The sequence below is a fragment of the Psittacula echo genome (assembly GCF_963264785.1).
Source record: "Psittacula echo genome assembly, chromosome: 4".
Classification (NCBI taxonomy): Eukaryota; Metazoa; Chordata; class Aves; order Psittaciformes; family Psittacidae; genus Psittacula; species Psittacula echo.
The window spans coordinates 83011436-83083524 of NC_137738.1; the positions used below are offsets into that span (position 1 = coordinate 83011436).

At 38.8% G+C, this 72089-nt stretch overlaps 1 protein-coding gene across 1 annotated transcript; it reads right to left on the reverse strand.

The window, feature by feature from the left end:
• Window positions 1–8199: 8199 nt before the first annotated feature.
• FAM83B (family with sequence similarity 83 member B) lies at window positions 8200–53058 on the reverse strand (the record flags this gene model as incomplete). The annotated part of the gene is made up of 4 exons (XM_080616028.1): window positions 8200–10558; window positions 12742–12866; window positions 20013–20177; window positions 52615–53058. The coding sequence occupies 4 exons, from the start codon at window positions 53056–53058 to the stop codon at window positions 8200–8202; spliced, it is 3093 nt and encodes a 1030-aa protein (XP_080472154.1).
• Between the last annotated feature and the right edge of the window lie 19031 nt (window positions 53059–72089).

Sequence of the window (72089 nt, forward strand, 5' to 3'; positions counted from 1 at the left end):
GCAAACGGTGATGCTCCCACAAAGCAGCTTTGAGACCTCAGTTTACTACATTTCACTCAAAGATTTCTGGAGTCAGTGTTCTTTAAAAAGATGGTTTTGAAATGAGGAATGTTAGTAACAGTATGAACACAAGAACACAGAAATGAGCTAAGCTTTAACTAAAACATTTTAATTGAAAAAAACCCCAAAAGTAATAAATTATTTCAAGACACTTTTTCAGTTTGTATATCTACATACACAGTATACCCGTAACATAGCTGCTATGTAATCCAGGAATTTCATCTTTAAAAAAAGGATTTACATACCAAGTAACAATTTTAAATTAAAACAGCACAGTCTCCTACATCTGAAAGTACTGAAACCAACTTGATGGAATTTCCTTTTTTTCCCCCTCCTGAAATTTTTCAGTAATATCCCTTCTGGGTCTAGTGTGTTTCTAGCACCCCTCACGCTTGTTTTGCATCATCTAGATCTGTTTCATCAAAGAGCACCTGATTATTATTATTATTCCTGCAGTGTTGGTGTACCAGATTTCATTTTCAACTGACAAAAAGTACATTATGAATGTTCACTTACAACTTTATCTTCTGATTTTACTCGCTTACTTTTCTGTACGTGGAAACATATGCAAATGCTGTTTTGTTTTGTCTGGGATTTTTTTGTAATTCAAACTCAGTTCCATCTCCCCTTTTGAAATCCAGAGATCCTGCACTAAGGAAGACTGGTCTTCTATCACTATTCTGAAACCAGAATAAAGATATTTTAACACCTGCATATGCGGCATTTGGAAGACATGATGTCAAAATGTGATGTTGCCATGGGTCAAAATTAGACACGACCCAAAGAAAACAATGAATTTATATAGTCATCAGCTTTCCAAAATACATCAGCAAGGACTACACTGAGATTTTTTTCTACATCAAAATCTAACAAAATATGTATGCTTGTTCTTATGCTTTACCCTGGGACAGTTTAGTTTAAAAAGCTAAGTGTGTGTTTAATATTATTGGATCAGTCCTTCAGAGTATTATTCAAGAGCTTGGGAAGCTGTAGACATTCAGTCTGAATTTTGAGCACGTTGACTGCTAAACGAGGCAGGAATAGACAATGTACAATGGACATGTAAGAGTCCTGCGTTTGAATACTAGTAAGTTGCACTCATTCCCCAAAACCAGTAAAATGTTGCCACTGGTGCTTAGTCTTTAAAATATTTCTACTTCAGCTGCCATCAATTTTGTCTGTTTTGGAAAGAAGCATTTTTTTTCCCAGCTGTATTTATATATGGAAGCAATACTATAAAAATAAACATGTATCATGGTCTTTGCATCAGAAATTATTTTTCTCTCTACCTTCTGCACTTATTCCTTGCATTTTTAGTTAGTGCAACAACACATAGTGGGAGAAAGATGCATAGTCTTCATAGCAGCTTCTTCTGAAGGGATGTCCAATCATTTTTAGTAAACCAGATTCTTTTCCAGAAATACATAAAGATATTTTGAAAAAATATGCAAAAAAAAGAGAGTTTATGGCTTTTGGAAGAAGGGGCAGGCAACTCATGAGGACTACAAGGATTTCATGAGGTTATGAAGGAAGAAAATTAGAAGGGCTAAAGCCCAACTAGAACTTAATTTGGATACTACCATAACAGACAACAAAAAATGTTTCTGTAAATACATCAGCAATAAAAGGGGGGCTAAGGAGAATCACCATCATTCATTGAATGCAGAAGGAAACATAGTGACAAACAATGACGAAAAGGCTGAGGTACTTAACGCCTTTGATACCTCAGCCTTTAGTAGTAAGACCAGTTGTTCTCTGTGTACCAGCCCCCTGAACTCCATGCCCAGAACAGGAAGCAGAATGAACCCCCAATCCAAGGGGAAACAGTCAGCAACCTGCTACACCACTTAGACACACACAAGTGTCTGTGGCCAGATGGGACCCACCCAGGGGTACTGAGGGAGCTGGTGGAAGGGCTCACTGAGCCACTTTCAAGCATTTACCAGCAGTCCTGGATAACTGGGCAGGTTCCAGCTGACTGGAAATTAACAGATGTGATGCCCATTTACAACAAGGGCCAGAAGGGGCATCCAGGGAACTACAGGCCTGTCAGCCTGACCGTGATGCTATGGTTATGGAAGGTTATGGAGCAAATCATCTTGAGTGCCATCACATACAGGACAATCAGGGGTCAGGCCCAGTCAGCATGGGTTTATGAAAGGCGGGTCCTGCTTGACAAACCTGATCTCCTTCTGTGACAAGATGATCCACATAGTTGATGAGGGAAAGGCTGTGGAAGTTGTCTACCAAGACTTCAGTAAAGCCTTTGACACCATTTCCCACAACATTCTTCTGTATAAGCTGGCTTGGATGGGTGTACTCTTTGCTGGCCAACCCCTAAGAGTGAATGGAGTTAAATCCAGTTGGCAACTGGTCACAAATGGTGTTCCCTAGGACTCAGTATTGGTGAAAGTTCTGTTCAATATCTTTATCAAAGATCTGGATGAGGGGATTGAGTGCACCATCAGTAAGTTTGCAGATGACATTTAGTTGGCTGGAACTGTTGACCTGCTTGAGGGTAGGAAGGATCTACAGAGGGATCTGGACAGACTGGATCAATGGGCTGAGACCAGCGGTATGAGGTTCAACAAGAAGTGCCAAGTCCTGCATTCGGGTGACAACAACCTCATGCAATGCTACAAGCTTGAGAGAGAGTGGCCATAAAGCTGTGCGGCAGAAAAGGATGTGGAGGTGTTGGTGGACAGTGGGTTTATAAGCCAGTTTGTGTCCAGGGAGCCCAGAAAGCCATTAGCATCCTGGCTTGTATCAGGAATAGTGCTGGCCAGTGAAGTGATCATCCCCTTGTACTTTGCACTGGTGAGGCCGCACCTCGAATCCTTTGTTTAGTTCTGGGCCCCTCTGTAAGAAAGACATTGAGGTGCTGGTGCGTGTCCAAGGAAAAGTGCAACGAAACTGATGAAGGGTCTAGAGTGCAAGACGGATGAGGAACAGCTGAGGTAACTGGGGTTGTTTAGTCTGGAGAAGGCTCAGGAGTGACCTTATCGCTTTCTTCAGCTACCTGAAAGGAGGTTGTAGTGAGGTGGGGGTCGGTCTCTTCTCCAAAGTAACAAGTGACAGGACAAGAGGTAATGGCCTCAAGCTGTGCCAGGTGAGGTTTGGTTTGGATATTAGGAAAAATCTCTTCACAGAGAGGGTGCTCAGGCATTGGAACAGGCTGCCCAGAGCAGTGGTGGAACCACATCCCCAGAAGTATTAAAAAGCCATGTCGATGGGGCCCTCAGTGACATGCTTTAGTGGTGGACTTGACAGTGCTAGGTCTACAGTTGAACTTGGTCTTAAAGGTCTTTTTCAACCTAGTTGATTCTATGATTCTATGATTTGCAAGATATAAAAAGAACTGATTTGGGTATCTAGCTCTCTATATCCCCTAGCTTTTCAGAAATAGGATCTGACCACATTTTAAAATGTTATATGCATAAAAACTGTCTGAAATACTGACCAGGGCGGGATGTGTGTGGGTTGGGTGGGGATGGGACCATTCTAAACTAGAATGAGGCTAAAGGGATTAAATCTTCACTAGTCAATGTTACTAAAGTAGAAATCTGTACTGCTAGCTTTGCCTAACAGCAAAGCAGCTCTGTTCTGAGCTGTCCAAGAGCAAACGTTTTTTTCCATCCTGTTTCTCAACAGAGAAAAGACTACTCGGAACATCCAACATGTATTTGGCACCATGTCAAAATGTGAAAAAATGGAGATCTAACTGTAACTCTTAGTTTTGAATTGAAAATAACGAAATATTTCAGAGCTTACTGAAAGGTACCAAGACATCTTTAGCACCTGTATGAAATAAAGAATGAAATGGCAAGATGGCTTTTCGAGCACTGCAGGCTCCTCTCTTGTCACCAGGGTGCTAATGCAATATGTACTTACGCAAGTGAAACAAAACTGGGGTAACATGTTTCAGTTACCCCTGAACTACTGCACCTTTATATTGCTCAAAATCTCCTGACCAAAAGAAATCAAACTATAAATCCTGAGTACTGTACTGTGCAGTACAATATTGACACAGGGGACCAATTACAAAAAGTACCACAGTAACCTTACTGATCTCTCTGCGCTACACACTTGCAAAGCTACTTGTTGGTTGCACAGCTTATCCCACGTAATGCTACAAACGAAAAAAAAAAAAAGTATAATTATCGTACAGCTTAGTGGAGCCATTTTAAATTTTATTTTTACATTGTCTTGCAACAGATTTTGTATTCTTTTTCTTATGTCTTCTTTTATAAACACATTTCCTAATACATTTCAGAAAGCCAAAAAATGATCAAACATTTTTTTCTCTGAACAGTAATTTTTCACCTATTGATGCACAAACATCTATTGCCTGATTAGCTTTTCATTTGTAACAAATTCTACCACCCTTATGTATTAGGCAGCTGAAAATTAAATATTTTTTTTTTAATTCTTAGCCTTCCTTAACATCTACTTCATGTTTGTTAGCATAAATAGAAAGTGCAGTGCAAGCTCATTAAGAAGAGAACAACTGACATTTTGCAATCTGAGACCGCTTATTACAAGGCTAAAGAAATTAAGCAATTTATTCACTGGGTATTAAGATCATAAGTAGGGGTGGTTTATTTATAATGTGAATTGAATGGGCACTGTATGTATCACCTATCTGCTCTGCGCTCCGCTGCCAGTGGTGCAGTATTGCATAACTCTGATCAGATTTTTCATGGCCACCCTCCTAGAGCTATTATGGTTCTAATGGAGTTTTATTTAATGTGGAAATGATATGTCATTTTTTATGGGTTTCACAACTGCCAAGACGTTTGGCCAAATGACCATCATGAATGGCAACAGCTGTTACTCCACGGCCTTACAAAACTGGGAGTGCATTGGGTGTGTGCAGGGTGTAACAAACCTTCAATGCACACAGCACATTTAGGACACATTAAATGAAATGCATCTCCTTGGAAAAGCAGAAACATTAAGACAAGCTTTGGGAAAAGGAAGTTAAAAAATATAAACTCTAGTTTTCCCTCCAGAAATGTGCATATCTTTTTTCTTTGCTGATGCAGGTATCTTCCCCCTGCCCCATAATTTTCTATTTTGTGAACAGCTGGGTTCCCACAGAAACATGAGGGAAATCAGAGAGGGCTGGATGAGCACTGATTTCCCACCTTTAACACACAAGTCCAGAGGAAGCAAACTACCACTTGGTCCTTGCACCACCTGTGGAGCTCCCCAGTATTCTCCCCACCCCCAAAACCACATCTGCAGTCAGGGCACTAGGCTGCTCTTCCTGTGGCGTCAGAGCCTCTTGCTCCCCAGGCAGCACTGGGTCTTGGAACATCGCCAAAATAGGGGTGTCAGTACATTAAGTGCCTGATCCTATTTCCACTGAGGTCTGTGCTGGCCTTTTGCATTCATTTAAATTAACTTCAGATCAGGCCTTAATGTAACAACATTCCTATGCGGGATCTCTAGGAGAGATCTGAAAATTAAAAAAAAAAAAATTAAAAAAAAGCTATTTCTACTGTGATTTTTTTTTTTTTTCTTCACATTAGTAAGTCTATGAGCAGGCTCTTCACTGAAGGCCCTTAATCTCCAGGGTACAAAATAGGTACAAAATAGCAGTATATACCTACAAACATAGATGACTTGGTAAATTTAAATATCTGACTTCTCAAGTCTCTTTAATTAGCAATCTACTTGAAAAATACAATATTTCCAAATTGTATTAAAACAGGTTTCTCAAAGTTTATTACAAAACAGAAAGCACTATCACTTCAAAACTTGCCGCCAGACCATTGTTCTTCTCTTTCATTTCCTTCCCAAATATAGCAGTGCCTACAAGCGTATGCCAGAGCTTGTGAGAGTATGAGGGAAAACTAAAGATCCTCCTAAAACCTACCCCCACCATTTTTAGCACCACCTGCACCTTGATTAAATTCCTTTGCTGCACTATTAATTTAGGCACTATCCTGGATAACTGTTTGCCATGTTAAAAAATATTAAGAGTTACAAAAAGTACGGTACTGCATTGCTGTTGGCTGTGGAAGTAGGTTGTGCCTATATTGAAAATTTGTCAGGAGTACTAAGAAGACACTCCTTGTTTTGGGTCTGAAAAAGCTCCCTTTGTTGAGACAGAATATTTCAGTATAAATGTTCGTTTGGGAAAAATGCCAACTATGGCATTTCAGCAAGGAGTGCACAAAGTCACCAGTGTTCCTCAAGAAATTCATAACATCTCTTCTGTGGTCACAGGTAAAGGGGAGACATAAACTTTCAGCAGAAGATTGAGATGCAAGACTGTCACTCTCATAAATAAAAATCATCCCCACAGTGAAATAGTTAGTGCTATGATGCATCAGCCTAATAAGGTTGCCTGAGAAACAGTTTGACTAAAAGGCTGGCACCGCTTCACTGAAATCACTGACAGCTAACTAAGGCAAGTTCACAGGAGCCAGAACAGATTCTCAGCGAAATTTCCATACAATATCTCTTCCCAGGGCCACAGGTAGAAGAGACAAATGAACTTGAGCTAGCTGGTGCATGAAATGCATTTTTGTTTCTAAAGGATAAAGCCAAGACCTTCCTAGTGGGACTTTTCCAAAGAGGAGGACCTTTCAGATCTAAGGGTGAAGGGGTCCCCTAAAATATGCTCCTTCAACACAAAGACCCTGTATAAGAATTATAAGCTTTCAAAAAGGAATTTTCCAAAATCTCTGAATTTGGAATAAAACTGTCATAGAACATCTTGCAGCTAAATCATTATGGCATTCTAAGAGGCAAACTCCACAGTCGGGAGGGTGTGATCCAGCTGGATGTTCTAGCTGCACACTGCAGATGAGAACTGGATGCCATGCTGCTGCCCAAGCACATCACCCTGCTGGTGTTTTCTGGAAGCACGAACCTGGCATAGTTACTTAATATCATATTTTATGACTGAGAGGCTCAGATGAATAAAAATGTGTCCCTTAGACTGCAGCTGGGTACTAAATACCTCCACTGAGGTTAACACTTCCTACTATCACCCTTTACTACTTTCTTTGGATTAGGCGAGGTGCTTTATCGTTTGACATGGTGACTTTTCCTAAACTCAATTTTACATGCTTAATTGCTCCTGGCCTTGTGATATTCATCCTGACACAAGGCAGCATTGTAGAATTAAGCTTGCAATCTCCCTCATATGCCTAGTCTAAGTACTTGCAACCTTATTAAAAAATATAGGTTATTAAAGCCAAAGTTGCAAATATATCTGGCAACTTGTAAAAGAGATTGTTGTATGTGAAACTCAAAAACTTACCTGAGAAATGGAAGTCCACAGACATTTATTTTGAAACACCAAATAGACATACGAAACAAAAAGCTATTTTTAGAATACATTACAAAATACTGGCATGTTATAAAAATGTAATTAATCCATTGAAATTTAAGTTACATTCAAGGCACCTTATTTATAAATAGGTTTTTTAATGTTCATTCTACATTCACAGTAGTTTAACCATGTAAACAAGTCTGTGAGAGCTCAGATTAAGGTCACTTTCAGATCTGTGTGCCAAATAGTTCAGAAAAATACCATATTACATTGCAAAACTCAATAAAATAAGACAGGTCCATCTGCTGCCCAAACAATTCAATAGATGTTAAAGGGTACATTTTTAACAAGATGAAGCCTAAAACAGGTTTTAAAAAATTAAAGATAAGTAACATGCAATGCATTAACATTTGACTATCACTTGAAAGTCTACATAAATGCTGAAAAAATGCAAGCCACTATTCCTTGTGCTATTCTACTTTTAAAGGGCAAATCTTTGGAAACAGTGTTACTGGAAGTTTAAAAATATCCTCCATCTTTTTTCCCCCACACTTGATCTTACAATATGCTAGTACATACTTTCTCCACAAGGAAAATGTATAAAATTAATCTTACAATATAAACACTATAAACAACTCCCTTGAGATATCTTCTGGACTCAGAATTCCTGTAAAGATTTAAGTATAACAATTCTAGGATAATGATGTGAAAATATGTACATTCATTCCAATGTCCTAGACCCAAGAAGAAACCCAAGTAAGCTCTATAAAAGTTGCCCACCAGTCTTGTCCAGTTAAGATTATATACAGGTTTGCTACTCTTGCTGTATTTCAATATAATCAACAAAAGTTTTACTTGTTTTTGTGTAGGAAATTCCCAAACTTTTGCATAAATCCTCTCAGCTTATTTTCATTAGGCTGCAATGGATGATAAGCGGTTGAGTTGTAGCTGACCATGTGATTACTCCTGCCGTAATTATTCCCTAAGGTCTTGCTTTTGATATCTGAGAGATGTAAACTACTGTTGGGTACATTTCCTGCAGGTTGGCTAGAATTTTCCAACTTACAGAATGGCTCAAAGCGACTATAAATACGCCTTTCACTCAAACGAGATCTTAGCTCCTCTTGGCATTTTGAGCTTGCCAGCTGTGGTGTCACTGAACTTGCTCTTTGAAGAGCAGAAACAGGGGCACTTTCAGGAGTAGTATTTGTGGTGATTTCTTTTACATCTTGATACTGAATTTGTTCTGTATTAAATCTTGGGGTAGATGGATCTCCTGCAGTTTCGATGAACTTACTTTCAAGGGGGCACAAGAGAGGACACTTTTTATTGCTTTCATCAGATGGTGGTTTTTGAGGTTTTGGTGACTTTGGAGACTTTGGAGACTTTGTTGGGCTCCCAGTAACATCTTCTTTACTTCTGTTCAAGCTACCTTGAGAATTTGATGATGTGTTTCTCTTTCTCCTTGGGGAAGAATCTGTCTTATTCTCAGACATCTTTGGTTTTTGATTCTCTTCTTCAGAAACCAATGTATCAGAACTACTACACATTCTATAAAATGCAGGACCTTTGTTTTTTGACAAGTTTTCTTTCTTGTCTGGTGTGAGATTAAGAAGTGACCGTAATTTCTGGGATCCTTTCTTTAGAAAACTTGGGGAACTCTTACTTTCTTTCTTTGATGTGCAGTCCTTACTAGACTCCTCCTTGCTAGGTTCAGTGAGAGCAGCCATAGAGATTGCCTTGCTAGCAGTTGGGCTCTTTAGCTCTTCTTTGAGGTTCTTTTCCTCCTGTGGCAAGTGGTTTGTCACACTGTGCAAACTTTTAGCGCTCTTCAGCATGTCTTCTGGAAGTTTTGGACTAACTGGCTGCTTAAGTCTATGCCTAGTTAATGTGCTGTAAACGTAATTGGATGCATGTTTGTTGGCACCAGGGTCTAACATGGACTTTGAATTAAACATGGGAAAACTTCTCCGTTTCAGCATATTTTCATTTTGAAGGTTCTTCAAGTTTCCTGCATGTTTGTCTGCACACAGTGTAGTGTACAAGTAGATAGATGAGTCACCTGCTGCATTTGAATTTACACTAGGTTTTGCGTTGTCTGCAATATGAATTCTGGGGAGTGTTGGTGTATCTGATTTAGGCAGGATGTTTGTGCTAGGCTCTTCTAAAATATTATCTGTTCCATTTTTCACACTTGGAGCATGATTAGATGTCCCTTTAGGTGTTGCACTTCCCTCTGACCCAATTATAGTTGAATTTGAAGAACTTGCACAGCTGCTTACTTCCTGCTGTTCAGGTAAAGTTGGCTGAAATACCAACGATGATCGTAAACGAGAATGAGAATACAGTGCATGAGCTTTAATATTTTCAGGTGAGTCGTAGCTATCATATCTGTCACCCAAGGCTGACCCATTAGACTCTACTGGATAATCTGACTGATCATTCAAATATGACTTAATTCGCCAGTTACGTAGGAATGATTTCGTTGTGTGTTCGAGGGTTGGCATCCTTTGCTGCAGATGACGGATATGGTTATCTGTCCCGTTAAAAGACCTCCGTACAATTGAATTTCTTTCTGCAAGATTTACCTTTGGTCGTGAAAACTGATCAGCAAAACTTTGCTGGGGTGTATTGTAGTTATTTGCATATCCTCCTCGTAACGAAGAAACAATACTAAGGCTATCAGATGCCATTTTCCAAGTATTTGATGGATTGTTGGCTCTATTAATAGCTCTGTTGAGTAATAGGTAAGGTGTTCTTTCTGGTTTCTCCCCAGCATAACTGTGTCTCTTCCAGTGCTCATTTTTTTCACTAGGTTGATACGGCTGGATTGGATTTTGCATATTAAAACCTGGATGGAATGGCTGTTTATTATAGGATTGATTTCTCAAACCATATTTATCTATTTCATTTACTGCGTATCTTCCACGAGTTTTCCAACAAACAGGATCTATCTTGTGAACTTTGTCTTGCCTACCAAAAAGGTTTCTTTGGCTAGAAACTGAAGCCAAGGAAGACACTGAGTGTTGGTATGTATCATTATCCCAAAGTGTCCTGCGACTGTTTACCCGCACTAATTCTGGGGCAAATGAACTAGGAACAGAAGAACGGGCGTATAGTGTTCTGAACTCTTCATCAAAGGATTCAACCAGCTGTCCTGTGATAACCTGAACCATACTGAGGTTGGTTTTTTCAAATGACCACATAAAGCTGAAAGAAGAACAAATGACCATTAGAAACAGTTCTCTTGAACTAAAGTGTTACACTGGTCCTTCTTGAGAAGAAAGCTTTCACTTCAGTGGAGGTATTTAGGCATCTAACTTTCACAAGACCTGGTTTTGTTCAAATAATTTCTAAATAAATAAATAAATTGTGGTCATGATTTGTGTCATTTGGATTTGGAAGGTCTAATCGAATACCAGTCAAACTCAGCTGGAGACTTTTCACTGCTTTCTGTGAGAGCGAAAATGATTCTCTAACTACTTAATTGCCCTTAAAAAAGCGGATATTGCAAAAATGTATTCACAAATGTAGAACAGTGGAGTACAAATACCTAATAGAGCAAAATTACCTCTACAAAAATTAAGCCATGATTGACTAGACCCACTGTGTTTACTCCTGAGTCAGAAAATGCTACTGTGTGATTATGTTGTGAAAAAAAACTAGTTTGAAATTAAAATAATAACCAGAACTGCTTCAATAGCTCTGAATGTACTTCACTCTAAACACATTTTCAAAAAGATGCACCTCAGAATTGTTAAGACGTTTACATTTTTTACTACACACACCAGATTGGCTATGAACATTTCTTTTAATTGCAATGATGATATTCTGATGAAGGAAATTTTCGTATTTTCTATTGTACTTAGAAAGGCTGAACACATGCTCAAAGCTAAGTAGCTATAGCTACTTTATAGCTACAAAATGAGATAAAATAGACTAACATGTATATAAAGGGTGTTCCAACAACCATAATATCATGGTGACAAAACCATAAAATTTTTATATTACAATGAAAAAACCCATCCTATTTTGCAATACTCTATTCATGAAAAAAAAAGTGTAAAAAAAATAAATCAATGATCGTTTTTATTTGCATCTGTCTTCTGGATGTTAGAAAATAGGTTTTTCGTATTCACATAAATAGCTTGCTGAATTTATTTTGTTTTGTTAGTTTTGTATTTTTCAGGAAATGATGGTATCCTGAGATCGAATCATGTTGCATAAGTTTTTTTATATTAATTTACACAATTAAATAATATCTTTATTTATAATAATATATTTTGCAATATTTGAAAAAACCCCTAAACTTTAAATTGAGTCGAGAAAGCAAGATTTCAGAAAGAGTCATCCTTCTTGTTATAATCACTATATTCTTTCAGAAAGCAAGTTTAATTGCTACAGAAACTGATGATTCCAGTCCCTGGGGTGCTAGCTCTTAGAGTGATGTTATTTTTCAAAATGGAACAAGAAAAATTATCACATTCTCTACCACTGTGTGTGGATGTCAGAACAGGCAGACTCTCCCTGGACTCTTTTATACTCATTCATTTATGAACTTGTCACTTACCTCACTATCATTTATATGCATCAGTTGGAATTTGGGGCTGGCTGAATCTCAGAGGAAATAAAAAGCCAGATTTTCAAAAGCTTACAGTGGTGGAAATCTGTGAAAGTCAGTGGCTGTGGATCTGGCACCAAGGCACTACACTAGCAGAAACTATTTCAGTAGGCCAGAGAAGAAAAGTGTAGCATGAAAAGAAGGAAAATATTTAAGAAAGTGTGAGATATAACTGTCCCTCCTTTAACTTAGGGTTTTTTTCCAGCTCTGCAAAGCTGTAAGTTCTTCCAGCCTATGCTTTGCACACATACATTGGAAATAAAATGGAAAGTAGAATAAAGAAACTTAGCAAAATATAAAGAGAAACCTAACTTTGGCAAATCTGAATTTCACCATGATGTACTACAGAGTGCTACAGAATAGGTCTATAATGTAAGTTTTAGAATATTATTATAAGGAGGAACTATCCAAGAAAGCTTATGAAATAATTTTGGCAGCCATTTCCACAGTGAATGTTAAACAAGAATAATTCAAACAATACAAGATAAAACAGGATTTTTCCCTCTTTTTAGCAAATCTCTAGCTATGGCAAAAGCTATATCTTTTATTTCTTATTTGTGAAAAACTAACAGAGGATCTCAGAATTTGGCACTGTGTTAGGCTAGTTAGTAATAAGTATCTATGATATCTTGTTAAATTGCAGAAAAGATAATTAAATTTGCCCATACTGTTCTCTGGAAGAATATTCATAAATATTAGAAAAAAAGAATTTGCAGTAGGAGAGATACTGAGATAACAGATTTTCTGTGGACACCACAGTGACTGAGCTTACCTGTAAGAACCATATATGACTTTCTTACAGTCAACAAGAATAAATTTTTGTTCCATTTTTCCATGGAATTTTGCTCCTGTTTTAGAATAGTAGTCTTGTCCTTTTACTGTCCGCACCCTCATGTTCTGAAAAAAAACAATTGAAATACTTTAGTTGGTATTTATAGAAAAAAAATAAAATTTATATTCAATACAAACCAACTTACAGCATGTATCTCATTTGGCTGTGGCATACGAAATGCTTCACAAGGCATAAAAATAGTTTGGAATACAGCTGTGAATAATCACAATATTTACTTCAGTTTCTAGCCTTGCAATACGTGTTCTAGCAATGTTAATATGTGGTAATTTACAAGTATTGCAGTGGGCGTGAAATCCGTAGTTTAGCATTGGCAGAAAGAGAACAAAATCTGTATGATTATTACATAGATTGTATATATGGAAATAGTGCAATATAAGGCTTGTGAATACAGAGGAATGTTTTGCTTCATGGGATTGCTACAGTGACAGGTTGAAAATCACAGCAGGCATGTGCTCTGTAAAGGTCAAGGCAGATGGATTAGGGCTGTTCATGAAGCAAAATGGATTAGATTGTGTACAAGGTAAATTCAGCAAAACCAGGAGAATAAATAAGAAGGGAAGGGGGAAGGGGGAAGGGGGAAGGGGGAAGGGGGAAAGGGGAAGGGAAGGGAAGGGAAGGGAAGGGAAGGGAAGGGAAGGGAAGGGAAGGGAAGGGAAGGGGGAAGGGAGGGGAAGGGAGGGGAAGGGAGGGGAAGGGAGGGGAAGGGGGAAGGGAAGGGAAGGGAAAGGAAGGGAAGGGAAGGGAAAGGGAAACAGAAAATTCAAAAAAATAGGAGAAAATCTCCAAGAAATGAAAGCATATTTCCACGTAACTCATGCTTTCTAAATCAGTATATATTTTCACCGTTAGTTTCTTAAAACTTTGATGAAAAGAAAAATCAAATCAAAGAAGCAAGAGTTACACTTAAAAGCTGCTGACTAGGTAAATTATGGTTTAACTGAAGCTATCCAAGTTCTTTAAATTTTATTTATTAGCTGAGTTTTTACATAGCATTTTTGTCAAGCTGTGTTCAAAAAGAAATGCAACTCACCTAAAAGGTACAAAGACAGTACTTAAAAATTAGTTTTGTGGACTCTTGCAAATATGGTAGAAACATGAAATTTCTCTTTTAAATAAATAAAAGAAGTAGTGTCTAGAAGTGCTCTAAAATTTTAAAAGGTAAAAATGTTAAAAGTGAAAATACAAGTTGATGCTCATGTTTATTTTCAAAACAGCTACAAAAGAATCAGTGACAATAAGAACCCAATATGCATTATTGAATATTGACGTAATTGAATATTGACATAATTTTGCATCTCTACCTGCTAAGCACTTTTTACAATCTAGCACTGTCTTTCAAGTTTTCTGCACTCTAACTGGAAGTTTTCTTATCAATGAAAGTCAATTTTCCCACTCTTCCAGTCTGATTTTGTTGAACTTTGGATAAGCCAGCCCCACTGAACAAAAGTATCCTTTCTTCAGCAGCTACTGAAGCTTTAAGTAAAAGTAGTTACATAAAAAGCTTTTAGTTGTGTGGAAAACAGTGTGGAAAAGAGTAATTCCTGAAAAAAAACCAAAAAAAAAACCAAAACCAGAATTTACCCATTCTAAAGATTATCACAATATAAAATTATAAAATAAAATATGTTTATAAAATAAAATAAAACTATAAAATAAAATGTACTATAAAATAAAATGTAGTGACTTAGTAACGAAATTTGCATTTACCTAATGACCGTTTTACCCAATTTTATATCCCATGTAATTATATTTTGTATGTCAGATTTATATTTAACTATACTAAAATATATTTATGTCATTATAATTTGAAAAAGTTAACTTGAGAGGCAGCTTATACATTTTCAAATAACCATAACAAGCAATGCTGGCCTAAAGACATGACAGTTGAACACATCAAATCTTACTGAGATAAGGTCTGATAGGTATTGGACATGATATCACTTGGGAATCTGGAACACTGGAGGCACAAGCAAGGCTAATGGCTTGCAAATTACTATACTATATAAAAAAAAGCTTTGCCTTAGGTACTCATAAGTTGAAATATAATTTCAAGTAGGCATATCTAAAAAATGAATAAAATTTACATTAAATTACTGGTTTTTAGAAAAACCATAGTCACTGCTTCCTCTTGTTCTCTTTTTTCTTTTCCTTCTCTTCAGTATTATTCCTTCTGCAGCTTTTTTATCTTGCTGCCTTAATCCTGTACTCATTCCTTGTCTTGGTAGGTCATCCACTAACAGACAGGAATATTGCATTACAAAGGCATGTTCCAGTGATCATGTTCCCTTTTCTCACATCAAACTTTCTTTTCCTCCACAGTTAATCTGGCATTCTTCACCTACTTCAAACCCTCTAATAAGGTGCCAGGGATGCATACTTTGAATCATTGCCCCAAATACAGACAACATTTAAGAATATATAGTAACAACATGTTCCATTTAGAATCATAGAACTGTTTGGGTTGGAAGGGACCTTTAAAGATTATCTAGTCCCACTCACCTTGCAATGAGCTCTGACACCTTCCACTAGACCAGGTTGCTACTACTTCCCTGGGTAACCTTTTCCAGTGCCTCACCACCCTCACAGTGAAGAATTTCTTCCTAATAGCAAATCTAAATTTATCTTCTGTCAGTTTAAACCCATTCCCTCTTGTCCTGTCACTACATGCCCTTGTAAGAAGCCCCCCTACCAGCTTTCTTGTAGGCCCTCTTTAGGTATTGGAGGGCTGCTATAAGGTCTCTTCAGGATCTTCTCTACTTCAGGCTGAACACTACCAACTCTCTCAGCCTGTCTCTATAGGAGAGGTGCTCCAGCCCTCTGGACTCACTCCAACTCCTTCTTGATGCTCGTGTGAGAGCTTGTGTGGAGCTCCTCATAAACCAACAGAAGCAGTTTGATTAAAAGCAGTACACATATACATACTGAACTGCAAGCCCCATTTAGTATGAAATGCTGTGTTTCATCTTGAAGCTATAGGACTTCCCTGCTAATGGTAGCATGCCACTGATCACTGCATCATTGTGGGTAAAGCAGTAGTTCATTTATGAATCCTGAGAGGAAAACCGTGGGCAAACCAGAAACCAACAAACCCACGCATCATGAAGGAACCAAGGTAGCCTGACGGGACACGCAAACATAGGTAAGATCAGCCACAGTGAGTGAAATGGAAAGTCAGTGACTGCTAGGGGATGCATACAGAAGAATACTTTAATCAAGGACTTGATGTTTTAGGAGGTTTTTAAAGTCAAACACAGGATCTTCTCCTTCCTCCAAGACAGGCTGTAGGCCACTGAGGGATATTGTTGTCTTGGTGCTGCATTCTGCAGACCAAATCTATTTCACAGTTTGCTGCAGCACCTGTCAGTAGCATTAAAAAAAAAAAAAAAGGCAAAAAAAAAAAAAGCGCATCTCGAAAAATTTAGCTATTAGTTTTAGAAAAATCATCTGAAAAACATCTGAATCTGTAAGGACTCTTATCTTCCTATGCAGAGGAACTGCTGATGAAACAAGTCAGACAGTGACAAAGTTAATCAGAATTCCTACACAGAATTCACAGAATATGTAGTCTACCCATTTTTTCAGCTATATCTTTCAATAAAGAGGGAAACATGCCCTGATACACAGTCATACTACAGATGAGGAAAACAGTCTGTACGGATATTTAATGTAGATTTATGAAAAAAATCCTCTTTTTTTCATACATAATACTACTGAATTGTAAATTTGAATCAAAAAATACAGTTTTTCTCATCACTGCATCTCATTCTTTACTGATTCAAAGGAAGAGAAAAAACACCAGAGAAGGTGTTGAATCAGAAAAGCTTTACGGAAACTCCTTATGAGTGGATGGCATGAGGAACATCTGCCATACTCCTGCAAGACTGAACCAAATCATGCCAGAGAATAACAAGACCAATGCTGCTTGTGCTACATCTTGACGAAAAGAAATAGATCCATGTATCTCTGTTCTCTTTTTTGCTTTCACTGAACAGAAGGGAAAGACTGAAAGCCGAGAGCACAAAAAGTTTAAGATGTTTCTTTGTTTTTGTGAACCTTAGGCTGATGGGAAAAAGGCAAAGGGAGAAATACTCTCCAAAGTACTGACTGTTCCCTGATAGTCACCTGCAGTTTCTCTTCATCCTCAATAAAGGCACAAAAGACTTACTGTGGTAGTAGTAAACTCAGATACATGGAGCACTTGGATAAAAAGACAATTAATTTGAAGAGACTTATTACAAATTAACTGGAAACCCACCACACAACAGGCATATTGTTTAGATCTTTGGGATATATTTTTCATGTTCTGATAAAACTTGTAGCATTCTAAGCAAACTTTGCAGAGTAAAGATGCATTTTATTTCTCCTACCGTTACTAAACAGAAACATATAAAACATAATGTTACTAAAGAGGCCATGTCCAAATTTCTCCAATCCACACTAATCCATACAAAATCCACTCATATGTATGTTAATTCTTTCAACCACAGTATAAATGCCTGTAGGTCTATAAAAGCATATTAAAAAGGTAACCTCAAATCCATCCAAAAGAAGTTAACCTTTTGAAACAGCTATAGACCCACAGAATTACTCTGAAAATGGCATTTTTTGAGCTATCACTTGAAATGCATAGAATCATAGAATAGTTAGGGTTGGAAAGGACCTTAAGATCATCCAGTTCGAACCCTCCTGCCACAAGCAGGGACACCTCACACTAAACCATGCCACCCAAGGCTTTGTCCAGCCTGGTCTTGAACACCACCAGGGATGGAGCATTCACAACCTCCCTGGGCAACCCATTCCAGTGCCTCACCACCCTCACAGTAAAGAATTTCTTCCTTATATCCAATCTAAACTTCCCCTATTTAAGCTTTAACCCATTACCCCTTGTCCTGTCACTACAGTCCCTAATGAAGAGTACCTCCCCAGCATCCTTGTAGGCCCCCTTCAGATACTGGAAGGCTGCTATGAGGTCTCCACGCAGCCTTCTCTTCTCCAGGTTGAACAGCCCCAACTTTCTCAGCCTCTCTTCATACCGGAGGTGCTCCAGTCCCCTGATCATCCTCATAGCCCTCCTCTGCACTTGTTCCAACAGTTCCATGTCCTTTTTATGTTGAGGACACCAGAACTGCACACAATACTCCAAGTGAGGTCTCACGAGAGCAGAGTAGAGGGAAAGGATCACCTCCTTTGACCTGCTGGTCACGCTCCTCTTGATGCAGCCCAGGATACGGTTGGCTTTCTGGGCTGCGAGCGCACACTGAAGCCGGGTCATGTTCATTTTTTCATCGACCAAAACCCCCAAGTCCTTCTCTGCAGGGCTGCTCTGAATCTCTTCTCTGCCCAACCTGTAGCCGTGCCTGGGATTGCTCTGACCCAGGTGTAGGACCTTGCACTTGGCATGGTTAAACTTCATCAGGTTGGCATCAGCCAACCTCACAAGCGTGTCAAGGTCCCTCTGGATGGCATCCCTTCCCTCCGGCATATCAACCGAACCACACAGCTTGGTGTCATCGGCAAACTTGCTGAGGACGTGTTCAGTCCCACTATTCATGTCACCGACAAAGATGTTGAACAAGACCAGTCCCAACACCGATCCCTGAGGGACACCATTTGTTACTGGTCTCTAGATGGATGTTGAGCCATTGACCACAACTCTTTGTGTGTGGCCATCCAGCCAGTTCTTTATCCACTGAGTGGTCCATCTATCAAATTGATGTCTCTCCAATTTAGAGACAAGGATGTAATCTGGGGCAGTGTCAAAAGATTTGCACAAGTCCAGGTAGATGACGTCAGCTGCTTTACGCCTGTCCATATTTCTGATTACTTTTGTTTTAGGAGGGTAAAACTCATGCCATAAAAAGACATATACCATTTTTGGCAGCCTCTATGGCATAGCCGACCCAAGTATTCAGCACATGGTGGTATCTCAAGTTCCAGAGTACGGAAATACTGCCAAATACTCACTTCATGAAGGCAACCACGACCATCTGTTTACAGATCCACAACATGGCTTTGATATTTTCTTTCCAAAAGTCCCCATAGCCCTGTGCATTAGGCCACCAGAGGACAATCCCACACACATACACAAGAAAAAAGAATGGAAATTGGTATGGGAATACTTTTAAGGACCTAAGTCAACATTCCAGAGCAAAAATTGGTATAAAATACAGGTTTGCTCAAAAATACTATCAGAACCCCCTTTATCTTCACTAATACACCACATCTCTCTGGATTTTAGACTGGGTTCTTAAACTGGATGCTGCTAAGAAGAGCTTTTATAATATTCCTTTTCTTTGTGTGAACATGGCCTAACAAGCTACAAAAACCTGCAAATAGAACTATACAGAAGTTCAGCGAAGGCAGCACTCATAGCTTTGCAAAGAGACTCTGTCAGCATCTTTGGAATTTCTTCAGTGCTATCTACAGTACAGTAAATCTAGAAGAAGTTATGAAGCATTTACTTTGGGTCAGTGCAGCTCATGGTTTGTATTCTAATCCCTATTAAATATTACAGAAGTACAGGACATCTTGTGAAAAATGTAAGCATTAGTCTTCTCATTCTTAGAAGATAAAATTACATTTTTCATGTATAAATGTAATACTCTCTAGTGACATGGTTTAGTGGTGGTCTTGGCAGTCCTGGAGTAATGGCTGGACTTGACGACTTAAAGTCTTTTCCAGCCTCACTGATTCCACAATTCTATGATGTATACAGACATCATATTATGGATTTTCAGGAAAACATTAATAAAATAGAATTGTTGGCCTTTTAAAGTACTTTAATACATAATAACTTCCAAGAAAAAGATCATGAAGTCTGAAATTTATTAATTTACATAAGCTTCATGCCTCTATTTGCAATCTACCTTAAGAGAAAGCAAAAAAGGCAGACTAGTTTTTCAAGCACACAGTGTTCCTAAATATATAATAATTGAAAATTACTTTAGAAATAATATATGAAAAATTATGTAATTCTATCAAATACTCTTGTTTTGACTCATAAAAAAGACAAAAATCTTTCTAAAAACATTTGTAGAGAAGGTTTTGCTGAGAGCTTACCTAGTTAAACATTATTGTTAATTCGAAAAAGCCTATATTTGATAATCACTTTTTGACTAACAGTCCCTGTTCAGTGGATTGTATAGGAATAAGTAGTGAATATTCATGCACAGGAACACAGGAAGCCTTACCCTGAGCCTCTGAACTTGACAGCCTTGTTTCTCCGTCATTTTCAGAAAGTGACTGAAGTTTGACTCATCAAGCAGGAGATACACTGCAATCCCTCTAGCAGATGCCTCCACAATTTCTCTAAAAATATCCACATCTGTAAACATATCCATAACAATGGCAATGACCTGAATAAAACAGAAATGACAGAAATTATTATATTGTATAAACACATATATAAAACTCTTCACTGAAGCTTGCACTGGGAAGCTAACACTAATATTTTTTAAGCATCAAAAAAATTCTAATATTTTCCATGTGGTACCACTTAATCTAGAAGGCTTTTCTAGATCATTGGATATTATTTTTGAGAAGTCAGATGATCGCATGTATGCCATTTGTCACATGTACCAAAGCTTGGCAAAAAGTTACGCTGTGGGTATGTATAGCAATTGATTATATGAAGAGAAGGAAAGCCAGTGGAAGAGAAAGGAAGGGGAAACAGTAATGTAAACACATAGTTAAAAAATAAACCATCAAAATATAACTGCAGTGTGCAGGGTGAAAATGTTTTCAGATAACATTTTTGTTCAAGGGGTTTTTTCATCTTTCATCATCTTCCCTAAAGTTAGTGGCTCAAAGGCTTGAAGGAGTCAATAAGCAAACACCGAAGAGATGGAGGAGTTGAGGACATCAGGACCCATACTAATTCAGCACTCTTACTGGGATGAAATTTTCTCAGCTGGTGAGAGCTTGAAGAAGATTAGCGTGCTGAACATCAGCTACTGATACCATTAAACCTATGGGGATAAGGTATGTATTTCTGATTGGGAAAAACAAGGCCTTGCTAATGCTATCTTGGAGATGATATACTGTTCACATTTTGGGGAAGCGATTTGGGAAGAACTAGTTTGAAGTATTAGAGGAGATAACAGAGGGAGAACAGGTAGCTGTGTAACTTAAAAATAACATTCTTATCCACTACAGTGTTCATGAAAAGTTCCAATGAGATATCTCAGTTGCAAATTCAAATCAGAGGATCATAGAACAGTTAGGGTTGGAAAAGACCCTAAGATCATCCAGTTCCAGCCCCCCTGCCATGGGCAAGGACACCACACTCTAAATCATGTCACCAAAGACTCCGTCCAACCTGGTCTTGAACACTGCCAGGGATGGAACATTTACAACATCCCTGGCCAGCTCATTCCAGTGCCTCACCATCCTCACAGTAAAGAAGTTCCTTCTTATTTCTAATCTAAACTTCCACTGTTTAAGTTGTAACCCATTATCTCCTGTCCTATCACTACAGTCCCTAACGAAGAGTCCCTCCCCAGCATCCTTATAGGCCCCCTTCAGATACTGGACGGCTTCTATGAAGTCTCCATGCAGCTTCTCTTGTCCAGGCTGAACAGCCCAAATAAAAGTCTTTCATAGATATCACAGCATGCTTGATAGTGAGCTTTACCATTGCCACTAATCTTTAAACTATCTGTACCTTAACCATAATGGAGAAATTGTTAAGTTACAGTCACTCATCTTATTTCAAAATTGAAATATTTACCTCACACACAAAATTTGTTAAATGCTGTTGCATGTACCCAAGTAAAAGTTATGTCTCCTGTCAGCTGTCAGAACACTTCAGTTGTTTTTGAATCCTATCTGCTTAGAATTAAAAAAAACTCACTTGTGCCAAGCATGTACCTGAAACACTAGAAATATTAATGAAAGGTGACATACATTAAATAGAAGTAAAATAACAATGTCATTAGGAAAGGTGAAAGGCTCCTGAAGTAGCAGAAATGAAAGGATTAGGCCATATTGTAACATGTCACATAGAATCATAGAATCATAGAATAGTTAGGGTTGGAAAGGACCTTAAGATCATCAAGTTCCAACTCCCCTGCCATGGGCAGGGACACCCCACACTAAACCATGTCACCCAAGGACCCATCCAACCTGGCCTTGAACACCGCCAAGGATGGAGCATTCACAACCTCCCTGGGCAACCCATTCCAGTGCCTCACCACCCTCTCAGGAAAGAATTTCTTCCTTATATCCAATCTAAACTTCCCCTGTTTAAGCTTTAACCCATTACCCCTTGTCCTGTCACTACAGTCCCTAATGAAGAGTACCTCCCCAGCATCCTTGTAGGCCCCCTTCAGATACTGGAAGGCTGCTATGAGGTCTCCACGCAGCCTTCTCTTCTCCAGGTTGAACAGCCCCAACTTTCTCAGCCTCTCTTCATACCGGAGGTGCTCCAGTCCCCTGATCATCCTCATAGCCCTCCTCTGCACTTGTTCCAACAGTTCCATGTCCTTTTTATGTTGAGGACACCAGAACTGCACACAATACTCCAAGTGAGGTCTCACAAGGGCAGAGTAGAGGGACAAGATCACCTCCTTTGACCTGCTGGTAACGTTCCTCTTGATGCAGCCCAGGATACGGTTGGCTTTCTGGGCTGCGAGCGCACACTGAAGCCAGCTCATGTTCATTTTCTCATTGACCAACACCCCCAAGTCCTTCTCTGCAGGGCTGCTCTGAATCTCTTCTCTGCCCAACCTGTAGCCGTGCCTGGGATTGCTCCGACCCAGGTGCAGGACCTTGCACTTGGCATGGTTAAACTTCATCAGGTTGGCATCAGCCCACCTCACAAGCGTGTCAAGGTCCCTCTGGATGGCATCCCTTCCCTCCAGCGTATCAACCGAACCACACAGCTTGGTGTCATCGACAAATTTGCTGAGGACGCTCTCAATCCCACTGTCCATGTCACCGACAAAGATGTTGAACAAGACCGGTCCCAACACCAGTCCCTGAGGGACACCACTCGTTACCGGCCTCCAGCCTGACATCGAGCCATTGACCACAACTCTTTGCGTGTGGCCATCCAGCCAGTTCTTTATCCACCGAGTGGTCCACCCATCAAATTGATGTCTCTCCAATTTAGAGACAAGGATGTCGTGTGGGACAGTGTCGAAAGCTTTGCACAAGTCCAGGTAGATGACGTCAACTGCTCTGCCCCTGTCCATCAGTTTCGTAGCCCCATCATAGAAGGCCACCAGATAGGTCAGGCAGGATTTCCCCTTAGTGCAGCCATGCTGGCTGTCACCAACCACCTCCTTGTTTTTCATGTGCCTTAGCATGCCTTCCAGGAAAATCTGCTCCAAGATTTTGCCAGGCACAGAGGTGAGGCTGACTGGTCTGTAATTCCCCGGGTCATCCATTTTCCCCTTCTTGAAAATGGGGGTTATATTTCCCTTTTTCCACTCATCGGGAACTTCACCTGACTGCCATGATTTTTCAAATATGATGGACAGTGGCTTAGCAACTTCATCCTGGCAATAAAAAGACTCTTTACAAATCCACAAGTCAGAGAATAACAGAATAGCATGAAATAATTGAATTCTTTCAAAAATCATTCATTTTATTGACTTTTTGAAAATAAAACCTAACTGTGATTTTTAACAGTACAAATTATATTTATCAAAATTGGAAAGGAAAGACTAAAACCCTGTTGTGGTTTAAGCCCAACCGGTAACTCAGAACCACGCAGACGCTCACTCACTCCTCCCCTTTCTTCCTCCCTCTGCTCCCGGAGGGATGGGGAGGAGAATGGAAAGAATGCAACTCCCATGGGCTGAGATAGGAACAGTCCAGTAACTAAGGTATAACACAAAACCACTACTGCTACCACCAATAATAATAATGATAAGGGAAATAACAAGAGAAGAGAATACAACGGCTCACCACCCGCCAACAGATACCCATTTCGACCTGAGCAGTGATCTAGCCCTTCTGAGTAATTCCACCCAGTTTATACACTGGGCATGACATGCTGTGGTATGGAACATCCCTTTGGCTAGTTTGGGTCAGGTGTCCTGTCCCTGCTCTCTCCCATCTTCCCCTCCTCCCTGGCAGAGCATGAGACTCAAAAAGTCCTTGGTCAGAGTAAACATTACTGAGCAGCAACTAAAATCATTGGTGTTATCAGCACTGTTCCCAGGCTGAAAGCTAAAACCATAGCACTGCACCAGCTACTAAGAAGGAGAAAAATGACTGCTACTGCAGAACCCAGGACAAACCCACAAAAGTTTTATCTTGACTCTAAGGGCACCATCACTTTCAGACTGCACTTTCTGCTTGGTCTTGTATCTGAAACACACAACATCAACTGAACATAGCAATCCTATTTATTTATCTGTCTTGTTTCACTTATGTCCTAGCAGAAATCTGCTAAGACATATCAAGTGTTTTAGGTAAAAAGACCACAGAAGCAAGTTTGTTCTCAAATACTTCCGTTTCATTACCAGTGCTCCCCTCTCTCTGAACTCCCTGATTTCTTTTTAACCTTTCCTTTAGCTCATATCTCTTAGAAATAGGTGCTAATTACAGTCAAGGGTCTATTTAAATGCAAGAGAGAAATCTTGAATGGATTCATTAGCATGTGCTGGCATGAATACATGAAATATTCAGAATCAACAGTACAGCCTTCAAAAATCATTCTAACATTTTCCTAGGGCAGATATCTAAAATGCTAACTTGTTTGCAGCACCTGTGGTTAAAAAAGACTGGAATACTGGAAATCCAAAGAAAAGAAAAAAATAAGAATTAATAATAAAAACTAAAAACCAACTAGAGTGGCCATATCTATCTTTATGAAGAGGGAAGGAGAGAAATAAATAACTAAGAAAGCAGGCCAGTAAATTGGTGGCGTAAGAAGGATGCATGAGCACTACTAGGCAGATACTTTGCAACTTGTGAATGAACAGGAAGACTCTCTTTGTCTTCACTAGTAGAATTCTTCTTAAATCATTTACCTCATTCATTTTGGAGTTAATTTTGCAAAGCATCAAAGTAGTCTTGCAAGAAATAGTAGGTTTCACTTCCAGAGTTGGAATAGGGATTACGTTTTGAAACCTAAGGCTTCCACTAGCTGAAAAATCCTCACCAGATTTAAGACCATGTATGCAAAGCCACGGTTGTATCTGATAACCAACTGGACATCTGTTTTTTCATTCCCTGGAAACCAAAGATGACTCTTGTACTTCCTCATTAGCTTGCCCATTCACTCTTAGCAACACTCTATCTAGTCAACACAAATGTAATTAGACTCAATTGCTGGAGGAAGAAGAGAGCCAAATTTGAACCATTCATATGATATACATTCACTAGTAAAAAGTCATTTACAGTGATAAGATCACATGTGTATACTAATTTCTACAAATTAGAGTAGTTGTTTGATCACACGCTATAGATTTTGATGCAGATAGTGGATTCCATTAATGTCACAGAATATTCTGGCTTTTAAATGTATTAAACTTCCTTCAATATTTTTTCTTTTTTCTTGGGGGGGAAGAGGTGAGGTTGTGCAGAAAGGGTACATTTCCCCATGGATTTGCCTACTTTGCAGAAGGGAGTATTGAGCTTGGGGAAGGAAAAAGGCAATATGGTATTCAGGGTCCCAAGTTTTGATTACTTAAGGAAACTAAGACTAGGAAGTTACCTCAAAAGAGGTATTCTATAGTGTGCATCTACCTTTAATTAAAGCTGTATCAACAGCTGCAGGATTAGTTACTTGCTGCATCACTTTGGAAGAAAAGATTTCACTATTATGTTTTTACATTTGTTTTTGCAATTGCAGACCTGATATCTACCCTGATACTTACAAGAAGCCACATAACAGTGAAACCCAGGAGGAAAAAAAGAATAGAATTCAAATTGCAAAAAACAGGTCAGAAAAATAACCGTTCCACAAATTCTGTTTCTTATGGCCATAACAACACTATGCTGTATCAAGACTATCTCCCAAGGTCATACAGTAGGCTTCATTATAAACTGCCATTTCCTTTCTGAAGCATATTTGTTTTTCAAAATGCAGAGGTCTTTTCAAAGGCAAGTACTAATGCTTTTACAGGGAATACAAAGCTCATCCAAATATGCAGGGGACACTGGATAGGTTTAGCAGTTTTCTGATGAAAGCAACCAGAATTCTGGAAGAATTTTCCAAACCTTGAGAAACTGATTATTACCCTGATCAAAATGATCCTCAGTTGGGAATAATTAAGCATTTTACACTTTCAGGAAGGTGAAAATAGTTCATGGAGCAGATACTTGCTGTGCATAATACCATATAACACTGATAATTATGCACAGCAAGAGTTAACTACCACCAACCGATTTGGTATTAGATAGAACAGCACATTTCAGTGATCTGAATAGCAGTACTTTTATGCAAATATTTTAAAACACTTATTTTTTCCAATAAGCAGAGTTATTTAATTTGCACAGTATTAAGTATTAACATTTTAAAAATCGTTATCTCTAAACTACCAGATCACTATAATTTGAAGTTCTTTTCATTCTTTAAAAGTTTTTAATAATCTCCAAATTCAGGATTATGACTACTCCTACCTAAAATACTAGTGACAAGATTCATGAAAGACAGACACACATATCTTGAAAGTTACAATAAACAGCTATAGCTGAGATATCCTGCAAAAACATGCAGATTCTTGCAAAACAGGAGCTTAAGTACATGGTAACATGACAACAGACTGGATAATATGAGATTGTAAATGGAGGCTGATGCTCAGTTCTGTTCATCTATCATATTACAGGGACAGTCATTGCTCACTAGTTTGGGCTCATTCACAGGCATTACATTTGTTTAAATGTTTCTCATCTTTAGAAATTAACTGTATTCAAAGGCTTATATAGAAGGAAGTTGCCAATCCCAACTGTACAAATGCATCTATCACTAAACATCTCCTGAGCATATCCAGGGGAGTATGACCAAGAAGTTCAGAGCTAGAGCACTTGCCCTGTGAAGAGCATATGAAGGAGCTGAGTTAGTTCAGTCTAGAGCAGAGATAGGTTCAGGGAATCTTACAGCAGTCCACAGTGCTTTACAGTGAAGGTCTTGAGGAGACGAAGCCACTTTCCTCATAGTGGTGGCAGGACAAGAGACAATGGTCGAACCGAAACAACAGCAGTTCTGACTGGATATAGGGAAAAACCCCTTATTCCCTCAAGAACAGCCCAGCAGTAGAGCAGGCTGTTCAGTCTCTATCCGTGGAGGTTTTCAAAACCCAACTGGATAAAGTCCTGAGCAACCTAGTCAGATACTATCAGTCACCCTGCTTTAAGCAGGAGGTTGGACTGGAGACCTCCTGAAGTCGCTTCCAATTGACCAAGTCTCTAATTCAGTGATTCAAGGATCTTCACTCCCATCATTGTCAAAATCCAAGTGAATTTTGACATGTTTGGAAGTAATTATAAATTTTGCTGTGGGACTTAAAGAAAACAAAAAAAGACTATAAATAAATAATACTAAGAAGGAAAGTTTTTCTGCTTTACTTCTTCCATTTTGGGTAAGAATTTTGGTAAGAAAAATCAATATATTGTAACCTTCATAGCTTAGTTTTAGAACATCAAAATCAACCCTTTCAATGGGTGTGTTCTGAAATTAAGGCATAGAGGTAATGAAAGTCCTTTATTGCTAGTGCTCTGTAAATCTATCTTGTGAACTACTGACAGTTTCATTAATCTCAATATCTTCATTTCTTTCACAGGACTAATTACAATTCTTTAAGGTATATCTTGCAGAATGTGTAATTTAACACCTCCTGTGTTATAAAAACAAAGAGAAATTCTCTAATGCAGCTGCTTTCTTAGGTCATGCTTTACTAAAAAGACACCTACCATTATATCAATAACCTAGTAGGAAATAATGCTAAAGACCTATCCTACACTGCAAGAGTACTGATTTCTTGTAACCTATGTGAGGCTTACTTTGGGCATGCTGTGACAAATTTCTGTATCACTGTGCAGTGCTTTTGAATGCCACTACCCTTCCTCACCCTAAGATCGAAGCAGCACATTTCAGACAGAAATGTTAACCCTATTTTCATTGACCTTTTCCCTGGCACTCCAGTCGAATTCCTTTTCACAGATCTGTGTTTTGCAAAGAATCTCCCTATGGCACATGCATGGTGTTATCTGAATCCGGCCTTTCTCAGAGAGCAGGCATATCACGATGCTTGCAACACTGCAGAAAGAAGATAGGTACTGCATACCTTGCTGTAAGCAACAGCACACAGGCAGAAATTTGACTGTGTGGGTTTAGGGCATCATAAAAGAAAGTGGGACAAATTTTGTGATCAATGCAGACAGCCTTCCCACTAGTAAGCTACAGTATATATCTCACAAATTATTATCGGGTTTTTTAATTATGTTATGCTCTTGTTTATGGTTCAGGGTCTAGATCCAGTTTATGCTTGCTGCAATTGCTATTAGCAGAATTCTAATAAATTATCTGATATCCCCACTGTTGCTAACAGCAGAGTGCTTCTAAAATGACAGTACATTAATTTCATATTAATTTTCAAAATTGAACACAGCCCTGAAATGCTTTGCATAACACATCCTTCCATTGCAAAACATACTTTGAAACCATTGTGATTTGCACCTGAATATCTCAGGTCACCTTTGGGCTGGCTGTTATTGCTGAGGTCTCCCATAGCAAATGTAGCAGATCAGAAGTCTTGAAACAAAGGACCAAAGAACAGTATAATGGTGGAAGGCCTCATCTGAAAATAGAGCCTAGATACAATAATAAAAATAGTAATAAAACATTTGAGTGTGACCCATTCTTCTACAATTTCCGTGGCAATGTAATGGAACAAATACTGAGATGATTCATACCTATGCAACTGCCATGAAGTTAATGTCACTGCTTGTAGTATATTATCACCAAAATTCACTCCCTGAGATCATATTTAATTTATTTTCCAGGCTTCTGCATTCAGAGAGCAATAGACCATAACTATACAGTGTACTTTGAAACACTGTCCCATTATAGCACTCTTTAAAAGCAATTTAATTAACTAAAGGGTGAAGTCTGACACTTAACTGTAACAGGCAGCTACACTACCTCAGAACCACTGAGATAGGGTTAGGATTAGGGTTAGGGTTAGGGTAACTATTTAAGTAAACTAAAATCCTAGATATCTCCTGCAATACAATATGGAAAAAACCAAAGCAAACTATTCTCAGAAAATAATGAATGGAGGCAACCACATAAAGCACTATATAAATAGTTTAGCCATCTAGCCCACGTGGCAAGGCCTTATCTGTCAAAAACATGTAAGAAAGATGTGTGGTAGGAGCTATCAGTAACAAGGAAAAAGTTCTGACTCTAGCAGAAAAGAATGATATGGCAGTAAAAACAGGAGCTCTGAAGAAGGACATGATTTAACTTTGAAATATACTGGGAAGATCAATTTTTTACAATGTACCATCTTCTAACAACTACCTCAGGATTTTGCCTTTTGCTCAATTTGGCAGCTTTGGTGCAGTTTACCATGTCTCTGAAAAAGCAGATTCGAATATCAGGATTAGCTCTTCTACAAATGAAACTAAAATCAACACAAAATATAAGTTTTCTGAAGTGCAGATAAGATAAAAAGGATGTGGACCTCCTGAAGTGAGTTCAGAGGAGGGCCACAAAGATGCTCAGAGGGCTGGAACACCTCTGCTATGAAGACAGGCTGAGAGAGTTGGGCTTGCTCAGCTTGGGGAAGACAAGGCTCAGGGCAGACCATACAGCAGCCTGAAAGTGCCTAAAGCGGGCCTACAAGAATGCTGAAGAGGGACATTTTACAAGGGCATGTAGTGACAGGACAAGAGGGAATGGGTTTAAACTGACAGAGGGGAGATTTAGATTTGCTATTAGGAAGAAATTCTTCACTGTGAGGGTGGTGAGACGTTGGAACAGGTTGCCCAGAAAAGTTGCAGATGCCCCATCCCTGGAAGTGTTCAAGGCCAGGTTGGATGGGGTTTTGAGCAACCTGGTCTACTGGAAGGTGTCCTTTCCTAAGGCAGACAGATTGGAACTAAATGATCTTTAAAGTACCTTTCAACCCAAACCATACTATGATTCTGTGATTCTGGGATTACCTTTCAGAAAGCTACTGCACGCTGAGCTATCAAGTCACACATGTACCACCTTAAAATGACATCTTCTGTATTACATCTTCAAATTCACACAACTAAGAATTTTAAACGTGACCATCTTGCAAAACATATGGGAGTGAGCCACATTAATTCTATAAATGTGATCTGTATCTACAGGTTTTGTAGTTGTTATTCTGGCTGAAGGATTAGTGAGAACTCATCTTGAACTGACTGAATTGCAGGAGACACCATCTCGCTCTGGCTAGTAGCAGAGGCAATAATTCCTGTGATGCTTACTTTTGCACATGCAGAATCAAGGTTAAGCATGTCATGGAGATGAGAGGAGGGAAGGGGATATTCTGGGGATTCTTTGTGGGGACTTATCAAGAAGCATTTATAAACCTAACAATTGGAAGAAAGGATCGGCAAAGAGACAGTTGCTGCCCAGCGACTGGCATACCACAAACAAGAAAAGATTTATCTAAATCTGCAAAGAACTGTCATGCAGGGTTAAAGCAACAAGCATTCAGTGTTTAATGTTAACACTTTGCTTTCTGCTTGCAATGCTCCCATCAATGACTACACTAGGTTTGGTATTTAACAAGAAAGCTGTGTTCTGTCACTGCGAACAGAAGCGAGCAGAAAATCCTTGGCATGATTGAGGGAACATGCTTGGGAGCTTATTCTGCCCTTTCTTCTCTTGCCACTGATGTCGTTGCTCTATTCTCAGTGCCATGTGGCCTGCAGCTGGTTGGGTAGCAGGATTTTAATATTTGTATTTAGCTCTTCAGAATGTTCTTACCCAGTTGTTATTTTGGAAAGTTGCCAAGCTTTTCCTGAGAAAAACAAACAGAAAGGAAATGCCAGGATTTCTGACAGCCTACGAATCAGCTATACCAAAATGGAAATTCATGGCAAAAATAAAAGGTACTTCTGTAGCCTCTAGCTTTCTGTACGATGAATTTCAAAGACTTGCTGCTTCAGAAATGAATTTTATTTAAGTGTATTAACAGCTTTAATATGTGGGTTCTCACTGGATCCCTTATTATTTAGTGAATATTCAGGCTACTTGACTTACTATTATAATGTTATGCTTTCTATTTTAAATTTGTTTGTAAGTACTTATTTATTCATGTGTGCATTACTTAGTGACTGCCCAAAACCAAACAATGTACAACCATGTGATAAGCCTTAATTATTTTTTTTTTAAAGTGCCAATAGTAATTAGAACTAAACTGTTAATAAACTTTTCTTCTTGATCTGCCATGCAGGACTGAAAACCTCATACAGCAACCTCAGAGACCAGTTTCAGTTTTGAGACTTCCTCCAAATAATTGGAGTACTAGCAAGAGCAGTAGATGCTGCTGGCTAGCTTCTACCTGGTCAAGGGGAGTATGAGTTGACCACTGTACAGTTAAGAACTCTCTCAATATTTGAAGCTATGAAGGGCTGCCATAAATTGCCATACACAGTTAAGAACATGGGAAAAGGCCACCTCAAACTATCACGAGGGGGTAAGAGGATGGGGTGGAAGAATGCAAAGGAGTGAAGACATTTTAAAAAATGTGCTAAAATTGTCCATTCCAATTGCTCCTGCTTACACATATTCTTCATGCCAAGGTAAACTAGACTGGATGCCAACATTTCTGAGGGCTCTTTCCAAGATTTTCTTCAATAAATCTTAACATAATTTGCTGCTTATTGAAGAGTCAAAGTAAATGTCTGACATTCTGACATTTCAGCTAACCTGGATAGCAATTCTTGAAAAAAATTTGGGGTTTTGCCACCCTTAAGAGTACATTTTTGGTGAGGTTTCTAAGACTGGGAATTGAATAAAGTTACACACTTCCTGAGAGTTTAGCTTACATATTGAAAAACACTAGGCAATGTATAGAAACCCACAACATTAATGAACACTTACATGCTATAGCCTTTAAACTATAAAAACAAGCAACATGTCTTTAAAGTAGACAATTTTGCTGGCATTTGTTAATTAGACACTTGGAAACAATGAAAGATTCTCTTAGTCAAAGGCTGATTTATAGGAACATGAGATGATTCAGACCCACTTTTCTAGCCTGTGAAGAATCACTTTGCTTTTAAGTTTGCTTATGCAAGAGCTGTGCACTGTCTGTCATCTTTGGTAAGATCTTCATGGTAAACATGTTTCTGAACTGAAATGAAATGGGAAAAGCTGAATAGCTAATATTCATATTTAATAAATAAACAACATATTTAAAATATACTGCACAGATTTCAAAGCTGCTGCTACTATATATAGTTCAGACAAAAAAAAAAAAACATAATAAAACATAACTATATTGTTCAGTTGTATAATACTACCTGAAATCCCTTGCAGTTACTTACAAGAATGAATATGTAATACAGATACATCGAGCACGTAAGAAAAGAATCAAAAAAGAAAGGCAGGGACTTAAGTGGAAACAGTGCTTCTATAGTACATCTTGTAAAATAATGGAAGTAGATGAAAACTGTTCCAAAAGCATGAAACATTTATTTTCTGTGTTTCTAAGCACATGAAGATTTTGGTGGATCCAAGTCAGCACACAAATCTGATGTGTTTGAGCTGCTTATGATTCAGAAAAATGGACTTTTGAATGCCTATGTGCAGTATGTTGACCACAGTCCACAGGGATGGCCTATCAATCATTTTTTGTATGTAGAAAAATAAAAACATGCTTTTGTGAAAGACTTATAAGCCATATACTGTTAAGTCCATGAGCCTTATACTGGGGTGACCTTGCAGCAAGTAACAGAACTTAATTAGAAGATTATTGTTTTCTAACATAAAAGACATTACATCCAAGAGAAAACAAATCTATTTTGGATGGCAAGGCCCAATTAAAAAATTAACAAAGTAAATTGTCAGATTTCAAATTAGTGGAAGCCTACAGACCAATCTGCATGACCTGATTATAAATACTGAGATGAGCCCTAATTATATTATTAATTGTTGGAGGTTACTTTTCTGCAGACACTCAGAATAACTTCTTTTAAAAGCTAGATTTCATAATCCTAAGGAACCCCGCTAGTGCAAGTGTCTCAGAGGAAAACGTAGAAGAAAAGGAGAAAGAAAAAAATTCCTTGCAGAAGACACTGTTAGATGTCCACAGAACCTCAACTGAGGCTAGAAATGATTCTGGTTAAAAACTTCCCCTAGCTCATAGTATTGTGAAGCTAACACAAAAGTGGAAAAAGCAGATCTCAACAAAGGCTCCTGTTAGCCTTCGGAAAGAAGTGGAATAAAGTCCTTATTTTATAAGGCTAAGAAGGAACACTACACTCCATTGCAACAGAGTAATTTTTTTTATCACGACTGCCATTAACAGACCTGGATCATTTACACCTAAGACAGCAAAGGAACTCCTTGCTCTGCTGTTGGCCATTCGTAACTAAACTTTTGAATATCAGGGAAGTAATGCTTATGCCCAATATTAAAAAAAAATCTTGATGATCAAATTGGATGCTCAGCTTTACTTCAGAAAAGAAAACCGACATGGGATAATGAATACAGACATAAAGGTTAATCATATATTCAGGGAAGGGGAGGAGGAAAAAAAATCTTTTCAAACACAGCTTATTTCATCCTTTTTTCATGACGACAGCTTTTGTATTTGGCTTCACAGACGCGATGAAGAGTCAGTAACAGACACACGAGGTATACACATTTCAGGACTTGTTAACAGCCGTATGTTTAAAGCAATAATCCCGTGAAAACCTTTTGGTTCTGTGTGAGTATTTCTAGCAGCTTGTAGGACTCAATGATACTAAAGATTTTCATATTGCTGTTACAAAAGTGCAAGTAAACCCACTATAATTTACAGATTATTATGGTCTACTTGTGTTAACCCTCCTCCCTCCCTTCTCTTACTGCCTTCCCTTCCTACTCCCTTCCCTTTCCCCCTTCGTCCCCTTAATTTTCTTTCTTCCTTCCTATCCCTCCCTCTGTACTTACACCAAGCTGTGTGGTTCGGCTGATACTCTGGAGGGAAGGAATGCCATCCAGAAGGACCTTGACAAGCTTGTGAGGTGGATTGATGCCAACCTTATGAAGTTTAACCATAACAAGTGCAAGGTCCTACACCTGGGTCGGAGAAATCCCAGGCACGGCTACAGGTTGGGCAGAGAAGAGATTCAGAGCAGCCCTGCAGAGAAGGACTTGGGGGTGTTGGTCGATGAAAAAATGAACATGAGCCAGCTTCAGTGTGCGCTCGCAGCCCAGAAAGCCAACCGTATCCTGGGCTGCATCAAAAGAAGCGTGACCAGCAGGTCGAAGGAGGTGATCCTGCCCCTCTACTCTGCTCTCGTGAGACCTCACTTGAAGTATTGTGTGCAGTTCTGGTGTCCTCAACATAAAAAGGACATGGAACTGTTGGAACAAGTGCAAGAGGAGGGCTACGAGGATGATCAGGGGACTGGAGCACCACTGGATATAAGGAGGAAGCTCTTTACTGTAAGGGTGATGAGGCATTGGAATGGGTTGCCCATGGAAGTTGTAAATGCTCCATCCCTGGCGGTGTTCAAGGCCAGGCTATACAGAGCTTTGGGTGACATGGTTTAGTGTGAGGTGTCCCTGCCTACAGATGCACTTATTCTGTTTAAGGAGCTCAGTTCAAGCAGCAATATGGTTAGGATAAACCAGAAAAATACAGAATCCAGGCTGTTTGAAATTATTGGTCACAGGTCAGTGATAGGTCAGTATGAAGGAAAGCCAACAATCCTCCTGCATAAATGACAAGTTACCTCAGGGTTTAACTCTGAAAAATTCTCTGTTCATCTTATATATATATCTTTAGCAATTTCCATTTCAGCTACGTGACATAGTAAAATGCATTTATAAGTAAAAAACAAATGCCTAGACAAATACCCCTAGAAACATCTAAATTGCTAAAAATCAGCAATTATGTCAGATCAATATTCTACAATATATGCTACAGACATAGTTTGTATGGCATATAATTACATCTGCATGTCAGGTAAGCAACACAGCCAGATGATTTTAACTATTTTTTTTAACATGGTGACACTTGAGCAGGAACCCTCTCTGATGCTCAGGAGAAATGGATTACATCACTTGCTTACAGAGCAGTTACAGTAAATGGTGCAACATGTTGCTAATGACTGTGTGCTGGCAGGCTGCATTCAATTTCACCTATTTCAAAGACAGGTTGTGAAACTAATTAATTAATTATTGTCTGCAAATCATGTTTAGAACCTCAGGTGAAATCCATTACCCTGGCATGCTAGATTATTTATGCAGATTAGATGAAAAAGGCAAAAAATAATTGTGGACTAGTCTGAAAGCATCATCAGAATGTCCTGAAGATAAGAAAAGATTAGTAACGTTAATAAGTAATTATATGCAGCTTTTCAGGAAGAAAGCAAATTCAAACTTTTCAAAATGCACATTACCATATGGAGAAAGATGTTTGAAATGGTAGGGAAGCAATTAAAAAAGCCCTGCTCAAAGTGAAGCAAACTGAAATGAAGCAGGTAAGTAACTCCACAATTCCTGTAGACCCCAGAGAAGTGGATAGTGAGTTGGAACTAAATAAGGTGTTAAACAAAATTTAATTCCTGGATAGTGAAATATTTCAAATTTGAAACCATCTAAAAGCTTTCTAAGGGAAACCCGACAGTTCTTGTTCAAAGATGAATCTTCCACAGACAGTGAGACATTTGAGGGAGTAGCAAGCCAATGCATAAGAAAGGAAATTAATAAAAACAAATTTTAAAAATGAAAGAAATATTTCCTTCTGATTTCTTTCTGCAGTTTTTCTGCAAAACTGATCTTTCAGTCTTTATGTAAGCTGAATTTTGAATAAACATTTTTGTCAGACAACAGCAAGTCATACAGCTTATGATCTTGGTGGCACGTACTTTATTTTTTTTGTACATGCAGTTAGCATCAGCTTTCACTGATCCGCGTACAGCTCCTCAATAAGGCCACAGGAGAAGTATTAATTCATCAATTTAAATTTGATACTGCAATTATGCAAAATCACAGGAAAGATTATTTGGTCTCTGTGATAAAGTCAGATCAAGTAATCAAAATGCTTCATCTTTGATATCTACTAGTCTTTCCATTTAAATGTAAGCTTATTTTTACGGTTAAAAGTTTAGTCAGTGTACTCATAGCATTTTCTTAAGTCCAAGTCCTAGGCCACTTCCAGGATGTGTCTGGGAAGGAGGAGACACGTAGCCGGGCTGCAGGACAGAGTTCTGCAATCCAGACTCCATTGCTTCAGCCATCAACAGGCACTGTCAACCCACACTCATGGTCTGCTCCTCTTATTTTTCTCATCCTCACAAAGATAATGTGAAGCACTCTTTCATGAATGAATAAAATTAAGAGTTAGTCAAATAATGAGTTGCCGGTGTGCAAGTAATTGAATTCTTTATACTCAATGGAGTTTTTGACCAACATGGCAAGTTAATAGGGTTTTACTATCGCGTAGAAGAGAAACATGTTATCACAAGTCTTCCACTGTACAAATTCATGTATGTGAAATCATTTCCCTTCTACAAAGTATTCCTCCTGATGTGCATTGCTTGCTGGTTCACACATGTACACACACACCCCTCCATATGGGTAATGATAATGAGAGATCTAATCATGAAGCATGATGAACACCTGCAAGAAATGCAAACCTCCTGCTAGAGCAAGCGGGTTTCTTCCAAAACATCACAGCAGGCATCCGGATTTAAGAATGGGGGAAGAAGAAAATCAGTCTCAGAGCACCCACTGTAGCATTTCAGTAGCTTTTTTTGGGAGATTCACTGCCTGTTTGTTCCAGTGAGGTCCCTGAAGCCACAAAACTTTTCCTGTGATGAATAGGTGTATACCTTTGGGGGTATATCTGCTAGCAAATGTAAGGGATAAAGAGGATAATTCACTTGTTTTGCCATCGAAAACAGAGCCCGTCTAATCAGAATGAACAAAAGGCAGAAACACCACTGACCAACCCATCCATACATTAAGACACATTCTGTTGGAAAATCTGGTCTTGTAAAATGTACCATGCATGCCAATAACTTAATATATCAGATGAATTGAGTTGCTTGAAATAAGGATAGAGATGAGAATCTGCAGCACCTCTGTGGAGGAGAGGTGAACAATTTTATTCCAAGAGCACTTTGGAAAAAAACTGCTTTTTGATGCAAACTAGTGCCTTTCAAATAAGCATTTATTCTTATGAAGTGCCTCTCTGATCTCAGGAAATATCTTCCCTTGAGTAACCTGTGCACTCCAAATTCAAGCCAATAAGGCTCTCTGTACCAGACTGCTATGGATCCTGTGCATGTGTGCATACGTAGAAACCTTTACCTTGTAGAAGACTGCACCACATGGAAACACACAGAATAAAGAAGAAATACTCTAATATTTGCCTCTTAAGATAAAAAATTTCAAACCAGATTTGCATTGACAAAACTGTGGAAAAACCAGCACTTGTTTCAGATGTAATAATAGAACAGTTTTAGACTTTTTTTTCTTCCTCGCTTAAAAATGCATATATCTGTATCTTTTCTTCAGAAACTTATCTTGTAATTCTGAACCTGCTCTCAGATGTCAGTACAGTCCGCACTCATGAGAGAGATAAGGTGCAGCTGTCAGGAAGGAATTTTTCAAGGAATTTATAATTTATGGTCATCTGTGACCAGTAGTTGTTAATTAAAAGATACTCCAGTCTCTTATCAATCACAAAAACCACAATACACATCATCTTAATTGACACAGGAACAATTTTTGCAATGAAACAAGAGTCAGGTATGCAATAGGTAAGACTTCCATTATAGTTATGTGGGTCACTGAGCATTCGCTGAAACACATCCTAAATCAGAAACACTACTTCAAGTGAACAACAAAAAATACATTTATTTTCTTTTTTCTCACAGCTGCATAGAGGAATACTGTGGAAAAAACTAACAGTAGAACAAGGACAGATAATGGATAAGTGAACAACTGCTTTGTATTTGGATATGACTGAAATATTTCTGTTTGAACATTCTAAAGCAAGCAATCTCATGGAGAAGAACAAATGCACAAAAGATTGACGTAAAATACAAAGTTTTAAACCTGAAAAGTTATATTCCAGCTTAAGCTCTTGAAACTGTGTTCACTACTTCTAGTACGAGTACCCCAAACTACATATATCTCTTCAGAAATCACTCAGAGCTAATATTCACATTTATAGATACGGAGCCTGTGTTCTACAATTTCCTACAATTTTCTGTAATTTGTATACAAGTCTTCAAAGTCCTAGACCAATACACCAATGCTTTTGATCACAAGACTTATATTGAGCAAAAATAAAAAGGTACAAATAATAGAGTTTTTTTTTGGGGGGGGATATAAAAGGTCTTTGAATCTACACAAAAGCATGGAACTAGAAAAACATGTGAATCACACTAAAACAGGATTTTAGCTAGTTCTAGAAGATATTAGCATAGAAATACATTTTAAATAGACTAACGTTATTAATGGCCTTCCAAATTGTCCACGGCATAAGTAAAAAATTCAAATTTATTGAAGTCTGCTGCTTCTCTCTCATAAAAGACTCAGAAAAATTATTAGGGAAAAAAAGAAGCAGCTTTTAAAATTCATCTTAAATTACTTACAATAACACTTAAGTGCATAGAGAAAGCTTTTCATATGTAAAGCACAAACCATTTCATAAATGTGGGAATAACATTAATGCATCTATTTTTATGTGGGAAGCTGAAAATACATAGGGTGTGTGCGTGCATGTCACACCACTGTCCTGTGCAGGGACATCTGAGTCAGCCCATCACTAATTAGGTTTGTTACTGGAAACAGCCTAGTCATGTTAACGTAATGCTGTGGGAAGGTGAAAACGCCCTGATCCTTGTGAATGTCCTCGCTGCACTTCACCATGCCATGTGAACAGATCTTCAGAGGCTAATGTCCTGTATTTACAGAGATGCTGAGCGTCCCAAAGTCCCTCTGAAAGCAATCCCCGCAGCTACACAGCAGTCTGAGCCTCACCTCGCCCTCCAGTCCTGCATTTAAAATTCTCTGCACCTTCTATTTTGGCTGATTGTCACGTTGAGTGATGAGACAGACAAGCAGAAAGCTCAGGCAGGCTTGGTATGGGCTTGCAAAATGGATTTCTTAAGCGAATTCCATCATTTAGAGAAAAGTGACTGTACAAAAAATATATCTGATCCCCTGAGCTAAATGAATTAGTTACTCACGAGAGCTGACTGTAAGGCTATCACCCAAGTGGTTTAAGGTCAGATTTATTCTTAGTATCAGCTCTTTGAAGATGCAACACTGTTGGGCTCGTGTTGGGCAGGGAGTCAAATTTCATTATCATAATGGTCCCTTCTGTGAAATCCATGAATCTCTGAGTTTTATCAATCCCTGCTGATTTTGCAGTCTGGAAACGGTCGCAAAGAGAATAGGGAGGGCCTCAAAAACTTGTAACAAACTACAGGTTTTTAAAGCATACAAACATTGATTAGGGGCTCATGTTTACCCAGCTCTTTTTCAAAACAAATTCCAATAAAATCAATTCCAATAAAATCATATCTGAAAAGAAAGCAATGGACAGGACATGTGAACCCAGTACAAGAAGCAGCATATAATCAAGAAGAATACTGACTTATACAAAAATATCATATTCACTAAAATATTGCAATCACTACTAATCTTGGAGGAGATGATCGTGTTTCTATGAACAAGCTCAAAAGTGAAGTTTTGCCACTCAGATTTTGAGAGCATAGGAAGTCTGACTGGAAGCAGTGCAGAAGACTCATTCACTTCAAAGCCCCAGGCATAAAGTACCCAAAAGCATGCCTGAAAACAACCAAGTAAGCAAAACCTGCAGATGAACAATTCTCTGAAACACTGAGGAATATTTGGCATTTTTTAATTTGAAATTTTTCATCTGAAACCAAATGAAACATTTAATTTGAGATTTTCCTGGGTTTGTGGTTTTGAGCAAATTTGAGAACGGAAGGAAAAAGGAAGCATAGTTTATGAACATTAAAATGCTTCCCGGCCAACTTGCTGACCTTCAAGAACCAGCTATGACTCTGAAATTAATTAAAATGTCCTAATTGAAATGCAATTCTCAATTTTCATAATGTATTAATTTAGTTAAATATGTTAATAATTACCATGAAAGATTTTTCACATACATTATGCTCCTAGTTGTTCTGCCTTTCAGCCTGTGTGGTGCAATGTTTACTGAAGCAGCTGCTGACAGCAAGCTTTTCAATGAAATTCCAGAGCGTGAGTGTGCATATTTATTTATATAAATATTGCATAACCTGTTTGGACAGATAATTTGAAAATTATTTAATGTCTCTTTTTTCCTTTTTTATAGATGAAGAGATATCCTCTACTGAGTTTATAGTTTATAGACATAAGATTGACTAAGCAGGATGCTTTAAATTTTACTGTTCCAGGCTAAAGTCCCATCCAGAATCACAGATAAGCAACTTAGAAACAAAAGCAGACAGATCAACGCTTGTTTCTTACGTTGTAATTGCTATGGACTTTATTCATAGCTGCTCAAAAACAGATATGCTGTTTTGTGAAAGCATAATTCAGTGTACTTTTGTTGTAACTCTGCACTATAGGATTTAGAATCAATGGAAGACATTAATTCAGGGACAAAAAATAAAAAGAAGTACTGGCTTATTTTTAGTTTGTATGTTACAATGCTTCCTATATTTTTGAAATTCTCACTAGAGAAGTACCTCAAAGACTGGTCAAAACAATTTCTTGCATAATTTCCACATTTCCAAACAGGAGAATACTTAGCATAATAATCAGTAACACCCCCACTGTTAAGACAGTGATGCCTCCAATAGGCACAATACGAAATTTTTGCAGTTCTGTGACATATCAGGGATTTTCTTCCTATACTTTGTGACACACACTCAGACAAGACTGATGAAAGAACCTGCCCAAATTTGCATCTACTGAGCAAGAAAAAACTATGCTTAAATCTATGTCCATTTATTTTTGCACACATTACACTACAGATCCCCATACAAACTGTAGGGAAACAAGCAGCTTCAAGTAAATTCCATTTGGGTTTTTAAAGCTAGAAACTTTACTTGAACATGAAGGTGAACTGAAATGCAGTCACCAATATTATCATTGCTTCCTTAAAACAAGCAGAGAGATTTTTGTATTTGGATTTCAAATGCTACAATGTTTTGTTTCTCATTCAGTAAAGTATTTCCACAACAGATAACACTATATAGCTATGCTGCTAGAAAGTTTGAGTCATTGTACTTTGCTGGAAATCCCCAGAATTCTTTAAACACCTAGCTTTTTGTGTTCTATTTAAAATAATTACATTCTATGGAAAAAAGTCTGTCAAAGATCATCTTCTAATGCTGATTTTGAATACACTACTGAGCTTGGTAATTTCAATGCCTTCACTTAAGTAGAATCATAGAATAGTTAGGGTTGGAAAGGACCTTAAGATCATCAAGTTCCAACTCCCATGCCATGGGCAGGGACACCTCACACTAAACCATGCCACCCAAGGCCTCATCCAACCTGGCCTTGAACACCGCCAAGGATGGAGCATTCATAACCTCCCTGGGCAACCCATTCCAGTGCCTCACCACCCTCTCAGTAAAGAATTTCCTCCTTATATCCAATCTAAACTTCTCCTGTTTAAGTTTGAACCCATTACCCCTTGTCCTGTCACTACAGTCCCTAATGAAGAGTCCCTCCCCAGCATCCTTGTAGGCCCCTTTCAGATACTGGAAGGCTGCTATGAGGTCTCTATGCAGCCTTCTCTTCTGCAGGCTGAACAGCCCCAACTTTCTCAGCCTCTCTTCATACAGGAGGTGCTCCACTCCCCTGATCATCCTCGTGGCCCTCCTCTGCACTTGTTCCAACAGTTCCATGTCCTTTTTATGTTGAGGACACCAGAACTGCACACAATACTCCAAGTGAGGTCTCACAAGGGCAGAGTAGAGGGACAGGATCACCTCCTTCGACCTGCTGGTCACGCTCCTCTTGATGCAGCCCAGGATATGGTTGGCTTTCTGGGCTGCGAGCGCACACTGAAGACGGCTCATGTTCATTTCCTCATCGACCAACACCCCCAAGTCCTTCTCTGCAGGGCTGCTCTGAATCTCTTCTCTGCCCAACCTGTAGCCGTGCCTGGGATTGCTCTGACCCAGGTGTAGGACCTTGCACTTGGCATGGTTAAACTGCATGAGGTTGACATCAGCCCACCTCACAAGCATGCCAAGGTCCCTCTGGATGGCATCCCTTCCCTCCAGAGTATCAACCGAACCACACAGCTTGGTGTCATCGGCAAACTTGCTGAGGGCGCACTCAATCCCACTATTCATGTCATCGACAAAGATGTTGAACAAGGCCGGTCCCAACACCGATCCCTGAGGGACATCACTTGTTACTGGTCTCCAGCCGGACTTCGAGCCATTGACCACAACTCTTTGCGTGTGGCCATCCAGCCAGTTCTTTATCCATCGAGTGGTCCACCCATCAAATTGATGTCTCTCCAATGTACAGACAAGGATGTCATGTGGGACAGTGTCGAACGCTTTGCACAAGTCCAGGTAGATGATGTCAGCTGCTCTGCCCCTGTCCATCAGTTCCGTAGCCCCATCATAGAAGGCCAGCCCCATCATAGAAGGCCATTATTATATATTATACTATTATATATTTCATAATATATATTACATATATTAATAAATATATTATTATATATTTAAGAAATTAAATCTTTTCCCTTTTATATCTGTACTGTTGTCACGTGCAGTCTACTATCTTAAAAATACACAGCTGAGTTATGAAATAAAGAGTAACATATTAAACTGAAATGCTTTCCTCTTTTATTTATATCTCAAGAGGGACTACTTTACACAATCAAATGTAGAGAGTCATCTCCTCAGAACGTATAAGCGATGTCTCTCCATAAAATTTAGCAGATTATGAAATTCTGATCCTTACAATGCTTTGAAACACCACTAACAAAACTCAAAAAATGTATATTTACCTGTGTGCACACGATTTTGTATCAGCATAGTGCCACAACTGTCCATGAAACTATCTTTTCCATCCTTTTTATTCCTCCAAAAAGCACTCAGAGCCCTGGCTTTGCAAGGCTCTGACATTTACCCAGAAGAGCTTCCTGGGCTCTCAAGAGCTCATTGCAAAGACACTGTTTAACCACTCTGAACTTCAAGACAAAGTACTGAGCCTTTAACTCGAGACAGAAATCCTGTAACAGGAGATTGCAATCCTGTACTGCAGCACTTCAGATATGGACTGCACTTCCATCATTAAATTTCACTTATGTATAAGAAATCGCATCATCTGAATAATTAAATTTCTGGCACAAGTGGCTTAATGGCCTTTAATTAAGCCTAGAATTCATAAACAAAATAGATGATGGCATTACTGAAGTCATATAGTGCATCATAAAATCTACCACAAAATATAATGGTATTACTGGTGATCATGTAGTACTAAAACATGAAACAAGGTAGTATCAAATAAATAAGCAAATAGAAGAATCAGTCAGAATTCCCAGTTTCATCTCTTCACTTAATTTTGCCATTTCAAAAGTATCTCCTTTGAGAAAAATAATATAGTTTTTGTTACATTTTAAAGCAGCTTTCCATAGCCTTATAACACTACATACTACTGTAAGAACTGGATCCTTTGATGGTTCGTATTTTCAGGCCCATCCTCAGCAAAGTCAGATTACAGATCTCTATCAAACAGCTACTGTGCAGCCACATATACCTGGCTATTATTTAAAAGAAACCCGCACCCCTGACAGTGACTTTTCAGGCAATTATTCTGTGCCTGTGCTAATACACCATTAGGCAGTGCCAAGAAATTACCAGAACAAGCAGATAGCTTCAGACATTTTCATGCTCTGTCATGCTGGATGGAGACCTTGTTGCTTTGACAAGCAGTATCCCCCTGGCATTTGAGCAAAATCAGATTTGCTGGCTGACATTGTCACTTCTGTTTGCTGCCTCCAATGTCTCTGATCAGGAGGTTACAGCTCACTAGCAGTGGACTCTGCACAGCTTAGAAAGGGCTGCTGCTTGGCAGGCGCTCCTTGAGAAAGGTCCCACAGAGAATCTGCAGGCACTTGCTCTTCTGTGCTGGTTATTTCATCTCATTCTCATTATTATTCCTGGCCTACTGAACATCAAAAGCCTAGCAAGAAAATATTAACTACAATACCTTCTGTTGGCTGATGCCACTCAGATTCACTTGAATTAGAAGGTGATGTCTAGTGCTTTACCTAGTGCTTAAACCATAAAGGGAGTACATTGAGCTGAAGTGCAACCTGCTTGGCAAAGAGTGCCTGCAGCTCCAGGAAACAGCATGAAAATAAGGCTGAGATGTTGAATCTGCTGTTTGAACTAAAGGCACACCCATTTGGATACTTGAATACACAATCCTGTGCTACTGTTCAAGCCCAATTGCTAGCAGATAAAGCAGATATCAAAGTTTTCTTTTCATCTCTAAGAGATACAGTGCATAACTTCTCATCCTATTGCCCAGCTTCATCTCTTATAGCAGGCAGAAGTGAAAAGGCCTGAGAAGATTTGGTGCTGCAGTTAGCAAAAGCCCCTGGATAAAAGATGCACCACAGTAGTTTTCTGAAGGCAGCTTTGTGCCCACATGCCTTGCTGGCGAGAGGAGAGGTCACCATAGATCCTGGTTTTGAGGAATCTGTTCGGGTTCTCATGTGTCTTACATATTCTGGACAGTCAGTACAAGCACTCCAGACCAAGAGATTACTGGTTAAGATAATCTGCTTTTAGATAAGGTACGAGAACACTCTGTGTATGTCTTGAAGATACACCCTCTTTATCTGAAGATAAGAAAGGACTTTATGGTCTTAGAAATATTTTTTAAAAGTAAGCACTAGAAAGCCACAGTTATATACTAACACAAACTTTGTCTGAAGTACTGATGTTCCTCAGAAATTAATTCTCCTAAGTGTACAACTATAATTTTTTTTTTTTTTTTTTTTTTTTTTTTTTTAGCAACTAAAATCACAGAGACAAGAAAATAAAAACTTGCTGTCTGGCCCCACCTGCTTTGAGTACTGTTTGCTAACATATAATACTCTCAGGCTTTAGGATTATAATCTCTTTTTGAGCTGTGATACATATTAATTTAATGCTTTTGTGGCTCAGTATTCTTGTCTGTAAAACTGTACACACTTTGGTCATGTTCTTTGATGGCTAAGGATAAAGCAGAGCATATGAATTCTGAATCTGTTTATACTACAATAGTGGTTTGTCTGTACTGGCTGGCACCAATCAAGAAGATGAAGGCGCCAGTAAACTGCATAATATACAGTCATGCAGCAAAACATAATGATGTTTACAACTTTAAAAAACAAACATCCTGTATATGGCAAAAGTTATCAAGCAAAGGCAAGGAAGGCAGAGATGTCTAGTTTAGTTGCTTCCACTTCTGTCTTTATAATGCAAATTATACTACTGTAAATTCAACTGGCTTACTGATCAGTGGACTGTACACTGAACAATTATTACCTGTGTTGATCAAGCAAGTCATGCCAGATCTTGCAATTACTTATTTTGAACAGCTCTATTGAGGTGAGTCATTTTATGAATGTCTTCAGATCACAGTATAAAATAGCAAGCTCAGCGCCAGTTACACTCTGTTACTATTGTGATGGCCATTCTTTCCTCAGATACACAAATTATGATAGGACTTTAAAGAGTTAAAGTCCTCTGAAGTCTCACTCATGCTGACAGCATTTCTGAAAATGTGGATTTGTATTGTATAATATAGTACCTCTTTATTAGAAAATGGTTATAGACATATCTTATCAACAGTCTAAAAGGAAAGGCATGAAAAGGAAAAGCACCAATGACAAGGCCTGCATTTCTTTTAGAAAAGTAAATACTAAAATGTACTTTGACTTCTCTATCACCTGCACTGGGATAGCTGCAGTACTCCTTAGGGAAAATAACACAGTATTAAGCAAATTGTCTGAAATAATTACAAGTGAAGTAGATACTTGCAATCAGAGCTGATATATGAGGAAACTTAATACGCATAACTCAGTGGCATTCAGTCCTGCTCCTTCCAAACAGGAGAATGGGGAATTCTGAAATGGCAGCTCTCCTTGGATTTTTGTGCTTTTTGGTTTTGCTTCATGTCATCAGTTCTCCACTTTCCATGTAGTTTCTACTGTACTGTATTACACAAATACTGCTGCAGCATTGCAAGTATCTGTATACCAAGCTATGTTCACTTGAAATTCTACTGCAGATAGTATAATACTTTAGTTTCCAAATTATGACACATAACAAATAAATTTAAAGTTTAAACCCCCTCAAAATGTGTCCCAACATCCCTCAAGGCATTGCTAGCTATGGTGCAAAGCTATTAGAGATCAAAATTTATGCTAAATCTGCAAAAAATGAAAAAAGGCCTATGGCAATATGAATGTGAATTAAACCTGTAGTTCTTCAGGCAAGACTGTTCCCTGGCTGAAAAAAAAACTAGCAAAACTCAGATCTCTTGAGGATGGGTAATTCAGAAGAACAAAAACAGCACTTCAACATTATCAGGATTTTTGACAAGTGAGAAAAGGAGAGGGACAAAACCTGAATACACTGGACTGGGCACTGAAAGAAGCATTCTGAGTAGGAAAAAGTATTTTAAATTAACACTTTTGTATTTATAGCATATTTTGGCCTAGAATTGTTTCAGCGTATTGTAGTACAAACTTGCTGTTTAATATGATAAAGAACATTTTAATCTACTGAATATGCAAAAAGCATAAATGACTTTTTAGTAGCACTTTTGACTGACAGATTTATGTCAATGGTTTTAACAAAAAAATCTTGCTACAAAATGTGTATGCTTACTTCTTACATATACTTGAATGAGACAGACATTTATAAATACCGCTGTCTGTAAGATCTGGTTTTTAATTTTCCCTATTCCACATCACGGAGGCATGATATTTTGATAACGCATTAACACAGTTGTGACATAATGGCAATACCAACAAATTAGTTAGTTATATATTCTAATACAAGTATGAAAGATGTCAAAATAGTTTTGCAAACATTTGACCTGATAGACCACCTGACGGATACCACCACAAGTGATTAACAATTATTTTATCAGATTCCCATTCCCCACGCTGGCCCTAGCCTCTGCTTGCTTTTCAGTTTTGGATCCTTCCTATCTAATGGAAGGGCTACCAGGAAAAATTGTGGGTTTCTTGTTTAGAGCAACTACATATAAAAAAAATATTTCACAGAAGTACCAGGCTTTCCAGACTATAAAACTGCTTATAGACATGTCCCATTGATGGCAGTCCTCTCTGTCTGCATTAGAAGTACTCTGCAGTGACTGCTCTGGGACTACACTTACATAGAGGATGGCAGTGGGAGAAGTAGACAGGCAAGTAAAATATTGTGAAGACTCTGAAGGCAAATCCAAGCAGATGAATTACCTGAAATAATTACCTGTTGTGAGCAGATGACAGAATTGATACTGGGTCACACAATAACAGCATCAAGAGCAAGACACGTGTCTTCTTCCAATGCATGGCATGTGCCCTGCACAACTAGAAAAGCTGCAACATGACCTCACTCTAATAAATCTACTAAAAGCTAAAAATCCTGTTTCACCTGGAAACCATGCAGATGACTACCATGCCGGTTTTCAATGAAGAGGAAGTCATTTTAACAAAAGGTGAGTGGCAGTGAATGATGAATGCACCCTTCAGCGCAGCAGCTGAACCAAAAAGCACTTTCTGAAATCCTTGTGAGGTAGGCTATTTTGGCAGGGAAAATGTTGCCTATGTGGCTTCAGCTGGGAACTGAGTCTTTCTAAATGTTATTCTCAGCTTAAAAAAAGATATCCACTGTTTATCAGACACTCTACAGATAATATAGAAAGCTTTCGAGTGGGATGAGCATTGTATTTATCTATTCTCTCTCCCTGAATTCAGCAGATTGCTCTAGCTTTTATGAACAAACAAACAAACAAAAAAATGTAGCCTCTCTCCTTCTCATCTGCTTGGACTGCTGCAATTAATGAGCTAAGACAAGCATTGCCACAAGTGCGATTCATTATTATTGTTTCAGTCTGTGTTCAAATTAGATTTGAAATTGTTGGCAAAGTATTGTTGGGAGAGTAAAAAAAGATTGCTCAACACACCCATGTTCTACAAATTTCCTTCTGTATAGAAACATCACTTTTCATATAGGCATACAAAGAATTTTACTTTCTTTCATACGACTGCAGCTGGTACTAGATCATTATTATTATTGTATTAGATACATGAGCAAACAAGATCAATAGTGAATAATAATTTTTTTCTGAAATAACCTCTCACTTTTGCCTGAAGCAAAACAAAATGGAAACAAAAAAGCCCAATCTGTAATAAAATATTTTCATTTTTATATGACTGTAAAATTAGTCAACAAGTTTTGTTTATCTGGCTAGGTCCACTGCTCTAGAAGACAACACAGGCATCAGATTTTGTACATAACTCTCACAAGAATTCAAAGGAACTCTTTTTTGACTTACTATAGACCTAACTACAGTGGGTGGCAAAACTTACTTTACAGTGTGAATTAATTCCATCCCAAGGGTCTAAGTTTTGCAGCCCCTTCTCATGTTAAAAAGCCAACCATGAGTAATTCAGTAAAAACAACTAGTTTGTTTTTTTTCATTTTCCAAAACAATAACATACTAACCATCTAAATTACTATTTAGGCTTCTAAACAACTAACTTTTTTAAGTCTTACAACTATCACAAATTTTATAAATCCAGCCTTTAGACTGTTAGTCTATTTGAGTAAAATAAAATCAGTGAAAAGTATTGCATATTTATTGAATAGTGTGCAGCTTCATACATTCCATCAGAAATCCCAAAAGTATGCCAGGGAAGTCTTTCAGTGATTTCTAGCTTGTGCTGCAAACCAGCAATCCTTGGGTTGTCTAAACAACATGGTTCTTTAAAAAAGCTGGTTTAAATTCTCTCCAGGAAGAGCTGATCCTTATTTGGATATCAATGTAAAAGACTCAGAGCTATGCATTCTCTCTAAAACTGTGTAGGAATGTCTCAGTGGTGGAGAGAGGAATGCAGTTAATGAAGTAAGAGAAAAACACACTGCCAGAAGGACCCTTTGGTGCTCTGTCCTGTCTTTCCCTGTTGCCTCACCCTGTCAATCATGTCTGAGAAGACAGCACGAGCTAGTTCTTGCACGCACGTACAAGCCTCATAACTGATGGTTTTGAGGCAACTCTTATGGAGAGTCATAGAGGAAGAGGACACTTCATTACTGAAGTCTCTTGTGTTACTTTATAGTAAGAGAAGGAAGTTCCATGTTAACCTGACACAGATGAGTAATCATCTTGATACCATTTCCCAGATGAATAATCTTCTCAGAAAAAAATGCTAAACATTATCAGTTGTAGTTCGGACAGCCCAGTCGGAATGAGTCAGGCTGTAGGAGCACCTCAAGCTTCAGAGAAGCCGGAAATCTGCTGATGATTAAAGGTAGAAGCCTCCTCCAAAACACACTAGAAATAAAGCTACCAGCTTGTTTGCAAAAGCCTGTCCATCATTAAGGTCAGACAGCCCTTGCAGTGCATTTTACCCACATGGTTATATCAGCACCTGAAAAAGTCTCGTGTCTTGTTGACACAGTCAAACCAAACATCTTCCTTGTATGAACACAGATTATGTTGACAGAGGAGGGTGGCTGGCAAGCTGTATCATTTGGAGATGAGGTCTAGTTACACTGACAGTAAACCCATTTTGTTGACATGTTAGATTTGACCTAAGGCACTCTGCTCCCACCACACCAATCCCACAGAAGTGCTGTAGTATAGACTGCAATGTAATGCCATCCTGTGTACAATACAGTTCCCCTGCATTAATACAAGTTCAGAAAGAAGTATGGACTCATATCCTTAAAATGGTTAGCTCATTTTTCTAGGATTTAATAATACTGATACTTTTCTGTAAGGAAACTCCTTATTATATTGCCTGTACTTACCATGAAGGTGATGTGCATAATTTTTATGCAGATTATGCATTTAAGAAAAACGTAAGTGACAAAATTTTCTTAACGCTTTTTCATAGTCACTGGTTTTAGTCTAGTATAGCATAGCCTTACAAATTATTTTCCTCTTTAGTCAGGAAAAAATCACTGTCAGCAAGCAAGTTGCTTAATGTTGTTTACACCATCTCTTCTTAAGGTCAAAATTAACATATGTAATAATCATTTTAAGGAGTGACACTGTGATGCATCAAGCATGAAAGAGGTCAAGAGTAAGTCCACTAATCCTTATCCTTTTATATCTCCAAATACTCAAATAGAATCCAGGTTTCAACTGGCTCAGCCTCCATGAATTTCTGGGCTAGTATATACAAAGAAATATATATATCAAATGGGTTCCTTCATCAGGTGAACAAGTGCAGAAACACTTTGGAGGACCTTGTAGGAGTTGGTTTCCTACTGCACCAAGTGTTCAGGTAGCCCAGGGAAATCAGTGCCTGAACTTAAGCACTCAAGTTTGGTGCTTAGTTAGGTGGTATGAATACGCCCACCTCCAATAATTGGTTTGTTTTCCCACAGAAGTTTGCTGAAATTCCCATAGATTTTGCTTAGAGATATATTGGTTTAATGCGATTTGCTGAAAAACCTGTTTATTCTTTACAGGTTTCTGGTTTTCATGTGTAACCTTTTCCTGTGTCCTTTGAATATTCTCGTAAGACCATACATCTCCACTACTACATAACAAAGAGGCCTGTTTAATATAACTGTATTTTTATAAGTTGTTTAGCAGAAGTAAGCTAGCCTATTCACAAAGTGTTTGCCAACTGTACGCATGTTTTAAACACCTTACTTTACCTTAGAAGTCCTTTAAACTTTTCTATGCATCTGCAGACAGAACACTGTCTTTTAGATTTAATCGCTGTTTCCTGAAGCAACCAACACATATCGCTGTATCAAAAGTGCTATGGTTGTTGCTGTTGAGGTTGTGCTGATCAACTAAACAAACTTTTCACCTGCCAAATTTGACAGTGACACATCCATAACATCCTCTTTATAACATACAGGCACTACAAACACACCAGAGAGCCAATATGCTATGTGCTCAACCTTTTTCCAGTTGGGGAAGAATCACACATAATTTTCCTCCACTGCTGCATTCAAAGGAGGCATGCTCCTTAAAATGGCATTTTACAAGGCAGCACCACCAGCTGAGACAGCTGTTGGAAAGGGACAGGACTGCATGCAGCTAGCCAGCTAGGCACAAAAAGCAAGGCAGCTAGCAAGAAACAGCCTTTCTTCATGGCATGTCAAGACCTTGTAGCAAATCTGCACTAGTCTTCACAACAGAGCTAACCCTGTTTTTGTGGTCTCCCTTACACTGGATACATTGGTAGCCAAAGAGCTGCAGTTTAAAAAGATCAGAGTGTCTTAGGCAAGTCAGGCTCAAGCCTCACTACATACAAAAGCAGAAAACACAGAATCTCCCTCTGAAAGGGACAAAGAGAGAAGTAACTAATTCTCCTCTTCCTTGAGCATACAGTCATTCTAGACTGTAAACTGCAGGATGAAAGGCCTAGTGATAACTCTATTATGGCAACAAATTATACGCTTTATCTAAATAGACAAGAGATGCTGTAAAAAGACATTGTCCTTCCCTTCCCCACCCTTTTCAGTCCACTTCTATTGCACACATTTACATGTACGTTTCAGCCACTGAAGTGTTTATGGATGCACTCCAGCTACAGCCTGTCCTACTGATTTAAAGCCAGTAGAGTCATGCAGAACCCAACTTGTTTCAGGGGAAAAAAAGGGGAGGGTGGGTACTTCCTATGAATACTTCTGAAACATTGTCAAATCTGTTTAAAGAGCTACCATGGCCCAGGGACAAACAGATACACATGCTAATGTATTTTTGCGTGTTTGGTTTTGGGTTTTTTTGCCTTTTAAATTGACACTGGAAAGCAAAAGGTGGTTTGTACATACAGCACCTTATTGCTAAGGCGTAAGCTGGGTGTGCCTTAGGAAACTCAAGATGCAAGTGACCCTAAGTGTAGACAAGTACATTTGGAAAAGTGTCCACATTTCTTACAATTAGTCATTAGTCAGAAATGAAGGTAAGGAACGCAAGCAGAGCCTATTTCCTTGTTGCCTTCTTTTTTTTTTTTTTTTCTGAGTTCTCTTTAATACTTTCTGACTGATTTCTGCAAGGAAAGTTCCCTATGATGCAAGAGAAACATTAGGATATATCCTGAAGTTGGACAGAATTGTATCACTTGAGGTATATTCACCTAATGTCAAAGAAAACCTGTGCTAATTATCTATGAATTTCTCATGGACTGGTCAGCATTACAGTAAAATGGAAATTATGCTTCATTAGTCCCTCCCATTAATCCCTCATCCTTGCAAATTAGGATAAAACCACTGGTGCATCTGGTATCAACAGATCCATCTCAGTATGCAAAAACCTTTGTGTTTGAACTGTTAGCAGTCAGATTGTTTTTTCTGAGAGAGGGAAAAAAAAAAGCCTGTAGTAAAACACAACTAGACTATTATTGACACTTCCTTCCCTCCCCCAATAACATTTTTCATGTTTACCTTTCTTGCATCTCGTATCATCTTCCGAATAGTTTCCTTTATGGTGTAAGGCTGTGCTCGTGGTGGATGGAAAAGCAGATCGATATTTGTGCCACCAGAAATTCCAGGCATTAGGTAGGGCCAACCTAAGTCAAGATTTGGAGCTTCCACATCTGATTCAATGGGCCAGTAGGTTCCCGAGGAAGAGGTGTCATCAATAGCATGGTTAGAGGAATAAACTGTGTTTTGGGGAAGTTTGTGAACATTATTCAAAATATAATCGATTTCCTCATCCGCTAGGAACTCTGAGCATCTCTCTTTGGAAAGAAATTCTTTGTAGGCTTCCAAACCTCCTTCAATCAGAGCATCAATAGCTACACGGTACCATTCCTTGTAATGAGGTTCAATATAGTTGTCTGATCTGCATTCATCATGTAAGGACGATAGCAAAGATGAAGTTTCCATTTTCACATATATTTTGTATGAAGTGTCTTAAACATCCATTCATGAGCTGATGAAATATATCTGTAAAGAGAAAAAAGTAAGAAAATAATCAGAGTATTTGTAGAGATGCATGATGCACACAGATACTATTCAAAATACTTTTCTGGCAATGTTGCTCCAAGTATTTCTAGCACCTTCCAAGAAATTTAAAATGTTTTGAAAAGGCTCAGGGATTAATATTCCCAAATGAATATTAAAGAGCTAGATAAAGAGTTGCTTCTGCATAAGGCAAAACAAAACATAATTAAAAGTGACTTGATGTTCTTACATTAAAAGCTACAGCAGAGCTCATAACATGCTGAAGATCTGTACCACAAACACCAATACATACCTAATGCATGGTCCAATATGCTACCATAGGTTATGCTTCAAAACTCTTTATAACAACTGACAGAGTAGTGTTCAGATAAACGCTTCACAAACCAATTACATTTCCTACTTTTTGATGCACTACTTTTTCTCTGCAATGCATTCCTGTTTTCTGTCATCTTTGAAACCACAGTCATTCAGGTCCTTCTCCTTATCATCTGTTCTCCCATGCTGATCTAATCCATTTGTTCCTCCCAAGCAGAACCAGCCTACCTCATTTCAGTGAGTTATGAGGAACTTCAGAAAGATTTATCCTCCCACATCTGGGATCAACCTCTGAATCAGCAATCTTATGTCTAGTTTCCACACTGCTTATTCCTTCTGCCAAAGGAGTGGCCGCTTTAATCTTACCTTTTTTCTTTTTTTCCAAAACATTAATAATAAGTAAATTGTCTACTGACAAACTTATAAATCCATTCTTACCATTTTTTTTATCTCATTTAACAAGGGCTGATAGGGTTGGTTCTTGCTGCAACAATTTGGGATTTAAGATACAGAGAGGACAAATGGCCAGCATCTCTTCCTTCATGTTTGTGCAACCTCATGGGACTCATCTAACACCTAAACTACAATGAATTTCTGCACTAGACAGGTAAGACACAAAAGAACCCCACAAAGGCGTGGGGGAGGAGGGGAGGCTTCATGAGCATGGCATGTGCCTGGCCATGTACAACAGAAAGATGATATATGGTAGTAGTGTTTAATCTTTCAGGACTAGAGCATGAAGCTTAGGAGAATGCAGAAGTAGGAAGGAAGTCCAACGAAGACAGAACAGTTACAAAAAACATATATGAATTATGGCTTGAAAGTTAACGCTGGGTTTCCCTACAAGCCTAGTTATTGGAATAGCAGTGCAATGGCAAGCAATAATCATTCAGAGTTCTGATTTAATTTACTGGCATGTAAATGCAACACAATTCTCTCTTCACATCAAGAACTTTCAGAAATTTTGTGAACAGTACATTTGCTTTCCACTGTCTGCTGGGAACAGTTTAAATCTTCTTGAAAGGAAACACGAATTAGCCACATTAACCTAAAGGAATTAAAATCAGAATCTCCATACACTACTGATAATCCAAAATTCAATTACATGTTAAATTAAACCAAGATTTCTGAGGAACTTGGGAACTCTGAGGTTAAAAAAAGACCAAGAAAGAAAAATCCAGATCTGAGGCTGGCATCAGCATGTCATATGAAATAATTCCATTTGAATGCTGTCTCTCAGCCAAGTAGCAGGGTAGATCTTCCCAGATAGGACTGCTTTCGAGCCTGAGGGAAAGGAGTGTTTCTGGCTGCTTCCAGAGTAGCTCTTTGTGGCAAACTGGAAAGCAGAGAGCAAAAGGGATCCAACTGCTCTCCCCTGGTCAAGAATTATATGTATTCCTGTGACAGATATTCAGGGCTTCATTCTACACTGCTCTCATAGGTAGAAATAGAACATTATAAAATAAGGGTGATACCATTTTACTTTGGCCAGATACAGATACAGCCTGTGGTGTAATATGACGGAGAACTGAGCACACAGTACAGACAAGACAGACCGATGCAAAGGTCAAAGTCTTATAATGCTGTAAAATTAAAGCATTCATCAGTGTCCCATGTAAGCCAATCATCTGGAAAAGGTTTTCAAGACATTTTAGATGAAGAATGAAAACCATCAAGACTAAAAATGCAGCTACTCAGCTCAGTTGTTCTGAAGAATCTGAACACTAACGCAGGTGACTTTACTGAGAATCTAATACACCCTTCTTGTAGGGCCCTCCAGGACAAGTCTCAAAACAGTGTAGCAAAACAATCAATCTTATTGTGACATTTAAGACTAAATCTGATTTTACAAAGGCAAATGAAAGATATTTCTAAAATTCTTACTACTTTGGAATGATGTATTTCTAAAATAAGAATTTTGCCACTGATTGCATATATATAGTTGAGAAAGACTTAAGTGTTTACTTCAAAAACTTGTCTAAATCCCCTTTTTCTTCTCCTCACTCTTTCCTTTGAAAATAATATACGGGAACAAGACTACACCTAATATGTAAAGTTGTGCAATATAAAATATTGAATGTTATGAACAAATAAAAGGCAAAAAAATGATTGCATGTGACTCACGTGTGGTTTTTGTTTTGTTTGGTTCTTTTGACTGGTTTTGTGCGTTAGTATAGTATATTGTTTGACATTTCATTGAAAACAATGAATTAATTAAATGTGGCATAGGTCAAATACAGTAACTTATGCTCAGACTTATGCTGAAAGCAGGGTAAAAATATACTGTGATCTTCAAAAGGTGAGGTTTCTAGTGTAGTCTTCCAAACAAGAACAGTTATTTTGCAGTGAACATCTTTGATGTTGATCTTTTGATTTGTAAGTGCAATTTACAAAAGAAGCTTCAAGCAGTGCACATTTATTTAAGAAAGTAAATGTAAAATCTTGTCAGCACAGAAATAAATCACAGAACACATGAGATTCTAATTCTGGTTTTTGTCATTAAGGACATCAGCATGCCATACATTCATGAGAAGAAACAAAAGAAAACTCCCAAATAAAAATGATGGCTTCAGGTATATTTAACAAAAGTTCTAGATGTCTTGACACAGGTATTTTCCTTCTTAGAAGGTAAGAGCTATTTTGTAGGAAATGTACCTATGGAACCAATACAATTTTGAACAGAGTGGCAAGGGTTTAGACAAAATTCTGAAATAAACATTTTGGTGTCTTCTTCAACTTTGTATAATGATTCCGCATAATGAACTTGATTCTACTCCTGAGGTCAACAATTCTATAAGCAGAATGAGGCACATCTCTGGAGACTTCCAGAGCTTTATCAGGCTTCATACTCATGATTACAAATTTTACCAGCATCAGGAAAGCTGCTGTTCATCCTCTGAGAAATAACTTTGGCTGTTAATCCCAGCCCAGAGTATCAGCTATATTCTCTGCTTGGACTTAAAACTTTTTTATTGAGTGCCATTAATGGGTTTAAATAGAATTTAAACTCCAATGCAGCTGCTAAAACTGAATCTTCTGCTGCAGAACACAAATTCTGAATCCTGCACTGATGTGATCATCTTGTCTTTCTATTAACAACACCCTCAGACCTTTCCAGTGCCATTATTATTATTACCCAGCAAGAAGCGAGCTTTTCTTTAAAAGAAAGGTCAATGTGCCTTTCTACAGCAAGATCCCAGCCTCCACAAAAGCAGCAGATGATAACTGCCTACTGAAGAAAATGATGCAACACTCTATGGTGGTTCCAGGAGCACAGTCCTCCAGGCTAGAGCTAGAGACGTGCAACTTCCCTGCCTTAGTAATATTCACAGGATTTGAAAAATTTCCCATTCAGCAACTTTGGGCTCTAACCCCAGGCTCGCACAGAGCCAGTCCTCAGCAAGGCCCTGGCCATGGTGCTCTCCTTGGGATATCCTAACTTTTCCAAAGGAAATGTGATTCCTTTGACAGTTTCTGCATAAAGTTTCAAATGGAAAGTTAAACCATGGGGACGTCTTGTCACAGTCCCTTCTCTCAGGCATGGCTTCTGGGGACATCCACCTGAGTAGCTCTGACCCGCGGCTCTACTGAGGAGCCTTCACGCTGCTCAAGGGCCTCGTGTGACCGAACAAACAGGCGTTTTACGACAGCCGCCTACCACCAACCCTCGTATGAAGGAATTGTATCAAGAATAAATAATAATTACCTATATTAAGCAGTGACGGGCAATTATTTCATTATAAACGGAATTACACTATTTTCCGTGGATGCAAAGGGCATCAGATTCAAGTGGAAAACAACGCCCCAAGCGCTCCTGCTGCTTTTTTACTGTCCAGAAAGTTAATTTTCCGAGCGAAGCGGAGGCAACCAGCCCCGCGCTGGCTCCGCCGAGGGCACGCCTCCCCCTGAGGACCGCATGTCTGTGGTACCCTCGCCGGGCCCTCCCCCTTCTTCCTCCACTCGCCGCATGTGCCCGCGGCCGGAGCCGCGCCGCCACCACCTCAACTTCTCGATCCCCGAGCCCCTGTTTCAAACACCCCGCGGCGCCGAGCAGGCCGCTGGAGGGGCGGGGAGGAGTGAGGAGGGCGACAGCCCCACACGCCCGCCTGGAGCCGGGCCAGACCGTGCCCGTGCCGCTGCCTCTGCCCGTCCAGGGGTAGGCGGAGGGCAGACCCACTTACCGCGCCGGTATCCCCCTGTGGGGTCTCTGCTCCGGAGCGGCTGGGCTGCTCAACCCGGCTGCTGCGATCGCGGTGGCGGCGAGTCAAGGCGGCGCTGGGCTCATCGCAGGTACTTCCCGTCGCTCTCAGGCGCGGTGGGTGTGGAAACCAGTTACAACATGTCAGGACGGTGTCGCACCAAACCCGCCGCCGAGGGAGCGGGGCAAAGGCTTGTCTGAACTGGGGAAGGCCGGCCCTCGCGCGGAGCGAAGGGCAGCGCCTTCCCAGCGCCGCGGCGGGGCCCCCCGCCCCATTCCACCCCACCCCATCCCATCCTATCCCGGCCCATCCCTGCCCGCCGGGCCGGACGCGGGCGCCCGCGATCCCGCGGGGCAGGGTCCGTTTGGGGCCGCGCACACAGACAGCCCCGGAGGGACCCTGGGAGCGGCGTGCTTGTGTGCGTAGGGGATAAAACTGAAACAAACGTTGGCTTGGGTTACAAAATAAACCCGTCAGCCTGGAGTCACGGTTTCCAGGTTAACTCCCTGGGAGCAAGTCACGGCAAAGGAACGGTGCACGTTTGAGACCTTTAAATGGGATTATGTGGGTGAGCCCCCTTTCCACAGCCCAATTGCTTTAAAATGATCTTTTGCTCGTTTTTCCTCAGGTTGGAAAAACGAACCTGAAGGCAGAGCTCCTCCATCCAGGCTGCGGTGCCAGCGTCATCTTCCTCAGCTGCCCAAAGGCTGGACATGCCAGTTTGGCAATCCTGTGTTGGGAAACCCTTGGGAGCCTTTCTGAAAGGCTCTTCCAGGACATGGTCATCTTTCTAGTAGGATCATGCAACTGCCGACACATCAGCATATCACATATATGCATGACTTAAGCACACTGAAGCATAAGAACACGAGTTTTCTTTGTCATTTTAAAGTAATGGCAACAGATGGAAACTTTTTATAGGTTTTGTCCATAACCTGTAGTGCTTTGTCACCATGTAATGACTAACTGCGGGCAGCTTTTTCAGGAGCCATTTAAGACAGTGCCGTGGAACCCTGACAATTGCACTTTAATGGCAATAGTTCATCTGGTCTGGACTTAAGCACAAACTTTCTTTCTAACCTTTACTGCCCAATAGCAAGTGCAGGTTATATCCTATTCTGAAGGTAATAATGGTTCTACTGTGACTTTTTGAAGAGGATTCTTTGAGGAAAAAAGAAATGTAATATCTATACAACAATATACTTACATAAATGTATAAATCTGGTAGCCACCAGGCAACACTTTTTCTGTACAGTTAATTCAGGTAGTGGAGTGCAAAAGAGGAAATACTTGATGTCAGTATACTCATGGACTACCCTTTGCAGACCTAGGATCACCTGGTTTGAATGGTTAGACTCTTCGCACACCCAAAAAAGAATTTCCCTGGATTTGATAAAACATGAAGAGGAAAAGCTGCTATAAAAACAAACACACTGTAAAAGTTTACTTAGTATTTTATAGTTAGTTAGAACGCAGCATTTTTTATTCCATAAAATGTGTGGTCCGAAAGGAGAATGTGTGTCTGTGGAAACTTGTCCAGCAAGAGGTGGGGCATGTAAATTTTTAGAAGAACAGATCTATTTTCCATAATTATTTTTGAAAGGTAGGAAGGTAGATGCATGGTCACAAAAGCACTTTTAACCTTGACTGAATCAGTTGGACTTTCGTTACATAAAATTTACAAGTACTACTGGGTCTTTCTTTTAAAGAAGTAGGAGGTTGAGTACCAGCTTAGCACAAACAAAAAGCTATAATGAGATCAGTAATAGCTATCTAAATAAGGAAATCTTCATAGAAAAGGGACCTAGATGTTTTTTTCTGCATTAGTATCTGTACAATAAGTTTTTTGATCTGTGCCTTTACAGTGCCCTGCTCAGTGGGAAACCACACACACACACACATGCAATACAAATGAACAATACAGTATAAAGCACTGACAATTATATCGGTAGTAATAAGGCATTATTATTGCTGTTGTTACTAAAGAGAACGATGTTCTCTCTAAATAGAAAGTCCACCGTACCAACTTTAAAATTAATGGGTAAACAGAACAATGAGAAGAGATGTAAAAAACTTAAACAGATCTTTTTAAATACTGAGACAGCCCTTGCATAAAATATATAAAGAAGGGATGGCAAATGATGCTGGAGATTCTTCCACACAGTTGGGGGTTGTCTATCAACTGAAGCCCTCCAGTAGCTATACCAGACCAGACATTTCATAAAACCTAGCTTGGATAACTTGTGTTGGAAACCAGCTACCCACAGCCATCTGTCAAAATAAAGAATGTTTTTATTCAGCAGGTCATAAACTTCCAGGTCATAAACTTCCAGATCTTATAGCCACAGGAGGCAAGGGAGGCAGATGGTATGAGCAAGCTCAACAAGCTGTAAAACAAATTCTGAAACAATACGTATAAAACTGGATTATAAAAGGATGAGGCAGGGATATGCCGTTCAGTATCCTTACTCCTAGAGTTGTGGAGCTGCAGCAGTTTGAGGGGAATGGACTGCAGAAACTGGCCAGGCTCTCATTTGCCTAAACAGCCTTTCCTTTTGCCATTGGAAAGGTAACACTGGGCAAACCCAGTTGAAGAATCATATTGATTGGAATAGTTTTACTGGAATTCCACCGATTCATGAAGCCTCAAAACTGCAGAAAAGAAAAAAAGAAAAAAGTTTTTATTCTAGACACAGCTTGTTCATGGGAAAAAAAGAATTAACTCCGTATGTTTGATACCACCATGTTGAGAATGTAATCAGGAAGAACACTTATTGTCTTAAGTGATCTGAGTACTCAGATTATGGTGCTGATGGATTGTCATGTGTGGGACTTCTATCAGCTCCCAGTTGTCAGTTCTGAGACTTTTTTTAGTATTGACTTTGCCATGTACAGGTCTAGCTGAATGCAAGCAGAACATAAAAGATTGTTATCACATATACAATGAGAACACTCCAGAAGTTTATGGTATGAATAATTATTAAGGATAAATATTGATATGAATTATACTTATGTTCCTACTGCATGCTTACCAAGATTTAATTTAGATTCACTAAAGGGGACGTTGATTTGGAAGAAGTGGGTGTTCATACAATTCATGACATCTATTAGTTAAGCTTTATTGAATTTTGAACAGATGAAGAAAGAGTACAGTCCTGAAGATTCATACTATTTACAAGTCAAAGGCTATCTAATCTAAAGTGTAACCTTAGAGAGTTCACACAATGGTCAAAATTGGAGGAAATGTGATATTTATGGATATAAAAGAGCTGCACTGCATTTATACAAAGCTTGATGAGTACTGGTTCAAAACCCCCACCTTTCATAAAGTAGCATAGAGAAAAATGACACAGACAAGTACAAATTAGTATGGAAAAGCAGGTGTCCTACTCCCAGTACATGTTTTTCAAATTAAATAATCATAACCTTTTCTTTTTAGGGTAGAGTAGTGATTCTTAAATCAAGGATACATTAATTTGGTCATAATGACATAATGGAAACACTTGCCAGTGTCCAAACACCAATCAGCTTACTAATTACCCCACAGCTTCTATCAAGAAATGGCTAGTAGTTGAAATACAAAGAGTTGAAGTCAAGTTCTTTAACTGAGAGAGGCTTCCTAACCCATATATGGTGGCCTGGGTATATATGCTACATACCATATGGTAGATTTTTGTCCTAGGTCGAGTCCTGTCAAGGCTTTGTGCAAACCTACTGAAATTACTTCAGGAACTTCAGTTGTGAAGAGAATCTGAGTGTTGCCTGCAAGTAATTTATAGTAAGAGATTAACAAAATTATGCAAAACATTTTTATTTTGAGACACAAGTAAATAAAAAAATCCACTGGTCTTTATTTTCTGCCATCAATATATATAGCTGAGAGTGTATCTCTGCTGTAAAACAGGTTAGAATACAGATAAGGTAACTCCTCTGAGGTCTGCTGTAATATGAAGACAATACCTCTAGCTCAGAAGGCTCTGAGACAAGAAGTTCCTAACTGATGAAGAGGGACAAAATATTTTCTGCCCTGTTCCTCTCCTTTTCTTCTTTGCTTCACGTCTTTATGCGCTGCTAGTCATTCAAGGGCTGATCGGGCACTACATAGACCTTTGTTCTGACTTCATATAGCTGTTCTTGTATTCCTTCAGAGCATACTAATCTATAAGAAAGGGGGAGGAGTAAATTTCCTTGCTGCAGATTAACTTCCTTCTCTATGAGGCAGAGAAGTAGCTCCCCTTGATCTTCTTACAGGCTTCCAGTCCTCTGTGCATGCATTTAAACATGGTTCCACCCGTGCTCCTGGGGAAGGATGGCTGCACAGGTAGCAGCAAGTAGCCCAGTTTCTCTCTTTTCTTCATGGCTCGTCAAGTTTTTTAGTCACACAGTTAGGTAGCTTCTTCAAGCTTACCCAAATATTCATATACTCTGAGGTCTTTGGAGATTTTACATGTCCTTGTGATGCAGGCTCTGTCTTAAAATCTTTTTGCCCAGATGGTATTCATGTAGTTGTTGTAATTTCCAAAATACTTCAGGCTGACTCTTGTCATTATTTTTTCCTTGATCACTTGCCTTTACTTGAACATCCACCTTTGCCTTACTTTGGAAATGATACTCATTGTACTACTACAAGCAGGTAGTAATAAAAAATTGACCAGAAAATAAAGGAAAAAAAGCCCCAATAACATCCTTCCCTCCACTTCCCCCCTTTAGTTGGAAACCTCACATTTTGCTCTCCACCTGCTCGCTTTCTCAGAAAACAAAACTTTCAGAAGTATCTTTCTTACTGTGCTTAGCCTTTCTCATCATGTCTCCCCAAGGGCTGTTGCATTGCTGGAGTTTGAATGACAAAATCTTAACCATGTATTTTGTGATCCAGATTTGGGACTTAAGGCTTTAGAGATTAGGGATGAATACTCTTATCTCTTGAAGACAGGCATACTTTGGGGTAATGCAGAGATCAATACTGAAAATTTTATACCAATTTTATACTATAAATTTGTATTTATTTTTATTTATATTATTATTTAATTTTTAGTATAAAAATATTTATATATTAGTATACTATATTTATATATTTTTTTTATACTAAAAAAGACTGAGAATTTTTTTATAGTGTACATTTTTAATATTAGAGGAACTATTATATACAACTGTGCATTGTGTATAAGTAAGAATCAAATTATTAAAATCTAGCCTTGAACTTGGGATACCCAGATGGGCCAAAATCTTGAGTAAATCAAAGTCCAGTCTGCTGTTGATACAGTAGTAATAGAAAACATCTCTTCCTGTTTAAGCTGTTTGTACTCAGTGGAATGGCAAGCTGTCTGCTGTTGTTTGATCTTAATGTTTTAATGAACTGTAGATCCAATTCCTGCATTAGGCCATGGCCAGGAACCTGGAAAAAGTACATAGGGTTTGTGTAGACTCTCACAACATAGCCATAAGGATCTTCTAGTCAAAAGGAGAATTCACAGCTCCCAGGTTGTTTCTGACTGAGAAAAAAGGTGAGACCTGTAAATAAATGCATAGAAAGAGAAAAATGAAACAGGGCTACAGGGAACAAATTGTTGCTAAATTTGCATATGGTTTATTTTCAAAGCTATAACCACTTTGAAAGGCCTATGTTGGCACTGACAAGGACCCACTTTTGGCCTAATATTCAGCTCTCTGCTTGGAGGTGAGGTTGGCAAAAGGATGAAAGGTCTTTGTCTCCTTCCAATCCCAGAAGTGCCTGAAGATAGTTTTCTTCCCAGGGCTGGTTACAGTGAATGCTTCAGTAGAACATTAGAGCCTTCATTGTTACCCTAGTGTTCGCTTGGGTACTTGTGGTCCTCATGAGCTTTATAAGCCCAAGCCCATCTTTCTTTTAAGCTTTTTCTAATGCTAAAATCTGTGAAGAATTAAAGGTTTCACAATGCTTTTGGGAGGTCTCTGGCCATCAGTCGTAATACTGGCAGAAGCAGAAGGGAAAAATAAAACAGGGAATAGAGCAGCCTATATGAAATAATAAAATCATATAAAAGTCTCAACAGCATAGAAAGTTAGTTATATTAATGTTCCAAAGTATCAAAATCACAAGTCTGAATGCAGCTGCTAGAAATTGCAGGATATTCTTTTCTGGGTAGATTCACAAACTGTCAATGAAGTTATAGCCAATGAAGTTCTTATCAATGGTATAAGCAGTAAACAAGTTCTGAAAATATTCCGTCCTCAGACAACGTTTTCTTAACTGCCCACATACCTATCCAGAAAGCACAAATGCCCTATGATTAGGAATTGTTTATTGACTGAATGATCCAAAGTAAATGCTGGAGTTCACACATACTCTCGGCAAATGCTTTCCCGTGAATTTATTGCTTTACAATCAGTGTGAAGTTGCTAATTTATATGTACAATTAATGAAATAAACTTAATTAACTTTACATTCATAAAGGTGCCATCAGAATTAATGCAGAAGTAGTGTTAGTGTGACCATGATAAACAAAATATATCGAGGATACAGATTTTTAGGTAATGTCTTTCATCATATTGGGTAATGCTGTGGTAAAAAGTAGACAAGCTTATGAACACTGAAGCTTCTCCAAGTCTGAAACAGATGGAGCAAACTTCAAACCCAAGTACAAATTGTGAACAATTGCTCTGAGTTGAATTAGAGATGTTTAGATTGGATCTAAGGAAGAAATTCTTTACTGTAAGGGTGGTGAGTCACTGGAATGGGTTGCCAAAGGAAGTTGTGAATGCTCCATCCCTCGCGGTGTTCAAGGCCAGGTTGGACAGAGCCTTGGGTGACATGGTTTAGTGGGAGGTGTCCCTGACAATGGCAGAGGGGTTGGAACTAGATGATCTTAAGGTCCTTTCCAACCCTAACTATTCTATGATTCTATGATTCTATGTTTCAAGTACAGAAGAGAAAGAACTAACAAATATAGAAGTTGCTACATTAGGTCAATCCAGTTCAACATCATGTCTCTGATGGTAAGTGGTTAGAGCAAAATATGTGGGCAGGTTTTTAGTCTCTGTCTTCAGCTGCCAGCTTTTTCAGAGAAGCATATGTGAGTTGGGGATGATGGACAAAGTGCGCTGAAGTCCCAAACATAATTGAAATCCCAGGTGGAGAAAATGGAGTCACTTGTTTCAACATGTTTCTAAAAACTCTTGCTGTGAGGTTGTGGGAGGAAGGAAATGCATTGTGATGGCACTTAGGCAGTGCTCTCTGTGACAATGAGACAACAGGGTGCAACAATCACAAGTTGCAGCAAGGAAAATTCTGATTGGGCACTGGAAGAATTCCTCTCTGTGAGGGTGGTTAAGCACTGGGATGTACTTCCCGGACAGCCTGTGTGATCCGCCTCCATGGAGATTTTCAAAACATGACCGTGCAAAGCCTCAGCCATCCTCTTAAATTTTCAGTTAGACTGTCTTGAAGCAGGAGGTTGGACTAGGTGACTTCCAGAAACCGTTTCCAACCTAATTTTTCCATGATACTGTGATTCTATATTTATTCTCCTTCCTGTAACAGATGCAATTCTTTCAGAGTTTGCTCCATACGGAGAATGGTAAAGTCCTCACCAGAGTTTTGCTAAAAGGCAATTTTCTTCTATGATTCTGTGTTGTGTGTTATATTCCCAAGTCTTGAACTAAAATTACATGGTGATAAATAAAATTTTATTTTCACAAGCTTAAGTGGTTTATATTATCAGCACATAAGAACACTGTAGAAGTTATCTCTAGGAAACTAAGGTTTTTGCTAGTTCGTAAGAGAAGCAACTAAGAAATTGTGAGAAGTGATAGCTTGAGATTATGAAATAACATTATTACCTGATGGCGTCTACTAACATCATCAATGGAATGGTGAAATTCTCTGGTACTGAAATTGGCATTGAAGAAACAGAAAGAATAATGGAAACATTCGTTCCGAACACTGGAGTCTTTAACTAGCTGTTAATGTCCTTAAGGTCTGTCTTGAAACCTGTGCAGAAATAGGTATTATTTTTATACACAAACTTAGATCTGAAACCGTAATTCCATGATGCTATGTGGATTTCTTATGTACAGAGTATACACAATTATCACTTATGAAACTGCAAGTCAAGCAAAATATACACTGTGAGATTTTAATGGTTGCTATTGGACCATCTCATGTCAGAGAGCCATTTTATGTCAGGTATTTGCAAACAAAAAAGCTGAAATATTTGTGTACTTTATCAATAACAGTGTCCTGGGTTCAGCAGTAGCAGTCATTTTTTCTCCTTCTTCGTAGCTGGTGCAGCTCTGTGGTTTTGACTTTTGGCCTGGGAACAGAGCTGATAACGCTGATGTTTGGCCTGACCAAAGGCTTTGTGAGTCTCATGCTCTGCCAGGGAGGAGGGGGGGGCCGGGAAGAAGCAGGGACAGGACACCTGACCCAAACTAGCCAAAGAGGTATTCCATACCACAGCACGTCATGCCCGGGATGTAACTGGGCGTTACCCAGAAGGGCACTCTCTGCTTTGTCGGGCTGGGTTTCGTAGGGCGGTATTGTATTCTCTTCCCTTGTTATTTCTCTTATCATTATTGTTATTGGTGGCAGCAGTAGTGATTTGTGTTATACCTTAGTTACTGGACTGTTTTTATCTCAACCCGTGGGAGTTACATTCTTTCAATTCTCCTCCCCATCCCTTGGGGGGGGGGGGGGGGGGGGGGCGGGGGGGAGTAGAAACTGCGTGGCTGACTTGCCAACGGGGCTTAAACCACAACAAACAGTTATATGGCTGTAAGAGATTATGTTGTGCATCATACCTTGAAATAATTTAACACTTTGAGTCCTCTATGGTATTTCATGGTTAATCTGAAGCAGTCAAGTTCCTGAACAGTATCTTGGGCAAAACATGCTCATAAATTCAAGCGTTTATGGATTCTTTCTGTTCCCTTCAGCTATCTAAAATGGAAAATTATTAACTTATGTGACAAAGGCCCAAGAAATGGATTTGAGCTGTCATCTTACATTTACCAAGTATGAGACATCATGTGCTTCCAATTAATTTTGATCAGACAGATACATTAACATTTAAGTGGCAATTCTAATCTGACTTGTACTTATTCAGTAAATGAATAAGGGTAGTTCAACTGAAGACAAAAACCTACGTAGACTAAGGAGTAATTCAGTAAAAATAGCTGGCTTATGAACATGGAAACTGGGAGTTTCACTTGCCAAGAATTAAACTTGTTTTAAAATGGAATCATTTATACGGGGTGGGGGTGGGGTGGGGTGGGGAATGTGTTTTAAAGCTAGAAAATATCTAAAGTTCAGTCATGCTGAACTATAAATGTATGGCGTTCTAGAATGAGGGAGACAATCATAAAAATGTAAGACAGCATAAACACCTTCTCCAAATGAAGTAGATGCTATTCTTCAATTTTTTATTAAAGTGTAAGCAACTTCTGGATGAAGTAGCCAAAATTATTTCAACTTTAGTAAGGGATTTTGATGACTAACACAGGACCTGAGGCACCTGTTGAAAACTGCTCATCAAATAAGCCCTTCTCATCTGTTATTTAAAGTGACTCCACAGGGTCTTACTTTTCCATTTTAAAGCTCCAGGGTGCCGTGCTTGTCACCCTGTGCCTGTGTGTACACAGATCTTGGCCCTTTGGGCACTTTTATACCTAACTCATGAGCCTGATCAACATTCAGAAGCTTTGAATTTCTCCTCTTGCATTCCATGTGATGATCAAATGAAAAGGTTTTAGGTGCTTGGGCTCCTTGTTGGCTTTAGTCCTCTAAGTTGTATTTCAGGTTTTATTTACAGTGATTTGCAGTGAAATGAAAGAGGATGCTCCCATTTTAATTTCCTTCAATCAGCTTTAGTTCAGGACCATAATAAAGAGTGCAAATCTCAGTGAAGATTTGCAGGTGCATCAGAGAAGACTGGTGCATAGATTGCAGTGAGTAAGGAAGGCTTCCGGTGACCTCAGAAACATGCAGTACTGATGACCTTCTACATCATGAACCAGCGTGAAACGTGTCCACACCCACAGGAAGAACAACAAATACAAGTTTATGTCCAGTTGTTACTATGTATATCTTAGTAGTAGGAAGCAATAAAAGAACAGTGGAGTTGGAAGACAGGTAAGCAACACCGCTTGGATTTGGTTAATAGCCTAAAACATGGCCGTAATATAAAGCATTTATTATTCATAGCAGAAACAGGTTGGAGGGGTTTTTTTTGTGAAGGATGGTCAAAACAAATCATGGTCTGAATTTGGGACACTACTGCCTATGTGAAATCTAACACAAAGTTAGAGACAAAAGAATAAGAAATATCAATACAAGTAATTGCAGATGTGATAAGAACAAAAGTGTTCCTTGAGGGCTGTTTTATAGGTAAATGACTTAATAGCTTCCTGTGTAATCTCCCTTATCCCCTAACTTGTACATGCATACTGTTGTAATATACCTTCTTAACAAAGCAGTTTTCACTGTCAGAATTTTGCTCTTTTCTTTGTCATCAAATTCCTGATAAAGTCTGCTGTTGCTGAAAGAATGAAATTTTAATTCTCTGTTCCCCATGGATTTGTCCATTATTGTAGCATGACATTCCTTCATAGCCTAATAAGGTGTGAAAATGTACATAGCACTGAGGTTTCATACCTTGTCTGTAAGTTTTGGTTTAATTTAGTTTCAGATTGGGCAATGCAGAAAGCCAGGTACAATAAATATCAGTAATATTTATGGTAAGAAGTGCTTGAGTGACTGTGTTTGACTGAATTCTTACTCTATTGCCAGATAGATAGAAAATAGCACAGAGATTAGCATGTTATCAACTGACACAGGAGTCACACTATCCCCAGAAGAAGCCTTGAGAGATTTCTGAAAATACCTAGTTGTAAGGGTGATCTTGGCATTTGAGGCTGGAAATGTGGAGGTATGGAGAAGGGAGATTCATACAGTCCTGTATTAATTTAATCCTGTGTAGTGTAAAATTAAAGTTCAAAATCTGTGTTATAATTCACGCAGCTATTGCAATCTATTTTATTGGCAAGTACATTCTGGACATGCATTAATCAGATGCTGAGAGGTGCATAGGAGTGACAGGCAACCTTGAGGACAGATGTCACAGTGGCACTGAGTAGATTACTCTAGTGAATTACTGGCATCATAGTAAATGGAAGTAGAAATAACCCATGCAAAGTTTAAAACATTCAGGGTGGATCTTAAAATACACAGTTCAGCAAATTTAAGACAAAAATGAAGCGTATAGCACATGTATTGAAAAGGAAGGGAAAAAACCAGAAATCATATGACCATGATGGTTTATTCCATAACAAAAACTAATTAATTTATTCATTGAAATAAATGAGCACATTTGTCCAGAAAATGCTGGTGCTCTTACTTGGAATATAGTTATTTTTCAAATTAAATGTAGTTATTGAGAGGAGAAACAAAGATTGTAATGCAAGAAATATTGTACTGAATTAAGGTCAATATTTGTCTTTTTGTTTATACTGGAGAGCTTTATATTTCAGGTATTGTAACCTGATTGTAATGGAATTTTGGTGATAGTAAACGACATTTAGTGATAGTAAACACATTTAAGTCTGAATGCATATGTACTACAGTCTGCATTAAATACTCTTAAATACAGTGAAAACCATATTCTAATCAATACACGTCTTATTTCTTATTCTTTACCATTTTATCTACCACCCCTCCAAGTTTAGGCTAAGTGTTGATGATGGTATATGAAAGAGCACATACAGTTGCCTCTCTTCCTTTTCCCTCAGAAGAAAAATTGTTTACATTTTATACTACTTGATTCTGTAGGATTTTTCCCAGGAAGAATTAGGGTAGTTACTGGTTTTACTATAAAATTTGAGGCTGAAGAGACATGATTTGCATCTGAAATGCACATTGCTAAGCATGCAGTGGTTATTATTTTCTGTCCAAAATGATTTTGCACTTCTTGGAATGACCTACAAAAAATTCATTCTCTTGTAGGCTCACTTTACCCTTAGGCAGAAAGCTAGACTGTTGCACACATAAATTCATAAGAGCATGGTACTGAACAACAAATCTCGTTTACATCTTTTTTATACCAATTGGATCTTTTTTGAGTGAAAGGTGTTACTTTAATAAAATGAGAGAATTCTCTTTTTCCATTAATTTAATTGATTCCACCTACTTCATTAATTATGCAATTTAATGAAATGTTAAACTTCCTGATAAGATTTCAGTAACAACAATGAAAACAATAAATAATTTAATCATAATATAAAAATGCTTACAAAGGAATCAGAAGTACACAGTAAAGATAAAAAGGACAATCAAATAAATTTTAATAACATTCTGTTTGAAAACCAGAACTTCAGAACTTTTAAGCTGCTTAACTAGTTTATGCAACAAACTCTAATATAATTAAAATAGAGTTGCCTACAGGGAGAAACCATACAAAAAGGGTGATAAGAATTGCAAAGTCAGGTCCTTAAAATGTGAGGAATGTAAAAATAAAGGCTTCCTGTGTGAATTTCATTCTGCCCTTTTTGTGTATACACATTATCAGACAGTTTTTAATTACATGATTGTATAGATATGGGTTTTTTCCCTTTTTGGGAAATCTTTCAATAAAAGGGTAGTTACTCCGTATTTCTTCCTTCAGTATTTGATATCAGATCATACTCAATTTACAACAGGCAGATCCTGCATCAAATGTAAAATTATCAAATATCTTTGTGGAACACTGTGCCGTACTCTACAAAAAATTAGCTAATCTATGGTTCCCTACAAAATTAAATGCCACTATTATTCTTATTTTACAATTGAGAAATTGCGACATGCAAAGATGAATGTCAGAATTGTCAAAAGCATTCCCTAATTTTGGATGCCAAACACAAGATGTCTCATGCTTCGTTTTCAAAGCACGTAATACTTTATCACACTTTTTTATCTTCAAAGCACAGCTTTAATCAACTTGAAGTTGATAAACTTTAGGAACAGTATTGTATGTGGTCTCAGTCTGGAGAGACCAAGATTGGATCTTTAGCAAATGGATTTATGGCTCTGTATGTGAGAGATGAGGTACACTGAGTGTCGTAAATACACCTTGCCAGAAGAGGAAAATGGTGCTTCAGTTCTATTCTGGCCTTTGGAAAGGAATATGTGATAGTTTAGAGCACGCATTTGTTTGTCTGAAGTGGATTATAGAGATGCTAAACTAATGTCACTTGAGCTGAAATGTCTACATGATGCTATATGTATTAGGAAATGCAAGTACAGTTCCCATAGTATCAGATAAGTGGTATGTTTTCATCAGCATGATGACACACCTCTCATAAAACCCCCAATTTTCAGATGGATGGATTAGCTCCCACACAGTAACTTAATTGCGATGGTTGCCTTGTTTTGGAGCCAGCTCATTTGTCTCACTCCACTAACAGGGTAGGCTGGACATAGAAGTATCTGTGCCTGCTTTCCCTAGCGGTGACTGATGCCACTCTTGCTCCTGTTTTATCCGAGCAGTGTGTCTGTAGTCCTGCCTCCTAGTTTTCCATCAGTCCCAGAACTGATGCCCATCTCTACCATGACAGGTGATCAGAGTCTCATCAACTTTATTTTCTCTCAGTGTTACTTATTCTGTTTCTGGTCTCAGTTTTCCTCTAGTGCTCAGTGGAACTTCTTGATCCACTCATGTGAAGCAACCAAGTCCAGCCCCTGTGTCCTCTCCACCTTCTCCCTCTTTCATCCTTTCCAGCCCATTTCTTCTGGCTGTAAACCAGTTCCTTCGCATTGGTGTTCTGAAAGAACCCATGTGCTTTTACTCACAACTTCCATTTGACCTTCCAGCTGGCCAGCTCTGTTTCCTTGCCTGAGCAGCCTGGACAGTCAGTCAGATGCATGTGCTGACCTTGTCCTGACAATGTGCCCTTTGTGGTAGAAAAACTTAAAGCATGAGTCCTTGAGAAAGAAGTTGAGGTTATTGTATAAGATGGAGTCCCACGTAGGACATATGTAAGGAGCCTTACATGGGATGCTCACTCACTAAAAAATAATAGTTGTTATTCATAGGAAAATAACAGAAACAGAGCATGTAGGAGGCCTTTTCTCAGGAATAACATTGATTTGGGTTCCTTTTCCCTCCCTAGAAACCAATTTTCATGAAATTCACAACAATTTAATAAGGTGTGACCTGCATGTTTATGTCCAGTTGGCCAGTGGACTAACAGTACTGTAAATGTGGGGGAGGGATAACGACAGCAGGCGGACTGACAGAAGAATCACAGATAGACCAGTCCTGAAGTAAAACAGGCTCAATAGAAACTTGGGATTAAAACTGGATCATTAAAGAAAATAAACAGAAGCTTTTAATGAAATCAGGTTTTTTTGAGTAAATAATGCCCAGAGTCTGGGCTTGTAGAAGATGCTTGGTGGCACCTGTGTTTACAGTATTAAAGTGTAGTCACACA